The sequence below is a fragment of the Gasterosteus aculeatus genome, chromosome 1, assembly GCF_964276395.1.
Source record: "Gasterosteus aculeatus chromosome 1, fGasAcu3.hap1.1, whole genome shotgun sequence".
NCBI lineage: Eukaryota > Metazoa > Chordata > Actinopteri > Perciformes > Gasterosteidae > Gasterosteus > Gasterosteus aculeatus.
The window spans coordinates 11,314,871-11,386,959 of record NC_135688.1 but is presented as its reverse complement, the minus strand read 5'-3'; the positions used below and the strand labels follow the sequence as shown (position 1 = coordinate 11,386,959).

The 72,089-nt window shown below is 43.1% G+C and overlaps 2 protein-coding genes and 1 long non-coding RNA gene across 7 annotated transcripts; 1 reads left to right on the top strand and 2 right to left on the bottom strand.

The window, feature by feature from the left end:
• Positions 1-2,697: 2,697 nt before the first annotated feature.
• p2ry1 (purinergic receptor P2Y1) lies at positions 2,698-5,656 on the bottom strand. The gene is made up of 2 exons (XM_040181417.2): positions 5,229-5,656; positions 2,698-4,976 (listed from the first exon to the last, which is right to left on the bottom strand). Exon 2 carries the CDS (start codon positions 4,950-4,952, stop codon positions 3,891-3,893), a length of 1,062 nt encoding a protein of 353 aa, XP_040037351.1. The 5' UTR covers positions 4,953-4,976; positions 5,229-5,656; the 3' UTR covers positions 2,698-3,890.
• A 14,588-nt stretch (positions 5,657-20,244) lies between these two features.
• LOC120821635 (muscleblind-like protein 1) lies at positions 20,245-71,874 on the bottom strand. Of its 5 annotated transcripts, XM_040180464.2 has the most exons (12): positions 66,519-66,628; positions 64,049-64,232; positions 55,301-56,325; positions 35,707-35,877; positions 30,670-30,879; positions 27,581-27,820; positions 26,650-26,703; positions 25,719-25,866; positions 25,235-25,270; positions 24,695-24,786; positions 24,331-24,404; positions 20,245-23,791 (listed from the first exon to the last, which is right to left on the bottom strand). In XM_040180464.2, exons 3-11 carry the CDS (start codon positions 55,472-55,474, stop codon positions 24,348-24,350), a joined length of 1,182 nt encoding a protein of 393 aa, XP_040036398.1. In that variant the 5' UTR covers positions 55,475-56,325; positions 64,049-64,232; positions 66,519-66,628; the 3' UTR covers positions 20,245-23,791; positions 24,331-24,347. The 5 variants fall into 5 exon arrangements, with proteins under 5 accessions (XP_040036398.1, XP_040036394.1, XP_077954474.1 ...); XM_040180460.2 differs by lacking the exons at positions 64,049-64,232; positions 66,519-66,628 and adding an exon at positions 71,582-71,874; XM_078098348.1 differs by lacking the exons at positions 64,049-64,232; positions 66,519-66,628 and adding an exon at positions 67,051-67,174.
• On the top strand, positions 33,997-35,068 carry LOC144400534 (uncharacterized). The gene is made up of 2 exons (XR_013462472.1): positions 33,997-34,275; positions 34,885-35,068. It is a non-coding gene; the product is annotated as an uncharacterized LOC144400534 (long non-coding RNA).
• Positions 71,875-72,089: the final 215 nt, after the last annotated feature.

The window sequence follows — 72,089 nt, the reverse complement described above, 5'->3', positions numbered from 1 at the left end:
AACCGACGTTAGGAGGTCATTTTTATGGCAAATCGAAACGTGCCATGGTGTGCCTATTGAATGACTAATGAGGAAGTGACTAAGAGCAGGTGAGCAGGAGGCCGACTGCACGGCTAACTAGAGGACAGGTGAAGCTCATTGGGGCGGGGCGCACAATCGAAACGAGCGGAAAAACACACGTAAACAGGAAGTTATGTTAGCGGAAACCGTAAGAGAGGTGAGTAATAGAACAGGAAATCAACCTGCATGAATAAATAAATGACATGAACCAAACATTCAAACAAAAGAAGAAGAAGAAAAAGAAACAAGAGCAGGTGGATTACGACACTGTTACGAAAAGCTAAAAATAGAACCAGCAAAATAAACTAAATACTGTGCAGTGTATCATCCAAAAGCTGGAGAAAACTTTTTTAAATAGGCAACAATAATAAACATGACTACATACATATACTACTACTGCTACACGGTAGAAGCAAAAAGGATTCAGCGTAATGTCTGGACTGGGGCGACTCAACGCTGAGCCCACTTTCATCTGTGTGTGTTAAGGTGAAAGGTTAAGGGACCACTTTAAAAATTAGCACTCTGATTTTCCTTTGCCAAAATTGACATGACATGGTTGACTTTGTTTGGTCGACCAGCTTAATTTGATAATACTGAGAAACTACAGTGTCTTTGTATGTTGGCAGGGATACAATAATACATGTTTCATGCTCATATGTTTGAAAATCTTATATTCTGCAAATTAAATAATTGCTTTAGCTTACAAATGCATGTAATGGAACAACATGTGTATTATGTAACAGTGAAATGAAGTAAACATTTTAAAAAGCATGGAATCGAAATACTTAAGTTTAACGACATTTGAACTGTTTTCAAGTGGTGTTCGTGTGTAAATGTATTTAGTTGCTTTCCGCGAACGGTTGTAAACTCCTATAATATTAAAAATGTAACACACACACATGGAAGACAGATTTGAGTTTGGATACATACATTTCATCCTACTTTCACACATGGGCAATCAGGTTCAGCACAATGCACAACACATTATGTGTTCATTATGTAATCTGTAAACTATTAATGGGTCTGTGTGTGTTTGAATGGGGGGAGAAGGGGAGCAACTCCGAGTAAACATGTTAACATCAGCGTTGTAAACAACAGCTTATGAACAAAATGTGTTTACTCAATTGCTACAGTCAGAAACCTGCATCATGTTGTATACAAACACTGTATCTCCCTCTTGGATGTCAATGCTCTGCACAGCCTAAATAATATATACCCTCTTCCTGTTGACATACTTTCATTGCAAAACTAAATTCTACACCTGTGTTGTGTTAAATGTTGATCCACAAACTAAAGTTATTGCATGAGTCAATATGATGCAACAACTTGGCAACTCATATAATTGTGACTTTCTATTTCCTTGTGCAAACTTTGCAGCATTGTCCAATACTCTCAGAGGATTCACTAAACCCTGCGGCATGACGCAACGTTCACGCTGTCCTATGATTGTTTGTGTAAGCGGGTTGCTCATAAAAGACCAAACGCTGAAATGTGGATCATGTTTTGTGTGGTTCGTTTTTTGGCTCAAGCAGCCGTCGCCCCTCTGGGGGAAGTGGGTGTGCCAGTTTACGTTATAAATCTCCAGGAACAAAGCTAAGTATTTCAGTTTAGCTGTACTGAGAGCGATTACCCTGTGGGCCCCCCCTGCCTCCAACAGTGTCCTTGGGAAAAACACGCACAATCTTTGTTCTCCACAACTGCCATTACTCAACCTCAACTCTTCCCTCTCTTTCTTCCCAGCATCTATTCAAACAGTGTTGCACCAAAGGTAGTGAAATACGGTGAAGAAAAGGCTTTTTTTTTTTCTAGATTTGAAATAAAGAAAAGGAGGATGTGGGAGAAAAAAGGTTAAATGTAGCACAGAAGGGAGGGAGGAGACACTGGCAGGAGTCCCAACTCTTTCCAAGTCAAGGTTTGAAAATCAAAAACACTGGCGTTACTGGCTGAATCTCAACTTGCTTTCATTTCATGACGTGTACACAGAGAAGGGAGGATATGTTCTACAAATAAACACACAAACATATAAATTGACACTCCCATCTGCCTGTTACAGGGCCTTTTGATAATGAAACATCTAACAATTACAAACAGCAATGGCAATAACAGCCACCTACTCAAATAAGTCATTTGTTGCCTTCGGGCTCCACAGCACAGAGATACAAACACTCACAGACAAACACACACACACACAACCTCACAGCCAGCAAAGCAGAAGCTGTTTGTATTCATGGTCCCCGTTTGGAGGAAGAGGGTTGGTGGGCTTCCGGTGCCCACAACAACACGCGGCCCCGGGGTCCTGGCGACGGCCACGCACCGCTGTCTGCATCAATAGCTCCGCACCATTGTGACGGACACAAAAGCTGTCTTAGGATAAGCCAGGAGAAAAGGGTGCCACTCTTTATTCCTCACTCGTCCCTTCGCTTCCTCCTGGCCGTGTTGAAAAATAAATTCAAGAGCGTGGAGAGGGAGGAGGAGGAGGAGGAGGAGGAGGAGGAGGAGGAAGAAGGGGGCACTGTTTGTTCACACAGTGCACATATTTAGCCAAGGACGGGTGCACCTGGCACAAAGAACGAGACACAAATGCTAAAAATCATATACTTATAATGATGTTGAAAGAAGTAGGAGGGGCTTAGCAGATTGTTTTAAATATAAAAATTTATTGACAAAGATCGCTTGAGTCGCTTCCTTTCTTGACAATAGCTGACCACGTTACAGATTAACAAAGGTATTAGTACTGACATCAAACACCTGTGTAGTCCAGGGTAAAATATATACACTCCACAACCATTTCTCCACAGTGATTACAACAGATACAAAAGAGAAATGATTATCTGTCAAAACACGGACATGTGCAGTATTTACTCTGATGCGTCTCATACAAAACAAGTCTTCAATACGTTGGAGTCACAAAGCAGGTGATTGAATGCGTGTTGCTCATCTAAGACATTATTTATTTCTAATGCTCCAATAAACAGTCGTCAAGAGTTTGAACCGGCTGCGGTTAGTGTGTCACTGATTGCATTTGATTGGGCTCATGCAATAAAGGTCTACATTAGTGACATCGATTGGACACAAACAACACAAATAGACGTCACAACATCCTGTACAGCACCCCCCCCCCCAAAAAAAACCCAACAACATTCATCATATACACAAAAATACTGTACGTATTATCTTCTCTTTTTTTCTGGGAGGAACATGTGAACAAAAAGGGGGAAAAGTCTGTAAAGGCTAACAGCGCCGTTACAGACCAAAACCTCAGAGCTGTCAAAATAAGAAACCCAACGACCACATTGTTGGCAAAGTCAATACTAGATGGTGGATGAAATTAGCAGTGACAGGTAGCCCTCTGAGCAGAGAGTCATAGTGCATTGCAAAGTCTGCACGGTACATCCATGCAGGAATCTCAGCTTCAGTGCTTTCACTTTCTCCTCTAGAAGCCATCGCGGCTACACCTCCCCAACCCCACCTCTCCCGCTTAATAACTATTGATCAAGCATCCGCTCAGAAGCTGGATGAGCTGCATTCCGTCCCCCCCCCACTTTTTTTTTTTTTACTCGATGAGAGTGAAAAGCGACGGCTGTAACATTTAGAGTACAACACGTGTACATGACGACACGGTACGATAGCTTATTACCAACGACAGGCTGCAAAGGTCATCACAAGGGTTAGATGAAGTATTTATCCTACAGTTCTATAAACCATGAAGTTTCACACACAGCCTTCAGCACACACACAGTGCGTCTATTTAATCAATATGGAGTCCATCGTGCCTTCTTAAGCCAACAGAAACCGGCGCCCGTGACCAGTAGGCACACAGAGGTGCCCCGTCACAGCCTCCGGTCGCCATTCTCCACATACTCTGCCAGGCTGTTGAGAGCCGTCTCCTCGCTCTTGGACTGAAGGGCATTGTCCCCCTTCCTGGAGGGCTTTTTAGTGGCCCGGGACAGCTTCCTCCTGAACGTGTCTCCAGCCAGGAAGTAAAGAATAGGGTCCACGCAGCTATTGAGGCTGGCCAGCCCCCGTGTCACCTGGTAGGTGGCGTAGACGCGGTTGTTAAAATCACACATGTCGGGCCCCTGAAAGTACAGCCTGGCCCTCATGTTCAGGTTCTTCATCACGTGGAACGGCAGGTAGGAGACGGCAAAGACTGCCAGCACGATGATAACCAGGTGGATAGATTTACGCCGCAGGGGCGCGTTGTTCATATCATTGCAGATCAGCGCTTTGACAATCATGCCGTAGCAGCAAAATATGATGATGAAGGGAACGCAGAACCCGAACACAGTCAAAGTCATGCTGTAGATGAAATAACCAGGTAACTCATCCTCAGTGGTGGTGTCATAACAAGTGGTCGCGCTACGCTTCAAGCCAGTCCTGGAATAATACAGGATGGGGGACATAGCTATAATAACCACCGCCCACACCAACATGCTGGTAATAACCGCATTCTTCTTCTTCAACCTGCCCAGGGACTTGAGCGGGTGCACGACGCCGGTGTACCTGTGAACACTGATGCAGGTCAGAAACAGAATACTCCCGTAGAGGTTCACGTGGAATATGAAGCGCTGCAGCCGGCACAGAACGTCCCCGAATATCCAGTCGGTTTTGTTGAAATAGTAGAAGATGAGGAAGGGCAGGGAGAGCACGTAGCAGAAGTCCGCCAGCGCCAGGTTGAACATGTAGACGGAGATGCTGCTCCAGGGTCTCATGTGGCACACGAACATCCAGATGGCCAGGCTGTTGCCCAGCAGCCCCGTGATGAAGACCATGATGTAAACAGTGGGCAGGTAGTAGAACTGGAATCCTGTCCTGGTGAGGGAACATCCTCTGGTGTCATTGTGAAGCTCAGTTACATTCAGCCAGGAGGTCAAGTTCAGGTCCGCGGTCATGTTGACAGGAGGCAGGTCCTCTTACTGAGTGAGGGGGGATGGACAGGTGAGGAAATGCGTCAAGCTTATAACAAGCTTATAATTGGTGTAAAAGTTCCACATAATGCTCTCAATGGATAGGTGAGCTGTTGTTATACATGTTTTGCTTCCAGTGAAGTGTGCAAACCGAAACAGTCGACGCTTTCTGCAGCAAACTGCAAAAAGGGTTGCGCAGTCCGACAAAACGCCGCTAAGGAGGAAGAGAAGAGGCGTTTGAAAACGCGCAACAACACTCACCGCTCGGATAGACTCGTGTTCCACATTCCTTTAGCCGTCACAGCTGCAAAGAGTAATTCAGCCGACGCGCAGCTGGGGCGTTACGAGCAGTCAGGTGTCTCCATTCAGAACCCGCACCCAGCCACCGCTTCCAACTGTGTTGCGACTTGTTTTAAAGTTGCGATGTCCTTCAGGTTGGCGCCGGCGCTTCGCGGTCTGCCGTCGGTGCGTCACTCGGGCGACGATTTCCCTTCCACAACAACAACAACAACAACAACAACAAAACAGCAGCAGCGGCGGCGGAAGGACGCAACAGAGACAGCTCGGGATCCGTAACAAAAAAGAAAAAGGAAGGAAAAGAGGAAGCTCTCCTCTGCGCTCTGGAGAGGGGAGGTGCGCGCTACACGCGGAGCAGCCAGCAGCTTCCCGTCTCCAAGCGCGCTCTTTCTGTTCCTCCCTCCTTTCATTGGGCCACTTTCGGATCGGATCCGCCAGCATGAGCGGGGTTTTGCGCATAGAAACAGTAAAGGTGAAGGTAAAGGTGATTAAAACAGCGCGCGGGGCTTGTTTTCCCTTTCGCAAGTTAGGCTTTTGAGATTTATGACACGAGGTCTTCAATGTGAACAGGTTAAAGTAGTGGGGATTACAAACATTTCCCCAAATAGAGAATAATAGTGACTCAGCTAATAGTTAATAGAATAGTGACTCAGCTGTATGCTGTGTAAAAAAACACACAAACGGTCATTTCCATGGGAATTAGGCAGAGCTGTGACACCAGCGTGTCGTCATCGCAACTCATAAGTCAGCATGAACTATCTTCCGCCAATAATGGCGACTCGGAGGGAGACATTAATTAAAACAAAAAGGAGCCGGAGGTTAGACAGAGCAGACGCATAAAAAAGACAAATGACTCTGGTCGACATCGAAGTGGTCGTTTGTGTACCCGAAGAGGCTGAGACAGACAACTGGATGTGTCTGTGACACAGCCAAGGGCAAAGCGGACTCTGGAAGCAGTCTCAGAGAGGATGGTGATGATGAAGGATGAGGGGATTGGGCCGTGGAGAAACACAGCCAAAGGTTAACTTAATTATGCCAAACGTTTAAACATTTTAGGAAGAGCAGTTAGCCAAGGCTTTGTAATGATGGCCGTTATTAATGGGAATAAATGTCCAACTCAAACCTGGTGGGTTATAGTGCATTAGGTGAGATGTACATAGCCAGTCAAAAGTTTGGATACAGATTCAAATTGAATTGAATGAATGTGTCCTTTCTTAAAAATGTGGGAAAGTAGTTGGCAAATGCGTGCAGCATTCTAAGTTGACTTTCAAACACTCATTTCATATTGATTGCTAGAGTCAGCAGATGTTTCAGGGGAAATTGGAAATGATTCTTGTGAATTCAAAAAATAAGTGGGTATTTACTATCCGGGCAGCATCATTATTTTCCCAAGCAACAATGCATTCCAGGAACTGTCTTGTGTTATCCTTAAGGGCGTGGGTGTTTTTTTTTTAATCTAATGTGCTATTTAGGGACACGGTGGCGTGGTGGTTAGCACTGTCGCCTCACAGCAAGAAGGTCCTGGGTTCGATTCCGCCCAGTGGCCTTTCTGTGTGGAGTCTGCATGTTCTCCCCGTGTCTGTGTGGGTTCTCTCCGGGTTCTCCGGCTTCCTCCCACAGTCCAAAGACATGCTCTGGGGATCAGGTTAATTGGGGACTTTAAATTGCCCGTAGATGTGTGAATGTGAGTGTGAATGGTTGTGTGTCTCTGTGTTGCCCTGCGATTGGCTGGCGACCAATCCAGGATGTACCCTGTCTATCGCCCGAAGTTGGCTGGGATGGACTCCAGCCCCCCCGCGACCCTGTGTGCAGGATAAGCGGTCTGACAATGGATGGATGGATGGATGGCTATTTAGGGAGTCAACAAACAAACACAAAGTTCCTAATACGTGAACAATTTGAATTCTGATGATTTTCTGGAGTTTCAAATTGCTGGGGTCAAATTGACCCCAATGGAAAAATGTGTTAGTAAGTAAATTAAATCTAACAGTATAAAACACAATATAAGACCAGTCCCACCACGTTAACACATAGTAGGACTTGTAAATTTACACCCAACCAAACTGGATCCTCTGTGATCATCGTCATCCTCCGCTATATTTGCATGCATTTAAATATTTGTAAAGGCTTGTTTGAGAGTTCCTGTATTGGAAACTTGCAGAGCAACGACTCACTGTTGTCCGTAATCAGATAACGGTGTATATCTGGCCACACAAAACACAGAGTGATGAAATATGCTCCAAGCGGTTGATCACTTCTGTGAAGTGAGAACAAAGTTAATGGACATCTTGAAAAAATATATTTTAATCCAAAACAGATTTCTGGAGGCATTTTGTTTGAGCAAGCGCTTTCCTAAACCTCAGCTGAAGCTCTACTTTGATATGTGACATTTAAAATGCGTACTATGTCTTCTTTGATTTACCCCCTTCAATACAAAACAGAAGAGAATTTAAATGCAAAGTTGTAGAATTCAAAGTCTCCAGGCAGGGTGAGCTATACGTTAAATCACTCTTTCTCACAAGAAAAACACTAGAAAAACTTCTAGTGAGCCATGTTTACTGGCTATGTTAGCTTTTTGCACAGCCCCATACTTGGCTATGTTGGCCCTCCGCACCCCCCTCCACCCCTTGCACACACCCCCACCCCTCCCTCTCTCCACCCCCAGCTTGAACTCTTAATGTGTGTTTTAACTTACATTTTTCTTTGATATATAATCCTTTTAATGGTTTAACTGTATGTGTATATTATGTTTGCATATTGTCAGGCGCTACCTAGATCGTGAATTTCCCCTAGGGGATCAATAAAGTACTTATTCTATTCTATTCGAAATACGAACTGCATCGTTACCTTTTCTGCCAAAGAACGATTGGCTATGTGGCTTTGACCTCCATTTTCTACCCCAGAGGCCGGCGGGGACGGAGACGTTTTCGGCACGGCTGGACACATGCTCTGTTGAGTTGGAATTTGTGAAGCACACATATTGCCAACGTCAATGTACCTCAACCTGTCGGAGGAGCTTCTGTCTAGATTTGTCTAGAATCTAACAGCATGTTTTTCAAACTAAGGAGACATTTTGTTGTTGTTGTTGTTAAAACTAGTTAATATGGAATACATATCAAACTGAAGGTGTATATATACAGTATATATATATTTACTTAAATACAAAAATAAAGGTATATCCATCTCTCAAATAAGGTGATGACACAAATTAAATACTGGTTAGGTAAACCAAATATAAGTTGACACAATTTGTGGAAACATAATGATGTAGAAATGTTTTAATGCAGTGTAGTTCTAGGTTGTAAATTATGAGCAGGAGCTACGAAAACTCTAAACTGAGAAACATAAAAACTCCGATAACATTAGTCTATTAACTTTTGTTCACCCAGCTGCGGCACAATGTCAGTTATACATTACGGCCAACAAATACACACACATGAAGCCGAATGACTAACAAGGCCACTTAACTCAGTGGGATATCGCCTGCCAAAGCCTGCCCTGTGGTGACCACCAGTACAACTTGTTGTAATAACGTAATGCAAAATGTTATCAAGCATTCAGAGCCTTGGCAACAGGATGCCTCAAGGGGCCGTAGGAAAGGGTTAAACCAAAACTTTTAAACCAAGATGATAAGTGTCATAAGTGTTGCATATATCAGCCCTCAGTGAGTAAATAAAAGTCTTGCATCAGGCTATTAAAGGAGAGGCAGAGTCCAAGGGGCAATCCGAGGGCAGCAAGAAGCCAATAAACAAATTCTTTGGCTAACAAAACAGACCTCTGGCTTGGCACCGGGCTAAAAGTCAAAAGGGGTAAACAAGCGGGGAAGCACAGTGAGACACCCTGACAGCGAATGAGTGGAAGTGAGCAGTAACGTGCTGCAGGGGTTATGTGGGGGAACCGGTGTGTGAGTCAGGGGATGCTGGTGACGGCGGGATGGACGGTGTTACCGCGGGGATCACATGGGGATCACATGGGGATCACATGAGGGCTCTGGGGATAAGATTGATTGGTTATTCTAAATGTTCCTATAGGTGTGTGGATGTGAGTGTGAATGGTTGTTCGTCTCTGTGTCAATCTTGACTCTTTCCTAGTACCTTTATCATGTCATTTCCACCACCCTGGCAAAAAAAATGTATTGTCTAAAGACAATGACGTCATGTCAAACTGTGTTTGTGCATGAAGAAGGCCTGATCTTCTCACACTGGCCTGCGCACATTTTGGTGAGTCAGGTCTTCCCAGTCAGAACGAGTCCATGTCAGAGGGACACAACACGCTTCCAGGTGTGAAGTCAGATAAGGACGGAGTAGAAATTGCCTTTTGCAGCTCTCATCCCCTCGCTCCCTGGGACTTACGGATCACCGTCTTCAGGTCCAAAACACACTGACCACTTGTTTCTTAGCTGCACCGCGACAATTTAGTCCAATTTCCAGACGTCTCTAACATGATTTGGATTCAATGTTAACACATCTCTTCGTGTCCCGGATGTAATGTAATAAGGACAAAGCACGGGAGTGAAATTCTATTTGTCTCAGGCTCTGACCCGTATTTCTTTGCGTCCTGCTTCGCCGGCTCTCCTGACAACCCGATCACCGTCTGAGGCTAATAGTGTGTCCTGCTTGCGTCATTCTCATTTATTGTGGCGTTACCAGGTCTCTGCAGCATCACTGAGCAATGAGGTCCGAAGCTGCATCAGTATAATTTAGTCCAGCACGCATCTGTCACGATCACTGTTTACAAATTAGTAGATTTGTGAGAATGTCATTTTCTTTGCTTTTAAAACCCTGTGGCCCATTTTATTTATGCTCTTTTACTCCATTCATCTGTCCTTTTCTGTCCCGTCACTCATTTTTCTTTTTACTTTCTCTCCCTTTGTGGCCGGTCTATCTATGATGTTCTCTTCTAATTGGTGGGTTTCCTTAATCTGTTTCCTCCAATTCCCGGCTCATTGAGTGCCCAGAAGAAGACCATCGCACATGACGCACGTGTGATTGTGATGAGCATCTCGGCTGGCTTTCATCTATCTTATCAGCTGTCAGACAGACTAGTCTGGAAAAAATAGTGAATTACTCTTTTGCTTCTCTTTGTCTGTCACTCCAAAACGCCACCATTCCCTTTCCTTTTGTAGTCTCTCTTTTATGTTCCTCTTCATCTCCCTTCTACTCTTCCATAGTTTCAGATGAGCATCCATCCACCCTGCTCTCTTCCCTGAACGAACACCTGAAAAGGTGAGGTGACTTGAATTTAGTATTCATAACTTTACCCACATGCAAACTCTCTGCAGCCAGTATTTCCCTGCGCTCGTTCTCCGTGTTTTGTTACTGGCCTAAACATCACTTACCACCGAGGGCCTGGGAAAAGCGAAAGCGAAATATTTAGCCACATTTCCAGTAATAGCACGTCTGATATCTTGGCTGACTCTTTCCCTGCGGTATTCGTGCTGTAATTACGCCGCACGGCTCACTTGGTAACAAACTTGGCACCAAAACACAGTGTGATCACAGTGCATTTGTGTTTGTAGTACGGAGCAGTGTGCAGCAGGACCCAGATGTTGACAGTCTTTCAGCTTGCGCACTCTAAATCAAAGTATAACTTTGATAATATCACATTATCTGAAGTCAGGGTTTTTGGAGTTCATGTCAGCCCTAGAGGAAATACAACAATTGGAAATACACCATGTACCCTTGAATAAACATTCTATACAGTCCACAGTGGTGACTTGTTTATACAGGGATGTATAAGTACATCAGGTCAAAGAACACACTATAAATGGGTAAAATGGTGCTGTTTATTAGCCGGTTGAGCTTTGTGTTTATTATGAAAGAGATCTCTCAGATAGTCAGTGGAGATAAAACTAGTCTAAAAGCAGAATGTAGATTGGACTTCTGCGAGGTGGCCAGACATTTAACTCCAAATGAATGCTAATGTTGCTTCACGTCTAATGCGCAAGTAGGCCTACTGCCCCAAAGGGCCAAAACAATCTATCAACTACAGGGAATATTCCTTTGCAGACATTATCATCACAGTAACCTTGACAAGTTTGTGATGACATTTATAACTCATCTAAAGTACCATGCTCTCCTGCTTTCCAGATATGATTGCCAGAGAACTAAAATCCCCATTAAGTGACCTTTAAAGAAAGGTCATTTAAGTAAGGTGGACTCTTCAGTTTTCAGTAAACAGGTTGGGTGTGTTTCCACACACACACACACACACACACACACACACACACACACACACACAAAGGTCAGCTGCTCCCTGGGGTTCCTCTGACTGCAACTGTGATCAATAGGCTAAACGTCATGACCAACCCCACATAAAGCCATGGGCTCCATCTTTTCCTCTTTCTTTAACCTTCCTCCTCCTTTCCTTCCTGTTACTCTTTCTCGATTTCATAAATACAATATCAGTCGATCTTAACCAAACGGTAAGGTACCGTTGACTTCCACTGGTCCACATTGAGCCAACTGACTTTTCTATACTCGGATCAATGCGGCTGAATGTCACAGGGAGTTTTCTATCAAGCAGAGAGAAGGTCAATGGGTAAATACCACAGTAATGTAACTCCTGGACGGTCATTCGGCCTGACCGTTTACCGGGCAGTGAGACGAAGCAGGCATTCGGACGACGCGTTCAGCAGTTATTGTACATTTTGACCCGTAGCTGTAATAATCCCACTTCAGCGATTTTCCATCACATTCCCATTTCAGATTCTTCTCGTGTTCCCAAGGGATCCCAAAAAATGTTCTCAGAAGAAGAGAGACTTTGTTTATCAGATGGGGTGCAGTGAATGTGTTGCCAAGGTTAATGACATCATTTGCAAGCCTTGACAGTTTAATGGGATTTTACCCATTGCAATCTGGTGCAGTGTTTTTCTTTTTTTAAATCACACCATCCACCAAAAAATAAGACTCTTCTAGAACACAAAACCCCCCAAATCATCACACTTTGTTTACAGTGAGTCCAATTGTAGATTGTAGATCGTATTGGTTTTCTACACCCACCGTATCTTCTACTGTAAATTTACACTTATGCTACTTATTTCCATTTCAAGCCACTTTTCACACTTGTCCCAATTATTTTTCTACCCTGCTTTAGTCTTGTGTTTGACTGCTTTAGTTTTGATAACGTGGTGTTCATAGCTTGTTTTATAAAGTGACATCATTTTTGTCTATTTTGCCTCTTTCAGTGGTTACGTCATGCGAGGTCATACTGTACTTATACAAACAATATTATAGGTCTTCATCCACCTCTTTATTTACATTTTAATAACATTTATTTCAACCCCACTTGCAACTGGATTCAAACCCTTTTTTAAAAGCAGGCTCTGACTGAATACACACATTTTATGTCATTCCAAATGAAAAAAAAATATTTGAAGTACAAGGCCACCCAGTCGTTGGGACAGGGAAGCAATTAAACCTGAATAAAACTACTCACTACACTAACTGGTTAATGGGAATTTGAATGTGAAGGGTGAAGCGAGCCTTGTGGAGGACGGGATGCAGAGGATTCAGGAGCCAGAGGGCGTTTCATGGAAGGCGGGTTCTCGTTAGCTAATCATTAGTTTCCCCCGGGTGGAAATAAGGATGCTGAAATGTTGAGATGCTCAGAACCAAGTGCAGGGAAAGATGAAGGCTAATGGCAACATTAGCGTGAAGCTCTTTCGCTATATAGTGTGGCTAAATTTGACCGAGGTTGAGGCTCACAGGAGGTCGGTGAGATGCGCAGGATGTTTCAAGCTTCCTGTAGAGCCACACATCGATCTACACTGGTAATGTCAGTAAAGAACTACATACACTTTAACCCTCATATTTGCCCACCTCAAGTCTGAAGTGTATATTCTTTTAAGCACTCAAATGCTTTGGAGAAATATCCAATTACATGTGGAAGAAGATAAAAGGGTGAACGAACGGGGCCGTCGATGTGCATAATACCACAATACCATAATACCGTACCGCATTTAAATGATTGTTCTGTCCGTGAACAGAATCAGAAGTGCTGCAGTTGGAATGAAGCCCGGCGATGAAGGAAAGTGCTGACAAATGGAAGTAGAAAAGGTCAAGGAGAAAAGGACTTTGTCAAACTTTTGGCCATTGTGCGATCTAGCCACCGTAAAATTGAGGAAAAGAATAAATGCTGATGAATGACTGGTAGAAGTGGAAATGTCTATGATCAAACAAGTCTCTCTCCTTGTCTCTCACACCCAGTTTCTCAAGAATTGCAGAGCAGAAGAACTACATTCCAAAAGCATTCCTCCACTCACATGGGACTTTGTGGTTTGCACTAATGTTCAAAATGCTGTGTTGGAAGTCTTAAATGCTATTTGGTGTTTTTCTTTAAGCAGTCATAGCTAAGGGTCCCTCTTTTTCACACTGCTGAATATCGTGAACCGTTACAGGGACAGTGACGGAGAGGGTGACCAAAGGGTGAACGATTAAAAGAGAAGCAGCGAAGAAAGCTGAATGAGAAGCTAAAAAACAGACAGAGGGAGAACACAGTGTTACATCTGGAAGAGAAGGCAGCGCCAAGACCGAAACAATCCATCCTTTCTTGTTGTAGGAGGCAAAAGAAAGGGACAAGAAGGCTGCAGTACGCCATGGGAGTTCTGAGGCATTTAATTGGAAGATGAAGAGAAGAAAGCTAAGAGCCAGGCTCAAACTGAGAAGCACAGAAGAAAATAATTTGATGTTGAGGACGAACTGGCAAACGTATCTCACTTCTAACTTGCAACTCGAGGCAGGAAATGATGAGTTCCTTCCCAGGAAAGAAAGAAAAAAACCCTCTCAATTGAGTAAAAATTGAGTTACAAAAGGATTGTAATGTTGGCTATGCTAGTGGCAGATCCATTGACTGTATATTGGAAATGGACGCATTATGATGTCGGCCAACGGTTTTGAGTTCTTTTGTTTTGCATTTCAGATCAAAATCTGACACGAGAAGGAGGAGTTGAAAACCACCGAACTTCTTTTTAGGCAATGGAAAAGAGACGTTGAAAACCTGAAAAAACACTGTTAAAGAGCCACAACATGTACCATGCTTTATTATCTGCTTCACTCTAAATGGGAGCTGTTTTGAAAGACTTGAAAAGCCGTCTGAAAAGAGGTATGAAATCAAGTGAGAAGTCATTCCTCATAGACCTCTTTACAATTTGACTCAGGGCTTCAAAGCTATCATCAATTGGTCCAAACTTGTATCTGCCCAATAATTAGATTCAACCTGAGGTAAGTTAATTATAGCAAGCGTCACACCTGCTACACATCAGTATCATGGCATTGCCATGGTGAGCATGTTAGCATGATGACATTGGTATTTAGCTTGTAGCACCGTTGCCGAGCCGATAGAGCTGACTACTATGTGATGTAACTGTTTAAGGCTTTAGCTGGCATTTAATGAGCACCATTTACCATACAAAGTGAAATCCATATTTCTTTACATCATTTACTAATCATTTACTATGTCCATAATTGAGAAATTATTTCACAAGTCATTGTCAAAAAATCCAATAATTACTCTCCTCTTCTTAAGGAGCCCCTATTATGCGTTCCTCTTGTTATACAAAGTTTAAAAAACAATCTGCATGCCGTCACTGAATGTTGCACTGGCCTGTGGAACTTTTCCCCCAATCCTCCTCCTTCCTCAGACGTATTAAACCAAAGAACAGACAGGCAACTTTTTTCATCTTCCCATTAGATAGCGGCATGGTCTGGTGGGCGCCATGTTCCAAGCCTAATAAGGTGAATGAAAAGATTACAGGAGGAGAAGTCAGTGCAACTGTTTTTCCCCCTGCTGGCCTGTTATTGTGGGCTAATAAATTTAAAATGGCCAAATATAGATTTGTCATAATGTGGTTTGGCTTAAAATAGCACCTGCTGCCGCCCTGATCCAACCACACCTTAGACAAATTAGTGAACCTTGAGCAGCTGTTTGTTCTTGTGTGAAAAAGTTCCTTTCCGAGTCACGGTGCCGTTAAGAATTATTGACACTTGGTGCCTGTGTAAAGACACTCAGGCTGAAGGTCGTGTAAAGGGACACGGTGGTGGGTTGGACACTGCGCTTGGAAATAACTTACAGCTTAGAGTGATTGTCCCTGAACAAAACACAAAGTAACAATTTCTCATTACCACAACAGACAGATTCATTGTATGTAATTCAGGAGTGTAATGATAGCTTCCACCTGATTAGACCCAATTTTAAGGATCATATTTCTCTTATTATATTAAGGAGCTGTCTCCTGCGGTGAAAACAACAAAAACAATTTATCCGTCAGTGGAAAAAATTGTGTTCAGTTGACTAAACATGTATTTTGTCAAGGGATCCTATTAAAAGGCTGTGTCCAAAGCTAAATACGCCAACTGGAACCAAATTTTCAGTTATTAACAATATTTGTTTGATCGGTATAGAGAAAAAGGTGTTTACCCTCCAAGGCTACTTGGTAGGTAACCAGCTCCTGTCTCCAAATTGAAAAGGCAGAAACTGTGACTTAATTACACCGATGGAGATTTAGGTGCCAAACGCTTTAGCATATTGATAGTCTCAGTGAACAAGTGAACAGACTGCTTCATGAGCTAAACACAGGCAGAGATGGGACAGGTATGACAGAAGGGGGGAGAAGAGCAAAGGAGCTGTTGAGGAATCCCATTAATGAGAGCGATGGCTTAAGGATGTCTCGCCTACAAACACTTACACGAGCGGCATACTGATTTCTATGCTTTCTACCCCCCGAGGTGCTGATTTATATTAAAGCATCGAATAATCGTGGCACACATCTCCTCTCACCGCTGTCTCCTCCCACTGCACCTTTGAAAGCTGTAATCCCTTTTGGCTTCTCACTCGTGTGACGGCTCACTTCATCCCCGCGAGCCGTCCACAGAGTCCTGCCACGAAGATGAGCCCCAGCCTGCACCACAGCTGTTACAACGCACTTTTTTTTTCCTTCTTCTTTCTTCCTGTGAGCTCTGGGGTCACAAAGCAATCTTTCTTTGGGCTTTGTCTCTCTGGCTCTCATTTTCTGTCAAATTTCCTCAGTGCTCCCTCGGCCGTCCCTCAAATAGCACCACAGTCCAGGAAAAGACAGATCACTGGCTAATTATCTCGCAATAAAGGATATCACGCAGCGTTCCAATTGGACCAAAAGCCTTCCCTTGACCTCCTCCCTCATCCTTTACTGCCGTCTTTGTGCGAATACACGTAACGCCGAGGGACATCCTGTCACCATGTGAATAGTAGCCGTTCATATCAGGGTACAGCTGTGCCCTCGGTACCCTCTCTGCATGACCCATATTCTCTTAGCAGTATGCCATCATATCGGTTTTGTACGCTTCGGCTTCCGCTATCTAAGACCAAAAATATCCAGAACAACTGCATCTTCTGCCGCTGGTAGTGACTCAAGGTCGTACCCTGTACCTGCATACGTGGGGTTCTGATTGTAGTTTGAGGGTAAATTTCAGCTGTTGCATCGTTGAATTTACACTTTAATTACGAAACACCACAGACATTCAAACTCTTCCTGTCTGACCCGCTGCAGTAAAACCGGAATTTTTCTGAAGTCTTTCTTGTCCAGAAAGGCACAACAAAAACCCGCAATTCACCGCAGTAGCGTGACAAAGTACTTTTTGGTGTGTAATATTACGTCAATGTGGCATTCAACACACAGGCTTGCACTAGACAACTGTCTTCCATAATGCTCTTTTCGTCCCCGGCTTGCAACAACATGTTCCCACGCGAGAGGCTCCCTCCTCTGAAGTTCTTCTAGGGCTGATATTTACATTACATTTATTACATTTACAACATTTCTTGTTTCTAGACTCACAGAGAGCAAAACTACGTCGACATTCAGGCAATCCTCTTACGATGCTAAAGTTAACCACAAGGGAGTTGCCCTGAAATCTTCCTCAAAATATTCGGCCCATTGAACTCTGGCACAGTTCAGGAGACGGAGCAGCCGATTCGCTTGCGATGTGTTGATGTATGATTAGAGGAAGCTAAATAAATGGAAGCGGAACGCCTAAATGGGACTGGGCATTCAGTTACAGGCCTCCAATCAAAACACAACAGACTCACAGCCCTGTTATTGGCAGCGCAGCGTCGGCCGGCGTCGAATTATGCAAAGGAGCGCAGCCGGCCGAATCAATAGCCTCGTCCAGGAACACACGCTACTGGACTGGCCTGCTTCTGCCACTCTCTTTTTCCATCAGCTCAAGGAAATGCACTCACAATTAGTTTAAACACATACCCACACAAACACACACACTGTAAGCAAATACACCTGGATGCATGCACACACACACACACACACACACACACTCACACTTATACCCTGGAGATAATTGGATGTTTGCGTTCTGCTCCTAGCAGCACTCAGGGTGACTCAGCACACAAATTCATGTGAGGGAGAGACACTGTTGCTGTTTAAGTCAAGGTGGGGAGGATGGTGCATTCAATTGTTGACACAATTATTTTGAAATAAAGGTGCATGTCAAACAGTTGTTTCTAGTAATCATGCCTCAGCTCTGAAATGACCTGTCTGTCTCTTTTTGTTAATGAGCTGTTCTTTATCTCTGACTTTAAAGGGAAACGCATCATCATTATTTCTTCACACAGTTATATTTCACTCTGCCTTCTGCTACGTTCAATAATCAGAAAACTATAGAGATTCCCTTCTGCCATCCGCTCCTCTTTGGGGTTCGTTCCTCTCCCTTTCTGGTTTCTCATTATTTCCTCTGCAGTCAGAGCATTAGTTCATTATGGGGTCATTTTAGAAAAAGAGTGGACAGACATCCAGAAAACCAACTCACTTTTTTGTCTTCATCTGTAATTCACAAATGGAAGCTTTTACATTTTTACTGGTATTGGTCAGTATTTTCCTCACCTGAGAGGTAATTTAAATTAAATTACATTTATTGTGTATTAATGGAAGGATGCAGCGGAGGGTTGAAACTGTAACTCCCTTTTATTTTTTGACAAGTTTCCTGGGGTTGAAATCTTTTTATCCTCACACACGCAGAACCAAACACAAAATCTCAACGTATTCAGCCTTCTTTTATATTAAAAAAAAGCCCAATTAAAAAACTGAGCAGGTTGAGGGGGACGTTTGCGATGCGTTGCCGACATGAGCTTGTACATCATACATCAGGCGGGCGACAGAAGCTGCCATTATTGGATCAGCATTGCTTCATTTAGTCTCCACACGACATAGTCTGCCGCAAACGCCTGTGGACAGAGAGACGGTGGGGAGGGAGAGAAGAGGAGGAGAGCTAGAACAAAAGCTGGGAGGGAAAGAGATGCACGGGAAGGAATGAAAGGAAAGAGACAAGGAGGGAGGAACCGGAGTGGACAAGAGAGACACCAGATAGCTGCTCAAGAAGAAAATAAGAAAAGAGAAGATTGGATTGAATGTGGTAAAAAAAAAAAAAAGAAAACAGTAGAAGACAATTTGATTTGGCTCCTGATGGTTTGATGAATTTCTTTAGGCAGATAATCTGAGGTATAGAAATGAGCAAGTAAGAGAACAATGCACAGGGGATGATGGCCTGCAGCTTCCTGCTAATGTTGGTTTGGTCAACGTTTCCTCAACAACTCAAGCAGTGAGTTGGCAAACGCAGCAGCAGCAGCTCACTACAGCCGAGCCTCAGCGGGTCATTTCCATCCAACTGTCTGGCTGCCTCATTTTTCCCGACAGCTGTCGCCATTATGTGTATGGATTGGATTGTGAAAGGATCAGAGGAAGACAAAGCACCGGGAACAGTAATCTCAGCCTTTTCAAATACTTCTTAAAATTAAATGACATACATCAAAACATTTGATTTGTGCGTCACTAAAATGATGGTCTACATTTGGTCCTACGTTTTGCTTTAAGTCACCGTTGCCCTGTGAGCCCCGACCAACAAAGAGATGGTGTCATCTGGTGGTTGTTCCGTGCATCACATCTTTGAACAGGCTGGTTATCGTTCGGCTTATAGGAAACAACACGTCTCTGACTAGTGTGAGAAAAAGAAGTCAAACTACGAAGCCTCTGCAATCTGCAAGCAGCCGTTATTAATTGTTTTGGCTAATTAGACAACTTTTCAGGACTGGGTGGACGTGCACAGAAGGCTCTAATCTTAACACTTGAGCTGACCCACGCTGTGAAAGCAATGTGAGTATAATAAAATATATCAAGGTTTACCTCAACGCCGCTGACTGAATTTGCTTCTTTAAGAGAATCTAAAATTAAATCACAGTCAGATTTTATCTGTTTTTCAGAGAGATTAGGCCGATATATCTATCTGAATTAAAATCTTTGCTTCTAATTACAAGCTTCAGTGTGAAGGACAAAATGATTCATTGGATCTATAATAGGATTTAAATAAAGAGCAATATTGATTTGGAGTCACTAGGCACAATAAAACATTTAGAAATATGTCTCTAACATGATGGACCAATGTTGACTCTGGATTCTAGTGTAATTTAAAGTTACTGCAAATATACAATAACTACATGAAAAAAAAAAACAGATAATAATATCTTGGACAATAGATGGTATCTTCCGGGTGTTTTACAGGACTTGCAATATGATTTGATTAGTTTATTAGACATTTCATCAAGTTAATTTATCAACTATGTATTGAGCTCGCAGTCTCTTTGGCTCTGTGATGTATTGTAATCGGCCTGTTTAGCAGTGATGTAACATGTTGGCTTATTTAGACAATTAACAATTCTACATGAAATCCTATTTGTGATTGATTGCTCATTAGAATGTGGCTTCAAATATGCATATTAGTTTTTTTGCTCGAATGAGAAACTGTGGTCATGTCGGTCTGTAACCGTGTTTTCAGCTTTTCTGCTCAGCTAAGCTAACTAGCATCTGGCCGGATCTTTATACGAACTATCTGAGGGCATTTTTTCATCAAATCTGGACAAGAACGAAATGTGGAACTTTTACTTTAAATGGACAGAACAAGATTTACACATCCCATATACAAGAAAAAATGTCTTAACCCAATTGCTCGTTCATTGGTACATTTTTATTCCTTTTTTTAATTCATAACAGCAATAATTAAATATAGCAATCCAGGCCCGGTGAAAACATGTTTTCTCAATGAACCACAGACATCCATCAAAGTTAGTACAGCACACCATAGGTTGTATTACCTACAGTCACGACTTTGGTTATTACATGATGTTGTAGTTCATAGAACCCCAACGAACATTCCCTCAGCTTCATAGGGTTTCATTATCATTTTTCTCTCACACACATTTTGCTCTGATGACTTTATATTTTATGGCTTTTTCTGACGGTCAGAGGTTGTCTCCACAGGTGCTTTACAGAGGAGGTGCACACATCTTTTCAAGGGGCCTTTGAGCAAAGAAATAAGCAAAACAAATTGCTGCAGAGGACAGAATACATTATTTTAGCACTACAAGCAGAAAAAAACGAACATGAAATTAAAAAAAAAAGTTTAGTTTACATTATATCATAAATGTAGGCATGCGTGCTTGTAGGAGATGAGAGATGATCAGGACACAGTTTGAAACGGATGACTTGATGACCAAACCTCAAAACTCCACCTGATGTTGATCCACACCTGTTTGCTGTTTGGTCCGTTTCATCTACTAGAAGCACACCTTACATAAACATAAGGAACAAACGTTTAGCTATGGTGTTTGTGTTGCATGTACTCTCCAAGTGGTGCACTTTGAGGAGTATGTTCTCAAGAATATTTTTTTAAATATTTGTAAAATAAACCACTATCCTATTTGTGTTTTCTTTATATATATTTATATATTTTTTATTCAATTACAGTGACATAATATTGAATACTGTAAATACATATTTCTGTGTAACATATTTTTATTCAATATTACTGCAGTGATTCTTTTTAAACGGTAAATGTATTTCCTTTAACATGCATTCCTCTGTGAGGAGGAGACGGGACGCGTTGTGATTGGTTGGGCCTAGTAGGGCGTGGCCATGACACACATACCTGTCAGTGCAGACGGGTTAGGGGACCATACAAACCCACTCAGGCCCTTTCACTGGAGGCTAGTGGAGGCCTCCTCCGGAAGGTTACCTGGCAAACTACAAGCTGCTGACAAAAAAGAAGAGCAACACTTTGCCTTTTCTGAAACGGTTCGGAGCGTGAGGACCCCTTTTGATGCAAGCAATTTTGTTCAGCCTTTTGTAAGATTTTTTTTTGTTATCCTAGCAAAATTCACTGTCATTATAGACATACTTTTTTTTATTCAAAATAAGATCTCAATATACATGAATCTCTCTTTTTTGACTATTTACAGAAGTGCAAAAAATCATCCTTTATTACCTTTATCGCCTCAAGATTGCCCATCCCCTCCCTTGATGTTTGCAGGTTGGCTAAGCAAGAGATTGGTGCGCAGACTCCCTACTCACCCCTTTTACCTGATCCCGACTGCGACGCCCCCAAAAAGTGATCAAATATGCAGCTTGTTTTCCAACATGGCCCAATTTCCAGGGAGTAGAAATATTAAAACAAAGTTCACTATTTGAAATGGATACAGTAGAAAATAACATCTTTACTCTAAACATCTAAGAACTATATTTCTACAATAGTATTTTTTTTTCCTTAAATGACTAGTTACAAACCTTACAATCGTTAAAATATCACTTAGTTATTGGCGATGGTTGCCACAGTGACAACTTAGCCTCTCCGTTCTATTATTTCATCACTGTTAGATACTCATATAAAACATTTTTGTTCAAAAAACACAAATAGACTGAAGAAATCAACAATATACATACGGTTCAACAATATGCATAACATAGAAAATATTCAGTTCACAATGATAATCATAGTAAAATTAACATTGAATGGAATTTCAGAAAACTGTGCATAAGGGACCCACAAACACACACTTATTTTTATAACTTCATCTTCATTATATAAACGATAAATATAATGAGAACGACTAGAAGTATGAACTAAACATCAAAATATCCTCACACAATAACAATAAAGTAAAACACTCTTCATTGAACGGACAAACAAAAACAAGAAAGTGACAATAACATAGTGCTCTGTGTGTGTGTGTGTGTGTGTGTGTGTATGTGTGTAAGTTAATATGTCGTGGATTAGGCAACTGGATGGTTCAAAATGGCATGTTGCATTGTGCTGACCCGATGGTACATTCTAAGGCTTTGGATGAGTAATACAATCGTTTATATAATCGTGCCACTTTCCCTGTTCGATCCACCGGTGAAATATGCCTGAAGAACACCCAGAGCACATCAAAACACAACTTCTAGAGATCTACTATACACACCTGATCCTACTTCGGACTCACTTGTGAGGCCAAAACATTTTTTTAATTGAGTCCCACTGGTCTACGTACGATAGCGACACAAAAAGACTATGGCCGACTATGTGAAAACAGCTCTCAGGTAGATGCACTTCACAAATGTCTTTAAACATGTCAGACTGTATCTACACTAAACTAAATCTACTTTGGCAATCTGCCTTAAAAATATGCAAAACCATACAAATGAAAAAGCAAATCAGGACAATCCATCACCAGTTGCATCTTGGATTTTGACTTCGGTCTCACAGCAGTTTGGTGACCAACTGATAGACGAGTTGTCATTGCAACGTCTTCATTAATATGAGCTTTTGGTCTGCCGCACAAGCCAAGACCCCACAGAGAGACAGTCAAGAAAATAATCCTTCAGTAGAAGATTTGAGTAAAGTGGACAATCTGGGTCAGGTCATCTCGTCAACAGCGGTGCTGCTGGGAATCACAGGTAATGATCACAATAATCTACACTGCATGCTGTGCAAGAGACAAAACAGACGTGTTAAAGGGAATTGTTGGGTTTTTACACTTCTTAAAACTGCTTCAATACCATTCATGTGTTTTTGAGATGTATGGCACTTTACAGGGATGCTTGCAAGGTCAAAGACATGTGCTAAAGATATAGAAAGGTAGGCTACAAGGGTTTGATAGACGCCTTACAGACATTCAGTTGCTATTTTGCCTCTGAGTGCACTCATGTGATTTCCCTCATCCCTGGATTGACTAAATGAAATCTTAAACAAAGTAGTTGTTCATGCATGTGTGATTCATTCGGATCATTCATTTCTTTTACCTCAAGTTAAATACATGGTGCACCTTTGTGTAAACAAATGAACACATTTAGCTCAAAGACCACCGACCCATGAACAGACAAAAAACCATAAGTCATGATACTTGGTCAATGGACGTACCAATCCAGTCTGTGTTTTTAACAACTTTTCCACTCTTTTGCTCCATGTTTAACATTCAAAGTGTGTCCGGTGAATAAAGGTTAGTTGCCTCTACAGAGCGAAAGGCAGTCTTTGATGAAAATGAAAGTTCTTTTCTGTTCTTGTGTAATACGGTGCATGAAGTACACAGGAAAACAATCCTCACAAACTGGGCCTCCTATATCAACATGCAGATTTATCCCAGAACAATTTAAAATTGCTCATCAGTTTTGTTCTTAATGTTGGAGACAGATGACGGCTAATCTCGGACTAAACATCAGTGCGCTCCAGTTGCATCTGGAAAGAAGTTGACAAAATAAAGAAAAAAAGAGATGACAAGCTGACACCAATTTCAAAACAAAGGCAAATTATGCATGTTTTATGTGTATAGCTAATATGAATGGATTCAAACTGTAAAATATAGTATGTTAATGTGACTTTCAGAGGTGTTGGTAGGTGGGTTATTTTAAGTTTGGACGGAGCCAGACTGGCTGCTCAGCTTTGCTTTAAGTTAAGCAAAGCTAAGCTGGCTTAGCTCATGTAGTACTTGAGAGTGAAATTATTCTCTTCCTCTAAATAGTCCTCTAAATTTTACGTTTCTTGATTTTGAAAAAGTGAATAAATAGAAATAAATCCACAATAAGGCTAATATTAATAACAACAACAACAATTATAATAATAACAAGGATAACTGTCAAAAAAACATATTTTTCTCTCAAAAAAGAAAGAAAATACTGTTGTGGCAAATCCTTCACATGAGAGCTGTTTGGATAAAAAGTAGCAGACAGTGAATGTTCCAAATGCAAGTGTGTGAGAAGTTAGAAGGAGGTGCATACCGGTCTGATCGAGACTCCTACATCTGGGTCACATATTTGTGACTATTCAGATGGTCAGCAGATATCATTGGAATCTGATTGAAAGGAGGAAAGATGAAAATAACAGGGGGAAGGGGAAAGGCAGAAAGAAATGAACAAGGAGAAAAAGATGGAAGGAGACAGAATCATCAGTTGAAATGAGGAAAAAACAACCAAAATTAATAATGGATATAAGCCATGTGCACCGTTCATGCATTAAACACAAAGAGGTAAATGGGAATCATAAACATTCAAAAGGAAAAGTGAGAGATACCAAAATACTTTATCTGACACTGCGTGTACCCAGACGTGTAGAAAGAGAGGCAGAAATATAAGTGGAACACACCTGATTGGCTGTTGCCGTTGCAAAGGGAACACTTGTGGCAGATGTTGTGGCCGCAGACACAGTGACTGGATTAGCACCGTGCATCATGGGTACTTGGAGGGAAAAATCACACAGGAAGTTGATTAAAAGCTCTTTTTTGTTATTACTTAATTTGTACTTCTGTCCATCTGTTGGTATTTTGAGTCCATGGTATTTTCTTGTGATTGTTAGTAGTTAAAAACATTGTGTATTGTGTGTGTGTGTGTGTGTGTGTGTGTGGGTTTAACTGCAACAAGATTTTGATGTGAGACAGATTTGGTTCATTCAACGCCACAGAAATGTGCATCATAAAACACATAACTTCCACATTAAACGACACGACTAAATTCAAAACGTACAATTTACATTTTGGTCAACCACATCGTTGGCTGAGTTGAAAGGAGATTGTCCCTGACATTTTAGACTCATGTCAGTCTAAATTCACAAAAAGGAGCATGTGTGGAGAAACGTGAGTGACAGCAATGAGCTCAAATATAATCAGTAAGGAAAGCCGGCACCTACCAACACTTGTAGCAGGTGTCATGCACAATATGGAGCCTTCCCATCATGCATTTCAACAGGGAGTGGAGTGGACAGGGAGGAGAAGAAATCAAGAAAAAATATTACATGTGTTCTAAAGTCAGACATATTGTATTTAACTGTGCTCTTTAATAATAAAAGCATTCCACATTTATAATCATCCCTTGCATTTGAGTTGCTGCAACCAGCTATTTAGCATTTACTGCTATAAAGCTCTGGCTCTCAAATAAGCGTAATGTAGACTATAGATAAAAAATACCATGTTCAACATGATGTACATTGGTTAAGTTGATGTTTTAAACACATATACACTCTTATTTTTGCTTCCCAACCTACACCTATGCTGTATTCACAGTACATGCACGATTATGTACATTTTTCCATCTTGTCATCAACAATAAAAACAGCCAGTGACCTGACAGCCAATAGCGATGAGATCACTGCAACAAACAAGAGTTGACCTTACCTGATGGTATGAAGGCAGCCTGCTGCTGGAACTGCATGTTGGCCAGAGCCTGTTGGTACTGGAACACACCAGGGTTGAACATGGTGGTGGCACCGTTGGCTTTTTCAAGTGCAGGTCTCTTTGGTAAAGGAGGCAAGGGAGGGAGCCCCTGAAGGGGGGAAAACACCAAAATAAAGGGATGGGAGTGAGGGGAACCCAAACAACGGGAGCAGTGATATTCAAGACAGAGAGAAGAAAGACTTTCATTGAAAAATAAAGTTGCCCATCCAAAAAAGCTGTGAGAAACTGTGGCAAGCAAGCAGTGAACTGCGCACCTTCTGTGAGAGAAAGACAGCGTTGCTAGCTGACAAACTGAACTGTATCTTGGTAATGACAACAACAAGAATGTCCTCACTGACTGTCACTGACCTGATGATGTGATGGCAAATAAAAAAGTACTTCCAATAGATATTTTGCAAGCTGAGGAATTAGAACTCTCTGTAATGAGAACTGCAACGGCAGCTATGATACTAGTTATTGATTTGTGGACCATCAACATCAGGAGGGATGTAGTTAGGGAAAGCGGCAAAGCCGGCTCCATGAAAACACTGCAAGCAATGCTAAGACACGTCTTCAACAATTACACATGCAAAGTGGGAAGGGACAGAATCATGCAGAGACCATGCATTATAAGAGACTAAAATATTACAGTTTCATGCCACCAATTATTTTCTTTTGAGATGCAATTAAGGTGATGAACTGACCACTGTTTCCTATTTGATGTGTTTTTAAATAAAAACATTTTTTTTAAAAGTATGCTACAAAACATATGGCTTCAATCAGTTAATCGCCCCTTAATATTGCATCATTACATACTTTGTTTGATAACTGTAAAGGTAAATCTACTACATCCAGGTTACATGCTAAGCTAAAAGGTGAAAGGTCATAGTACCAGGTCAAAAGCTGCGTCCAGGGGTCGCTTCATTGATTCGAAGGCCGACCGAGTCTTAATTAGCAGGCAGCGAGCACATGACGGCAATGGGCCAATGGGGTTCAAGCGCGTTAATATAAACCAGTAAGCAGAGATGCATCATGGAGGCAGCAGTGCATTGTGGGTTTGTGAGAAAAAAAACACAAAACAAAAAAAACAAATAAACAAACAAACAAAACAAATCATTGAAATATACAACAATAACACAATTAAGACATGCGCATAAACGGCTTCAGGGTTTGTTGTCGGAAGTAAATTCGGTTTCATCAACTAAAGAGTTGAATGTAATGGTGTTTTAGTTCAGCCAATCAACCACAGTTATTAAATTCAAACATGACGCAATCCTGGTTGAAAGAACGAATAATTCAAATAATATAGTCCAAGTGGGATCCACATTGTAAAATTTTCACCAAATGTCATACAAGGTGAACTAAATGACTTAATCTGCTCCCGAGATGTAACATTTAAAAGTGAAGAGGCTAAAAAGGGCAGCTATTAGTGACTCAATTGTGTTAATGTGGAGTTATGTGGGATCATAATACGCCTAATTCAGCCTTAACTCAAAAGGTCAATTGAAATCACCCTCCTCTCTGGAATACCTGCTGCATAATGTTCTCTACACAATTTGACTGAGAAAAACCTCATTGTGTCTCTATAGAAAGTTATTATTGCATTTCAGAGACAAGTTCAAAATAAACAGCAGCCAACAAAAGCAAAAATGTAACGATAAGAGCGCAACCAACACCAAACAAATACATCTAACTAAGCCGTGCTCATGTGGAGGTCATGTTGATTGAACTGATCTCATAGATCAGGTGATCATGCTCTGCTGCAGTACATGCTCTGTATTATAGATCCCTATTGGTATCGTAGACTCTGGACAGATACCTACCATGGCTGCAGCAGCTGCCGCCTGGTTGACTTGGTGCTGGGCGGCCTTGATCTTGGCCTGCAGGTGAGCCGGCGGGTGAAAGTACTTGCACTTCTCCCTCGTGCAGCGGCCCTTAATGTAGTCCATACACACAGTGACCGTGTTGTCGTTGGTGTCGATCATAGTGCTATCTGAAGGGTGGGAAAAGCGACAGTCGCTTTCCCCGCGTGTGCAGTTACCCCGCTGGTACTCCCGACAAACCTGGGGCACAAAAAACGTGTTTTACTTTCATTTTGTTCATATGACAATGAGACCTCAATCACGCACACACACACACACACACACACACACACACACACACACACACACACACACACACACACACACACACACACACTCAACTGTAACAAACAGCAGACCCGCACACACATTATGGACTTACTGTTCACTTTACTTCACATTTGATGAGTTAATCAATCTGTTGAGTCATTTCAGAACGTGACAATCACTTCACCAGACAGAGCTAACCAATCCTGGTGACAGGCACGGCCATTACTGTTGATTGATAAGAAGAGCAGATCGTAACCAGCGTTTACAGACTCATCAATCACGCACCATTTATCCATTATTCAAATGAGCTGTGTTATTGTTCTTCCTCATGGAGACAGAAGGGGGCAGCATCTGCAAGACGGGTCGGCAGCCTGAATGGAGGCGCTCGTACGTGGCTCATGGGAAATATGAGGCGGGTTACCCTCAAGGGAGCCTGCAGCTGACGTAATTACCTCGCGGCGCATAATAAGTAACGCACACGTCACACAAGGTGAGAGCACATATAAATTATGAGGGAGCATTTTCCCCAGAAGGAAAATGGTACGTGTAAATAACTGTGTAATAACTAAGGATCTCTGTTTGAGCACTGGCAGCCACCGCCGAGTCTAAATTGCTCTCAAATACTATCCTTCTCAAAATGAGATGTAATTTCATGGTACGTGGTATCGACCAATCAGTTATTGTCACAGAACAAGCCATTTGCCAAATGTCTGTTTGCCCGTCTCACTGTCTGCATGCATAAAGGATTTGATTAGCTGTGGAGCGGCTGTCAGACAAAAGGCCACCAACAGTGTAATCTACAAACTAACCCTGCTCCGTCTCCCGCCATGACAGCTCATCATCGGCAATCACCAACATGCGTGAGCGATGGGGCGGGATTCTCTCTCTCTCTCTCTGTCCGTCTGTCCGTCTCTTCTTTCCACACAGTCACCCACACACATTAATTCCCCAACGCTGCCACAATCGACCAGTGCTGCCGTACGGATCGTATTGTTTTAAAAGGAGGAGAGAGAGAGAGAGACTTTCCTGTTGTCAGGCAGATGTTGGAGAGGCAGGTGAGGGAGGGGCTCAGGGGGGGAACAAAGGGGGGAAGTGGAAAATGGATGGAATAGTGGCAAAGAGGACAGACAGATGGAGATCAAGAGACAGACTGAGAGTCTTTGGGATGAGTGAATATAAATATATAAGCAATTCGATGCTCTCTGCATCAGGCGTGGAGCCTGTTTCTCTTTACAGTGATTAATCATGCATTACAGAAAGCTGCTTAGGTGCATATACAAATAAGGGCCTGATAAATGTATTTATGTCCCTATGGTAACTGTCCTTCTATCTGGACCTTTTACATCACTCTGGTTTCAGGTAAGCAACATTATGACTGCGTGCATGCAGAATGGCCGCAATATAGCTCCATAGAAAATAGAGACAGAGAAAAGTATTATATTCTCAAAAAGGAATTTCTCTGAACCTTTAAGGAAATATCCTGTAACAATTCTTCTTACTGGTGTGTGTGTCTACAGAATCCCAGGTATGTTCATTTTGAAAAACACACACAGAAGCTAGAATATGTCTGGCCCTCTTTGCTAAGATATTTTTAGCGAACCTAGTTTAAAATTGGGCTACGGTACGACTTCTCAGAATCAAAGCACTTCACCAGCACACAGGCTGAGCTTTAAAGGGACTGATGACCACTGGCCAGATGTCTTCAGCGGATTTTACCTCCAGCGGGCTGTTAAATTTCATATATATTTTTATTAGACTTTGGCGTAGAATTCTATCACTCTTTTGCCAGGCAGTTCTTTCAACCCTCAATCAATGCGGCGTGTTCTTCTAACTACAACATTTCCTTGTCTCCTCTTAACCTCTATGACCAGTCATGACTCCTCCCGCCCCATTCGCTCCATGCATCCTTGCATTGACCACATACCGTCGCTGTGCATGTCATTCACTCATTCATCGGGCCCAGACACTTCCTCCGCCTCACCCCCCCCCCCCCCCCCCCCCCCCCACCCGCCCCCCCACCCGTTAATTACCCAGCTACCCAACTTTACATTTCAAATGTGACCTTCCTAACGCTCCAGCCTGGCCCCCGTCTGCCTGTAATGATTTCTCCATTGTTCCGGGGTGAAAGTGTTTCCCGGGCGGTGCTGCGTAATGGATGAGATCGACTTACATTCCAATTAATGATTATCTGAACACAGCTAGAGGAATGGTCGGGTTTCAAATGACTGATGGACTTCAGAGAAAACAAAAAAAAATCTGAAAATTGATACAGTTTAACTTGGTGCCAAACAATGCTGTCTCCCCGCCGTTGATGGGATGCAGCGCCGACAACCGTATTGTTTGTTTTCTCTCATTAACATATCTCTCTCTTTGCATAAGTGTGTCTAATGACAATTCTATGATAATATGATGTAGTTATTGTAACAGAAACGGTGTACCAGATACATAATTAAAGTCTACAAACATAAACTGTGGCTGCAAGACTTTCCAACCCTTGTATTTAATATTCAAACATGCAAAGCCCACGTTTCAAAGACCAATCTGTTTGCATAGCTGGGAAAAATGAGCCTTGTCGGGCGCAGTGTTTACTAGAGCTTTGTTAATCTATCTTTTAATCTCCGATTGATATGAAAGCAAGAAAAAAAGAAATATTAATAATTATGCAAATTCTCTCCTCTCTCTGTTGTAAATGAGTGTGCTCGTGCAGCCACATCGATCCTACTCAATGCCTGCGTCTGTGTGTGTATGTGTGTGTGTGTGTGAATGCATGATCCGCTCACCTCCAATCTGTCCGTCCTCATGAGTTTCTGTGCGGCAGCAGCAGCAGCGGTAGGTACGGAGATGCCGGCGTTGCTGGTGACCATGACGGGGCCACTGGGCAAGATGTCAGCGTGCATCAGGCCGGGCGACATAGGACCAAGGTAAGGGTTAAACGCAGCAGCAGCAGCGTTGACGTTGGTTGCGAGGCCGGGTGTGACTGAAAACATGGGCTGTGGGGGAAGAGAGTGGGGGTCAAAGAGAGAGTTGGCCCAAATTGAACAAAACTATCTTGACACACTTAAATAGAAAACTGCTGAATATTTACATCCATCAGAAAGAATATTGCCTTCCTTCCTTAATCCTACTCAGGATGATGTATGATACAAGATATGAAAACTAGTAAATCTTTATCAACAGCCAAGCAGAAGACAGGAACTGGTTGGGAATGTGGACGTAAAGATTTAAACATGTCAAATATAGAGAATTAATGATGGAAAACCAATATGACCACTTTAATGGCTGCTTATCATTCATTCCATATGATGTCACCTACTCCTAAACGCATCAGATGGAGTCGCAGGCACACAGGAGTAATGGAGCTCTAACAAAAGCTCAGCCTAAGATACTTTGTCCGTAGTTTATTCCTCATACGTGCAGCCATTCACACACCTCATGCATGCTCAATTGAAATCTCAATGCTGTCAAGGTTTTGGACTGTCAATCAGGCCATTAGCTGTTCTCATAGCGCAGACATCTTCTTTCATAGTTAGCCACCTTGCGGTCGCCTCTCTTTAGCCCTTCGGTACCACCGGTTACTCGGTTTGCCGTCACACAGTCTACTGTTAAATCTAGCAAGTTGTCCATGCACGTCTCAGGACCGCTTGTCTTCTCTGGCGCTCTCCTCCTGGTTTCAGCCACTGCATGAGCCCTGGATTAAGTCACTTCCAACTCATGCAGCTCAAGAATAGAGTTGAAAACATGAGTCCTGTTCTCAACAGCGTTTCGAGGCGATAAATAACTTCATCTGTGATTTGAGCATGGAGATGTTGGATGTCTCTGGGTGTGTCGAGGGAGATCCAGAGGGACTAAATTGGATTTCAGTTGATGTTCCTAAAGCCTGGATCAAGCTGAGTCATTTGGGTTGTATCTATTCCCCTCATTAATAAGGGTGTCGGAAAATCAAGCGCTTGCTTTTTGAAGTTCCAATACCAAGTCATCATCTGTCTGAGCAGACTGTAGAGAACCTGGGCGGCTGTTGATCAAGTATGTTACTACAAGTGCAGTCGTTTGAGACAAATACAGTAATTCTTTTTTATTGTCATTTCTCAGGTTATATTGTTAATCTGCAAGTTGGCCTAATGACGAAACAGGGTCTCTAAATGTAGTGTACAGTCTGGACCTGCTCTACAGGAAAACTCTCCGATGATTTGACACTTAAGTTACTTGTTTTTTCTCCTTACCGCACCTTAAAATGGCTGCGTAGTGCTGTGACACACCTGAATTATTAGCCTATTACTTTTCCGCAGTCTCTTTTCAAAAGTTGCTGTTCTTCTCAAAAGGATTTTTTCATCAGCGTCTGGTCTCAGCAGAATGATCAGCCACCATCGGTGGAGTCCAGTGTCTGGAGCGGGGGGGGGAATTTTTCCTGCAGCTGCTCGGGACAGACGTCCCGCCAGTAAGAATCTCCCTGCATAACGCCAAAGAACAATGATCTTTTTACTTGTCCCTCCTGCTTGGAAATAAATCTGAGTGAGAACGTATTGCGAAAAACGTGTTGTGCCCGTGTGTCCTTTACTGGAGTTTGAAGGACTGAGAGGGAGGCTAAGGAGTAGCTGGCATTGCGCAGTGCAAGTTTTCCCTGCACGTTCCTGACCTCCGGCCCAGTGTGAGGATTCCTCTCTTGAGGGTCTGCCAACAGAACACAGTAAGTAAGTAGAGCTCCGGACTCCTATTCCTCCCAAAACCTCCTCACGGCTCTGGAATGACTCGGAAAATCAAGTATGACTTTCTAATTCTTTCAGTGCCAATGAACTGTGTCATATAAAGTACTCTGAAAAAGTAGATATCTCTCAAGAAAAATCAAGATTTGTATGTCGTCAGTGAAACAACCCTCATGAGGCTGTAACAATGCGCTGATGTCATCTCGCAAGAAGCTGTCTTTTCACCTGTATATTGTTCTTGCAAAAAATCACAATCACATTGGATTATGAGCAGTTATGTTAAACTGAGCAGGTTTAGTGGGAACGGATAAACTTCGCAATGCAGCAGTTTGTGTTGCTGCAGTGTTGTAATTGTTGACCTCTTCTTCAGATAATCTTGACGTTCCAAAGAGACATCTTTTTATTTACCTTCGATCAGAATGAGAAAAGCATTTCATACAGAAGGATCGATTTAATCAATTAAAACAAAACTTTTCTACGTCAGCATTTTATGAGACAATAGAAGGTTATGAGGGAATCGCCGATGCTCTCAAAGAGTTAAACAGAAAAAATAAAAGCATGGGATCAGCCAGACCTGTTATTAATTTTGTCATATTCTAAACATGATGCGCTTTGGCCTTTTACTGTCTAATGTTAAAATAATAAGCAGTCCATATTTGCAACATTTAGCTGAATAAATTAATTGAACATAGTCCACAAATGGCACAACCGTTACATTAGAATTGTTAAAAATAGAATAATCCAACCTGCTACAATTTTATGGTTTTTATTAATTAATTTCCAACAACCATCTACACACAAGTACAGCGAAAGTGCGCCCGAGCGAGTGAAACGGCACTGTAATTGCCGTCGGTTGACGTGGGCTCTCTAATAAAAAGCATCAGGAGCGCTATCCCTCACAGACAGCTGTAAGGCCTTGATTACTTCTCCCTCTGCACAGTACCATGATCAAATGAAAGCACTGTCCTACGCACACAGAGGGAGGGTTTCCAGCTGTAGACAACAGAACGGGGAGGGCAGCAGATATAATTGGTCTTATACCAGCGATTAGGGCGGGGAAATAAGCCCAAAACACAAGGGAAGTATGAAGTCTTGATTCATTGAAAAAGCTGCAACCCGCTCTGACCCTTTCATTCCCTTTGCACACGACACGGCTCTGTTTCCTTTTTTCCTTGTAGTGCAGGTCCAAAGCCATCTCTCCTCCCCGCTGTCATCTCCTTCACTCTACCGACCCGTCTCTACTCTGTTCATTTATCTCGGCCCGCCTCCCGCAGTCCGTCCCTTTCTTCTCCCTCTGTGTCCTTCTCTGTCAGCCTGTCTTCCTCATCCTCCTCCCTTCTCCTTTCTTCCTCTCTGCCCATGATATAAACAGATAAGAAAAGGCCTTGCAGTCTGGGGGGGGGGGGGGGGGGGGGGGAGATCTATTGCTTCTTTAAATCCTTTCATGGTTTCCTCTGTCCTCCTTTCAATGGGCCTCTCGCCTCAGCCCACCCCACCCTCCCCACCCCCCGGATAAGGGTGATAAGCCCTCGGCTGAGTGTCCATGTGCGCGTGTGTCCAAGCATGTGCACCATCTGAAGCTCTTTTGAACAGTTTCAGACTCCACTGCTCTCACTTCAGCGTGCCGGCACAGACGAGAAGACAGAGGAATCACTTCCAGCCCGACTGACAGACCTCATTGCCTCTGTAAGTTGTCATGGAGCAGGTAGGAAAGGATTCATCTGAGCTGGCTGACTGCAGCTCTGAGCATCACCCTGACGTTCTGCGGAGCACGCAGCACATGTCAGTCATGCAGACAAGTGTAATGCGTTTCGCTTCAGTGTCCGATGCCGGGGCCACGTCGTTCGTACGTCGCTTGATCACTGTGGGCTGACGTGACAGTAGTGAAAATATTTAGTCGATCAATCAGCCAGTTGGCAGGAAATGAATCGGCAAACAATTTTGCAAATGACTGATTAACTGTTTAAAGGGAAGTTGAGCCCAAAAGTCTGGTGGTGGAGAAAGTGTTAAGGACAGGGTGTGTGAAGTATCTCCAGGATTCCTGGAAAGAGACACGGTTGGGTTTACGCTTCGGGTGTCCCAAGACATACAGCAGACTAAAGGTTTAGGCTTCTCTTGATCAGGCCTTTTTATCTTATGCAGCTGACCTCGCTCTTCAAATACAGTTGGTGTCAGGATCCCACCAGCTTCACTCACTCCTCCCACTCGTTCACAATCCCCTGAATTCTAATCCCCATCAGTTCACCTCCCTTTATATTTGACTCCTCTTCACACACTCTGGTCTGGTCTCTACAGGACACCACAGACTCCAACGCTGCGTGCCTGAATCCCTACCGGCTGCTCAAAGGGACCCCTCCTGTCTGTAACCTGGAACTCGGACTACCCTCCTGTTAATGTTCAATCCTGATCATCTGCCTGCCTATTCATCATATCCCGTCTGGTTCTGCTATTGTGTCAATAAACTATTGTACTTACCTCACGGCTGTCTCCTGTCCCCCATTCATGACAGTTGGAGGATAGATAAAGTTATTTTGGCTAGTACCAATGAAGGCAGCATCGAGTCAAATCCATTTTCAGCATTTTTTAAAGGACCACATCACATGTAGATCAATAACACTTGTGTTGTCCCGGCATTAATAACTTATTTAACATTACCATATTAAATCAAATGAAACCTAAACGCACGTAAAGGCGGATACAAGCACCATGCATTGAACTGCATAACATGTTTCCAGCCATCTGTCTGTTTGGGAGCTCACTAACCAATTTGTCTAATTAAAAGTTTTAATGTCTCTAAATTTCTCTTATCTTTTTCTGTGCAATAATTTTATTTATTTCTTAAGCCGAATTTATTACAATAATTTAACTATTGTTGAAAACCAATGTTCCGCAAACAGTGCCGGGTTATTAGGCACGATAGGACTATTCAAAAAGTCTCTGAGCTCCAAAAGCCTTTCCCAGATCCGCAATCATTACAAAAGATACTGGTCTAAACTGTGAAAATATGTTTTACCGTTTATCACAATAACTTGAGCATAACTTTAACCGTATATCCAATAACATGGGGAAAAAAGGCATTTTCCTTTGTGTTCGTGCGAGCTGTGTTTGCATACGTACGACTGGCTGAAGCTGTGTGCCGGGCATCATGGCGTTGGCGAGCTGCATCTGCTGGGCCAGCATGGCCATGTTCTTCTGCTGGATGAGGTTGTTCCTTCCATTGATCTCCAGCTGAGTTTTTAGGTGGGGGGGAGGATGCAGGTACTTGCAGTTCTCCCTGGAACAGCGACCCTGATTGGATAAGAGAGGAGTAGTTGGTAGGTGGAGACAAGGAGGGCGAAGGACGGGGAGGATGGAGACGTGGAAAGGCGACTTGAGGGATATTGTTTCCTTTAACGGTTCCCTAATGGAAAGAAGCAATGAGCTCTCGGCTCAAGTTGCTGCCCTTCGGTTTGGCCGGCGCTCAACAAACATCGCTGGACATCCGGGCCTGCCGATGGCTTTGTGACCTTGTTACCCTTTTCTCTCTAAGTCCCGTTCAGAGACGAGTTTGCTCCAGGAGCAGAAACAAAGCTTTCCATCTGCTGCTGCTAAAATATTGTAATACACAAAGCAAAATAATAAAACATTAGATTAGATTAGATTCAACTTTATTGTCATTGCAAAGAGTACTGAGGCAACAAAATGCAGTTTAGCATCCAACCAGAAGTGCAAAATAGCAAAAAGTGCAGAGTATGTGCATATGTAAAGTAATGTAAGTGAATAAATAGATATGTATTACCGGAAATGAAAGAACAAAAAACTATTGTGTTTAGAACATGTCAGAACATTTAACAGAATAACAACAGAACAGAATAAATTGATTATTTTGTAGTGTCAGAATTCTTGTCTATGAAATCTCAATTTAACATCTTTACCGCTCCAAAGATGTTTATTTCACTTGAGATTATTCATAAAATTCTTAGCAAAGTAGTTTGTTCAAATTGTCAAATAATGTTTCGTCTGTGTTCTGTTTCAAAAAGGATTTTTCTTCAAATGAACGGAGGCAAAGAAAACACTTTTTATAGATGTGGTCGGGTAAAAATAAAGGAAGAAAATTAAAAGGAAGTGAAAGCGCTTCACTGAACTTCTGCTGCACTCTTCTGGGAGTTGTACAAAGCAAAGACTCACAGGCTCATCTGTGCTACTCCTTTGGAAGCTGTCTCACTTGACGCTGGGTGTTTTACACGGACCAGGGATTTACTATAGATCTCCTCTCAATTGAGACAAATGACTTATAATTCACTTTACTCTTTAAACACTAAAAAACAGAACAGGCCGTAGAAGAGACGCCGCATCGACGTCTGTAACAATAACCTAAACACAGAATGGGACTAATCTGATTCCCAGTGTCTGTAGGCAGTGCAGCGTGTGTCCGGGTGCCTGGAGCCGTGGGCGAGTTTGTTCATCCCACAGCCAACAGCCCGAAAGGGGAGAAGGAAGGAATGTAATTTACAATCTCATAATGCCTGCTCGACTGAACACTCCCCCTGATAGGTGTAATATTTTAGATATCCCCATCACTTCTTTTTTTTACTTCCCCTTCCTCCTTAGTTCCCTCCCTACTAAATCCCCAGTAAATCCCAAGCCCCCATGCCGATATTAGTCCTCCTCATCATTAATACACAACGATTGCAGTGCCGAGGTGCTGCCGGGACCATCTGAGCAGATTCACGTCCGTGTGCAGAATGTGCAAAAGGTAGAATTACGGCTTTTACTCTTCTCTGGCTTCGCTATCCATATCTTCCCATTAATCCTGATAATATTTCTATGGGAGACGGGGAGAGCCACCCTGCGACGACCGCAGTACCACCTCCCGTGCCCATTGCCGCCCACAATGACACCTGCTTTTGCAACCCAGCACGTGCATCGTCACATTCGTCTTCTTCCCCCCCCCCTCTCTCCTCGCCTCGTGTGTCGCTCCGTCGCTCATCTCACTTTTCTGTTTCCGTTCTACCGAGCTACAGCGGGAAAGACACTTTGCATCAGAGAGCAGCAGAATGTCACGACCTCTCCAGCGTTTTCATTGGCCGAGAGCCGAGAGTGAGAGCATTCCCAGCGTGCCGATTGGCCCCAAGGCACACATTAACCACGCTCCATGTCCGGCTCATTCCCTGTGTGGCTGTCACTATTGATCAGTTCTAATTGGCTAATGTCTTTTGATTTTCAAGGCACATTCCCCCTGGGTAACCTGACTCGAGCGTGTCGACTCCAGCTGAGAGAGTGTGTGTGTGTGTGGTTGTTTGCTTGCACGTGTGTCTGTGTGTCTGTGTGTGACAATGGAGATCTTATGGAACATACCCAGATCACTTTTTGAAGGCCATCTGTTCACTGGTTTACAACGGACAACTAAGGCGGCTTAGCAATGTTTTCTTTGTATAATTAATAGATACAATGTGTTTGTGTAATTTGAAAGTTGTCTCTTTGGAAAAGCAACTCTTGATCCCCGTCTATTTCATGTCAACGTGTCCTTGGGAAAAAAAATGCCGCAGTGTCTTTCTTTCCTAAATGTGAAGGTCGGTGCGGTTCTCTTCTCAATCAGCTGTAGCAATAACACCGAGGGGCGTAATCACTTATAATATACATCTGATGCAGAGAACCTCTCATGTGCATCATCATTAATACGTTTTTGTAGATTTTTTCACTCCTTGAGAAGTCATTATCTCATGATGAAGTCAAAATCCTGATTGTTATGCTTGCAGTGATGAGGATATACCTCTCTGCATTGAGAAAGATCATCACCCCGACACCATCCTCCCCCCTCTGTTTTACGGGAATAGGCCCTTTACCTATTGGTGCTGTTTGTTTGTTGAACAATCCGATCCCCAGTGAAGCCCCCACCGATCACCGTCTGCGATGCTAAGGTCGTTCCTGCCCCCTTTCTCTCTGCCGCCCCCCCACCCTGTCCACACAGTGTCAGTGCAGGTTAACTGTGATTCAGTCTGATCCAAAGCAGTGCTCCCTCTGTCTCAGAGTGTACGGCCACCAGTCTGTGGTTCCTCCTTCACCTGTCTGCCCGTCCTGCGCTTGGACGCCGATATGCAGACACGACTACACCTGGATCTCAGGCATTCTCTCGATTGCTCCGCCTTCCTCCATGTCTTGTGTCTCCAACCTTTCGGGGAGTTGTCTGGACTGGACTAAGCTGCGCTCGAAGCCTTTTCAGGGAACAAATGTTAACAATAATTCGTTCCTCATTCAAAGCTACAAAACATGATTTGACCTGTCAGGGTCAATGCTTCTGCATATGCTGGACCCCATCAAATATAGATTCCGAAACTTAAATCCGTTAGTTTCACTTGCTTTTATTTGGCATCCGTTAAATGAAGTGAAGCAGCTGTCACAGAGGCGCTGTGTGCTGTATGTGTTTGCATGTACACGCTGGGGAAAGGGGAATGGGGCATTCTGCGCTTATAAATCAACCTTGGCCTCATTACACCAGATTTTCAGACATTAATCAGCTCCCGGACACTGGTGAACACATTCACACTCATTTCTTTTTTTAGACGATACAACACACAGTTTGGAGTGGAAGAATGTTGTTGATGCTTTGGAATAAATTGGTACGATGGGAACAACACAGCTGACTTAATTACCAGGTGCCTACATATACATTACATGCACACAAACATGTGTCCAGATCTTGAGTTACTTCCATTACCACTGCTGCGTTTTCCCGGCAGTTCCAGGTATCATAGCTGTGGCGGGTTTAGATTTTGATAACAACACGGCTTTAATCAGGATCACGTAATCCTCTGCGATGAGGTTACATCAACGAGGTCGTCCATGAAAACAACAGTACGGCAGGACAGTGGGAACTGGACTTTATTCGTCCTCAAGCATTGGGACACGCTACAATCTTAAACTGCTCAAATCAGTGTTTTATTTTAGCAAGTGATTAAATCACTGTGTAATGTGTAATGTTTAAGGAGCAGGTCAAAGTGATATACACAGAGAGAAGCATCAGCTCAACAAACACATTTCATCGTCAGCAGCTTTTAACAGCCAGCGGCGCTGACGTGTCAATCTCAGTAAGCCCGCCCCAAAGCGTGCCCCGCTTTATAATTGATTTCACTCTAAGTGGAACCACAATTTACTTAATAAAAGCTTTTTGTATTGAACAAGACTTGAAACGATTTAGATCCTAAACTCATGTTTACAATGTGTAATTAAGTAATGAATACACTGAGACGAAGGGTCATTTTCTCATGGAAATGTTTACATCCAGAGGAGACGCACATTAGAGATTGGACATTAGAGAGAACGGAAGTTTTAGACACTTCCGCTTTGGCTTCACTCTTACGAACCAAAGGTTGCCACCTGCCGAAGAGAAATTCTACTCGATGTATAACTAAGGAGGCGTTTGCCTACAGGTTCTTGAGCAAAAACGATAAAGCCATCGTAGGTCAATGTTGTGTTTCTTTATGCATTGTACGCTCTATTTTCAATACAGGACACTGCATTGAAAATTACCACAGTAATTTAAGTGACAGAAATCAAACACATCAATACATTTATGCTGTTATTCATTACATGTCACGCTTGTGAATAACGTCTGTGAAATAATCTGAACAAAGTTAGTGTGCAAGCAGAGCAGAGTGTGGTAAAAAAGGATGAAAAGAATTAAGGGTCTCCATTCGTACATAATGTCTTACGAGACACAAACCCCTGTTTTGGCCGAGATACGATTCCATTGTCCTGGGATTGATGAGCAGACACTGTTGGCAAGCATACGTGAGACAAATTATGATGGAGCAGAGAGAAGGACCTGTCTGAGGACAGAGAGTGCTGCCATGCTGGCCAACACACACACACACACACACACACACACACACACACACACACACACACACACACACACACACACACGCGGACACAACACATTTATTAAGATACACACCAGCTGGACCACTGGCCCTTCATGCCAAATGTTGGGAAATCAACCTGATGACTAACGTGTTTTTCCCCTGAAGTCAAAGGAGAAAAACATCCTATGTGTTTTGTCTTCTGTGAACCCGGACCGCTGCTAATACCAGATGTCTATTTAAGTCTCATTATCTCTTTCCAATCGTTTGACAAATCTGGAACCCATGTGCCTAAGTGCAATGGCATTGATCAGGTAATTCACTTGAAACCTAATTTAACCGAGAAGGGGGACAAGCCATTGAGACAACGACAAAGATGGCTATGTGGACAGACACAGACAAAGGTAGAGGCTTTACAACGCAGCTCGATAAAACTGTAACTGAAATGAAAAAGAATTCAGTTCACAGAAAAGCATTGCTCAGAAAGTGAAGCTCCTGCACATCATAAATGATGTCCATTATGTGGAAAGCTTTTAGCAGCAGTGCCCAATTAGCTAGAAACACCAATTATAGCATGAAAAAGCACTTCTTGGCCTGGCAGGGTTTTAGCATGTTTTGGATGGGTGAGGGTACAAAACCGTTAGCACAGGAAGCTAATGACGGGGAAAAACCATTAGCCATCATGGCAGCACTCTGACTCCACCAACGATACCTGGCTGGTTCAAAGAGCCGATGCTAAACTATGAATTAATAGTTTGATTCGTGATTTCTAGTTGTCATCGGTCTTTCAAGATCAGAAATGAGATGAACAATGACCGAGACCTTTCGTCGCGACCAATTGGGAGAATGCGAGCGGCTTTCTCGTTTGTGTTTTTGCCCCATCGGCCCTGTGAGACACGACCACAGCAGAGGGCGATGTTGTCAAACTCAACTTTGTGTACTTAATACAAGTATCTGTTTAGTGGGGCACAGCAACTGTCTCTGCTGTAGCTCTGGACCGAGACCGATATTTATCTGAGGTAGTGATGATGATTTGTGTGTGTTATTTAACTCCAGTGACAGTATGATCCAGTATGATTTAGCACATCCACTGGATCAAGTAATCATATTTCAAGTAGGTAAAAATACCCCAAAAAAGAATGCTGCTTAACAAAAACTGCCCTGTTCTCCTTTCCATGATTTCTTTTTGGAGGGAAAACTGTCTGCACGGCGAGGGGATTCAAAGAAGGCCGCTTAAACACTAGTGGATCCCATTTGGAAAAAAACATCATGGTTACTGGAAACAAAGATTCGGCCGTGAGCACAGACATGGCATTGAACAGTACAACCATCAGACTAAAACTAAAAGGGAATGTTTCAGATTTTTTTCTGCAGAGTGAAAGTGGACACAATGATGCATAATTGAGAAAATGTACGAGGGAGACTCCAGGCAAAGGAACCATTATGAAGCTCAAGCTAAGGGAATTTCAATCAATACAAACTCTGGGATTGTACTTTTTGTTGGCAGTCATGATGCATTGGTCCCAAAAATTGTCTTAATTACTATGAAACAGGTTAGAATTATTAGGTTTTATCAAACAGTTGCTACAATAACCAGAATACTAATAGAAGTAATCTGTTGATTGGCGTTACAATAGTAAATTCCCCTGCAACAGATTCCTGGGCCCCCAAAAAGTTGAAGAGCCACGGCCAGAAGCGGTAGGAAGAACTGGAATGTCTGCTGTTCGCTAATCAAAACAGTGCTGTTTTACCAAGTCAACATATTTGGAGTCGCCTCGCTATGAAAAGACAAACGAGTGGACGAGGTGATTCTTTTAAGCAACTCTCTCCATGGTCTTTTTTGTGAATTTTTTTGTTTTACGCTGCCACTGCCATATCTGTTTGAATGTCCCAAAACTAAGAATCATGGGTTATTCCCTTTACAAAATTTCAGATGTTCAATGTGCGCTGAAACAAGCCAAAATTCAGTTCCATTTTCAAAGTGATGCGGTCCTGAAACCTCGAGCACTGTTGCTGACTCTGAATGTGACTGTTGGTCAGAGAAGTCAACGGGAATGTTACGGCCGTTCTCTAAGGGAAAACAACGGAACATAAAACCAGATGTGATTCGTTGCATTTTATTGGTAACGTAGATTTAGAAATAACAGAAACAAATGAGTGGAAGTACATAAAAGGCCTAAAAGATGCATCATAAATCTAGTGAATAATAGCAACAAAAGGTAGACTCAACTCAGCGCTTAACTAAATTAAACTCAAGTTAAAAAAGATAAATATTGTGGGGAAATATCAGCTAGTCAGCAGCCTTTCACCACGACTTGTAAAATCAGTGCTCTCTCTCTCTCTGGAGTATACGTGGCAAATGTTGTCCTTGCTCCTGTGGGAACAGCATGGAATTGGGCGAGGCAAGTCTCTAATTAGCTTTGTTCTTATTAGGTCTACAACATCTGTCCTCAAACACACTCACACACGCACAGACACACAGATAGTGATGTCGAGAGAGCCAGAGCTCCTGGGACCTGGCCCATCTTCTCTATTTCTCTTTCAATTAACCCTCTTCCTCCGTCGTGTATCCGTTCATCTCTTTCTTTCTGCCTTCATCTTTCCTTCACTCTCAGACTAAGCGTTCGTTATACGCAATCACTGAATTTGAGTTGAATTCAGTTTTATCTCCCATTCAATGTGCCAAGGAGGCAGGCAGAGAGCAGACCCATTAAACCCGTCTTAATGGAAGACTGGTGATCAGGTACAGGATCGAACAGCTTTTAGGCCTAATTATTTAATGCGCATCTTTGTAAGGGTCACTCTGGAGATATATTGTCCTCGCTGACTGATCGAAATAGACCTTTCTTTCTTTTTTTTTGCCATTGTCATAAAGTGTTTATCAAGAGATGGGCGGAATTTCAAAAGAAATCACAGGAAAGGGGAAGAGAAAAAAAAAGGCTGGCATCTGCTTTTGGTTTGATTTTTTCCAGCTATTCTAAATAATTTAAACATTAAAAGAGAATAGAAAAGATTTTGGCCACGGGCATAGCACCGCCCTCTGTGTCTGCAAGAGTTGACACAAACAACAAACAGTCAAAAGAGTGCAGACATTTTTAATGTGGCAGCTTTTTGTGTGTCATGATCGTAGGAGGGATTAAGCATCAAATTACATTGTTTTTCTTTTTTTTCCTCCAGATGAAAAGAGTCAGGATGCGATAGAGTCAGAGGCCTGGAATGTTCCTTTCTACTTCTGATGAGTTACATAGGACATGGCAGATCATCTCTAGACCTCATCATCAAGCGCTCAACTTACAGAGCGGGAGAAGGTTGTCAGACTCAAATAGAAACATATATTTCTTGCGCATACAGATGGTTTGTGTCTGCACTCAGACACACACACACACACACACACACACACACTCCTATTCAAATCCAACGAAGGGTGTCAGCGTCCTGGCATCAGCTACTAGTGTCATTGCCTCGAGGTTAAAGCAGATAAGAGAGGATTAGCATTCATTACTCCATAAAGTGATGATACCTCCAGCAAGCGTGCACGCCCACACACACACACACACACACACACACACACACACACACACGCACACATACAAACATATACACACAGAGCGATGCATGGAAATGCTTAAGGCACACACTTGTCTTTTTAAAAAACACACCTACAAAGCTTAACGCACAAAAGGAAATGACAATAACACAGAGCTTCAGCATGTAACCGTTTGTACCACCAACAACTGCAGTGCCGGTACATCTGAACAACAACTGAATCCTGACCCAAAAACCGGAACAAAAGCAAAACAAGACCAGCAACAGAACAAGAAATGGGTGACAAATATTTTCTGAATGTAACGTACGATCCATTAATTCATTTATGGTCTCATGCTAAAGAAACACATTTCCCCGCTAAAGTGAGGCTCAAGCAGACATAAAAGTAATTTAAAGATTAACAACATGTTCTGTTGGCGCCGTACATCCTGCAGAAACGTCTATATTCCCTCCTGCACAAACGCACACACACAGCGCGACAGAGCAGAGGGCCGTCACCAACATCCGGCTGCACCCTCGTCCTCATCGATCCGCATTCATCAAAGTCGGCTTGTACCACTTGAGCGGAGAGCGGGGTGATCACCTTCCTTCAGCCTCTCTGCAAATGGATTTACACGCTGTCAAAAACGACGCCGACCACCGACTGTTTTACCAAACTGCTGTTGTATAAAATCGAAGTAAAAACAACTAAAGGTCAGATAAAAAAAAAAAAATAGGCCTGGTATTGAATTGAAGCTTACATGTGTTTTAAATCAACACTCCGGCTTTGATGGTAATCCCTGTATTATTTACATCACATGTTTTGCGAGCAGTCTAGACTTTAAATATCAGCAGTGGGAGCCGGCACGGTGACAGACAGAGTGCTGTGTGCAGACACAACACAACGCAGCTGCTGATGCCCTCTCCGATGGCAGCGCCTGATACCGCTGTAATCCGGTTATGGCCTTTTTGAGGAATCACAACGTCCGAAAGCAAGCCCTGCAACATGCACTACAACAATAAAGGGATATTACAGACATTCTTCAACTGACGCCACTCCCGTTCTCTTCCACGCTCTCCTCCGCCGTTATTACTTTCTCCCCAAACATATTTCTGCTTTTCTTTCCTCTCCATCCGTCAATCACTGTCCACGTTACTCCACTCAATGTCTTTGCGACCATCCGTCTCTCAGTCCATTTTGTTACTGCAGAGTCTCTTTTCCTTTTATGGCTTTCATCTACATGTTGACGCCTCCCTCCCTGTCTGCCTCTCCCTGCAGACACATTCTATGCCTCATATTTAATCTCATGATGATGCAATTACTGAGGCAGGTATTTCCGCAAACCAAATACTGGGCTCAATAAGGGCTACTTGGCTCATTTTTATCTGAGCTTTTTTATTTTATTTTTGCAGAGAATGCAGAGTAGCATGACTTGCATGTTTTGGTAGGGGGGGGGGTGTAAAGGTGGCTGCAGGGTGGTAAATTGATAAATTCACTCTTGTAAAGAAAGAGGTTAAGAGCACGCTGAAAGCAGCAAAAAACCTCCACTCCCATGAAAGATCGATATTGCAGACAAAGTGCTGCTAAACAATGTGGTTCCTGTTAATTAGTACTTATTTAATGATGTCCCTCTCTCTTTCCACCCCTTCCTTCCCCCACTACCTCACCTTTTATACTTCAATTTGAACCGTGCACTTTATCCCTCTCCTCCATTAAAATCCTTTTCTTTTCGTTGACTTCATCACTTGTCCATTGCTTTGATTCTGTTGATTCGGGCCTCCAAACCAATGGTTAGTCGCTGCCGTGGAAACAAAGCGAGAGGAGGCGTCTGAGTTCTATTCATAAGCCTGATAAATATCCCTCTCCTGTGTTTGAGGCTGATGGCTCTCGAGGATGAGATTTAATGAACCTCTCATCCAACTCTGATTATTTTCTAATTAAAGGAGTGAGTGATGGGGGCAATGAGTAAATTCATGAATGCGTGTTAATAACTGTTGGAACAGGAGGGGAAATAAAACCACAAACATTGTAATGATGTTTTCAGTTGAGGCTTGTTTATGCACTCCCTTGGGAATGTAGGTCATTTGGCAGAAAGAAACATTTGCAAAGCTTAAACAAATTATAAATGTGAAAAAGAATATTGCTTATAATATAAAATGTGAATGTCTCTGTATAAGCTGCATCAATCAAAGTCGACTTCCTGATAACAAATTGTATATCTACAATCTATACAAACTCCTATCATATTGTTTTCCTTATTCCATTCTTTCATTACTTCAGAGATATCATGCAATGGCATGAAAAAAATCTATTGAAAAAGCCCATTATCACAGCAGTGAGTAAGCCTTCAAATTTCAGCACGTTGCAGAGTGCGTTACCATGAACCAGCCAAAAAGCACTCTAAGGGATTACACCTACATGTGGTGAATGCTTAAGATTTCACAGGACTCTTACTGCTTTAGTGAGACCAGTTGTGTGCGTCGCTGCTGTGGAGAGTAACAGTTTGTGTGCTTTGTTCTGGGAAAGAAAGTAGAGAGGATTACACATGAGCGGTGCAACGAGAGCCTGAAGATCAGAAGAAGATCAGAGGCTCGGGGACTGGAGGAGGGGACGAGGGGATTGAGAAGGTGATCGGTTTACTCTGGGAGTTACACTGTGGCGGTGCTGGGAAAGAGGGCTGAGACTGACTGGATGGATAGTTGATTACACATTCTGATCACATCAGCGGCAGCAGCAGGCGCAGGCAATAGCAATGCGACATCACGACTCGCACACGCACAACTGCTAATATTACCTTCAGACTGCCCAAATGTTCAGGGTTCGAAAGCGCAACGTAAAACTGTCACAGGAGGAGAAATACAATAGAGACCCTTGCATGTAGGGAAAGGCTATTCCTGCCCTTGTGTGTCATTTTGGCTCTGATGTTTTTGTTTCATGTCTCCATGCTGATGCAGCATGTTTAAAGATGGATGTGTGTGTGTGTGTGTGTGTGTGTGTGTGTGTGTCTACGCTGAGGCAGCGTAAACACAGATGGATCAAGAAGCGGTGGCCTCTCTGAGGACAGGGAAACATTTAGAGGAGACTTTTCAGGGGAGCACTTGCTCATGAATAGAACCAGACAAAGTTAATAGCTGCTGGCTCTGTGTTCACTGCTCACTTTATGGCGATGTGAAAATCCTTCTCTCGTAAAGAAACGCGTTGAAAGAGCTGTGCTGTGCAGAAGGTGTGGTGTATCCTATTTAGTGAGGCATAAAATACGTATTCTACACACAGATTGGAAAAGTGCTAGATGACAAAAGTTGGAAGGAATACAGGACTTTATGGACGCTCCGTTTTCTATTAGGCAATACTTATTGCCCTTTCTATTCTCCGGTTATCTGTTCTATTTGCTGTGTCACTCACCCTCTAAATACATTTGGTGTTCAAGGACTCTGAATCTCACTGTACGTGCAGGTCACCATAGCTGGAGTTTGAGTGGCTCTCTGTGCCGTATGAAAGTCTTTGTCCTGGGGGAATGCGAGTTGAATCAAGCTTATAATTATTGATTACTATGACAGGAGAAAAATAATGCTGCTCCTAACCCATCAACCGTGACCAGGAGTTACGTATGTATGAACATACGTCATTGACTGAAGCGCTGGGTTTATGACATATACTGTATATTAAAATACTTTAGTGTTGTTCCTTCAGAGAGAAGAAAATATGTCTATATATATTCCTTTTAATATAAAAAATATATTGTGTATTGCTTTTTGTTTTGTTATTGGAGCTGATGAGTCTTCACATAAAAGAGAAGCAATGGAAACAAAAAGCACACTGATAACTCATTTTTGCAGGTTTAGATCACGTTTCAACCCAAACCTTTTTTTTTTAGCATCTTGAGGTATTATTTTACTCCTTAGCTATGCCAACTATTTTTTTCAAAAACCCTGGCACTGGCTTCACTTTATGACAGCCATTATTCCTGTGAACGGGCTGTTTTACGGTATTATGGTTACATAAACAAGGCGTGATGACAAAAGGAATGCCCTCTGGCACCGCAATGATAAGATCAACAATGTGGCATCACTAGTAGGACCGTCCCCTTCAGGATGCTGTCATGTATAGTGACGCTCAAAACAGTTTACTATGCTTAATGCACAAAGCACCAAGTTATCACCAAGATCAGGCACTAACAGTGGCTGCCCGCATCCAGTTCAATACATTGGTACTCACGTACCATGCTGTGAACGGATCGGGTCCAGCTTACATTGAGGACATCTTGGTCAAACCCAACATCCCGACCCACACTCTCCGCTCTGCATCTGCAAAACTGCTTGTTCCTCCCTCACTGAGAGCAAAACACTCGACTAGATCACGACTCTTTGCTGTCCTTGCTCCGCAATGATGGAACGAGCTCTGCGAAGACACCAGGACCGCAGAGAGCCTTCACATCTTCCGCCGCAAACTAAAGACACACCTCTTATTTGAGGAAATTGCACTTTCTTGTTTCTTGCTCTTCTGAGTTTGTATCCCTGTGGTTGAATTCACTTATTGTAAGTCGCTTTGGATAAAAGCGTCAGCTGAATGACATGTAATGTAATGTAACAGCTAGAGGTGTAACGATTCATCCACTGAATCGATATATCGATTTATATTCCTGCGATCCAACTGATCTATCTGTGCTCCGCAAATCGGCATTCCGGACGACATATAGCGATTACAAATCGATTGAAATGGTACATAATCGATTTGTATCGATACTTGGAAACGGCACACTGGATTTAAGCAGAAAAACTGTATGGATGTGTATTTGTTTGTTTGTTTTTTAGCACTTTAGCAGGCCTACCAACTCTCACGGTTTCGCCGTGTGACACACGCTTTTGCATGTTTTCACACGCACTCACGCCACACAACCAATTTCTCACGGCAAAAAAAAAAATCTGATTTTGGGCCGAAGCGCGTTCGTTCCTTTTCAAACTCCCCGACAATAGATGGCGCTAAGGAGCGCATCTGTAAACCCATTCGCTGCATAGACATCCTATTTACCCCAAAGAGTCCCGAAGTTAGCAACAGAAGAAGATTTTCAAACAGACACAACCGCGGGAGAAACTCAGGAGGAGCAAAGACTAAGGTATGTTAATGACATGTGGTTCAATTAAGTACTCACTCTCTTAAACTTTAAATCTTGAAAGAAATTATTTGTTGTGTTTGTGCGTGTGATTTTGAGTGGTGAATGTAAACTCATCTGTCATAACAAGCAGCACTGCTGCTAATCTAATCTTAAACACAGGTCTATTAATTAGGCTATATTGTGGTACATAGACAGTCATTGAGGCACAGCAATAGTTTTCTGGTTGAATGTTCAGCTCAAGTCTAGAAGGCCCAACAAGTCATGAGCAGATGAACATAAATCAGAATAAGTTCAGGCATACCACCCAAAAATCCACGAGAATGCATGAAATAACATCTACTTAAACCAAAATGTCCTGGGGGTGGACCATCAGCTATGTCTTTGCTTCACAGAATGTAACCAATGTTGTCCATCTCCAGTAGGCCGCCCCTATCAACGACTTTGGGCCCCACAAACCACCAGAATGCAGGGTACAACATGGGTACTACGCCAAATGAATTCCAATTTCCTGATATTTGAGCCACCAACGTGTGTGGCTGCGTGCGCGGCAAAATTTTGGTCACCCCCGACAAAATCTCACTCCAAGGTTTTTTGAAAAGTTGGCAGCTCTGCTTTAGACACGTTAAACGTTACTCGATTCAGTCTGTGACGTCATCAGTACGCAGCCGCGCGAAACTCTGAACAACAACAAAACACAGCGTGGAGGAGACGACTGAGAGCGAGACATTTACAAACCAACTTATCGATCCAGCGTGTGGAAATATTTTGGCTTTTGCAAACACCGAGGTGTTCTAAATAAGTCGGTCGCTGTTTGTAGAATATGTAGAAGACAAATAAAAAACCACGGAAACACGACGAATCTTTCCGGCCATCTACTAAGGCGTCGCGGGATTAAACAACGCCGACAGTCAGGCACCTCTAGCAGCGTTACCGCTGCAGCAGCAGCAGCAGATAACTCCAGCTCTGCAGACACCTCAGTAACAATTGCCAAGATTATCTGTAAAGACGTGCGACCCTACAATGTGGTTGAAAATCCGGGGTTCTGTGAATTGATCCAAACGTTGTGTAATTATTGTGTAATGTTTACATTGAAAATGGCACTTGATTCAAATAAAAGGTTAATACATTTGCCATTAATTGTTGTTTGCTTGCTTATAATATCCATAATTAATTTAAACCTGATTTCCTTACAAGAAACAACAGGGATCTCAGAAACTTGCACTGTCCAGTAAAGTTACTGAATCCATTTTAAGTCACTGAATCGAATCGAATCGTTCTAAATTAACCCAGATCGTCCATGAATGTCTGGTCAACTGTTCTTTTCCCAATTCACTGATCCAATCTTCACACGACACCTTTAAGACACTCAGTGTGAAATGAACACTGCCGGGTAACCAAATATAAAGCAAGTTTGTCCTCTGTTAAAAAGTCGGGGACCACACTGGCCAGAAAACTTTGTTATTCTCACTTTTGTCTGAACTTTTACTTTGTCGTTGAGGAACCTTTTTGTTATGAAAACCAATCGTTTTCTCTGACAGTTAGCCAACCAGATTACATCTAACCGATGGCTCAAAGCTGTATTTCATAGAATGTTTTAGCTTTTTATCTCGTCCTCAAGTCTTTCATAACATGTGTCTTTATTTGTAAAGTGAGACATAAAATCATCACAGTACGGCTGCTGGCGACCAGAATAACAAACTCATGAAATCAATGGAAAATACAGAGTGGGAGTACAATAGTGATACTATTAAATTCCTGTGTCGTGAATAAGGCCACAGATGCAGTTGCAGTATTGACTTACAGGGCACGTTATCTCAACATCAATTTGAGAAAAGAATAGTAAAATAAACAAGTGGTTAAGTTAAAGTTAAGTTAAAGCTTTGTACATTGGTTAATTTATAAATTAGAAAATGCATAAATGTCAAATTGGTCATGGCAGTGTTTAATATTTATACTCTTGATGCTCGGAGTAGGAGGGAATTTAAACCAGAATTTTTTTTGGCAGAATCTGGTCTTGATTACGGGCTGGAGGTTGAACACTGGAAAAATGTACCAATTGCCACTCATCGATGTCCATCCATCTATCTTCTAAGCCACTGATCCTCCACACAGGGGTGGTGGAGGGGCTGCAGTCAATCCCAGCTAACATCGGGCGCCAGACGGGAGCCAATCACAGGGCAACACAGAGACAAACAGCCATCCACACATCTACAGGCAATTTAGAGTCACCGATCAACCTGATGCCCAGAGCATGTCTCTGGACTGTGGGAGGAAGCTGGAGAACCCGGAGAGAAGCCACGCAGACACGGGGGGAGAACATGCAAACTCCACACAGAAAGGCCGCTGGGCGGAGTTAGATCCAGGACCTTCTTGCTGTGCGGCGACAGTGCTAACCACCACGCCACCATGTTCATGTGAAGAAATCAAATATTTAGTCAAAACCAAGTCCAAGAAAATGCAGCCACAGGTTTTAATTATCATATTCCCTAAAGACCCTAAAGTAATAACTACAAACTCATATCCATGACCACTTTGAAGTTTGTCATGTAATGTTATTTTCTTTGAAGCATATAAAAAAGAAAATGGTTAATTCCTTAGTGGACTTGTTAGGCTTCATGTTAACACAAGTAAAAATCTATTTAGAGCTTAAATTTTACCAGAAACGTGTCCACAGCATAACTTTTCCAGCAGGAATAAAGTTGTATATGTACTGTTTATTTATCAATTTAAAATTTTGTTCCAGGGATTTTCACAAAGCCAACGCTTCACTTATCATCTCCTCTTTTATGTTTCTTCTCATGGAAAAACGTACCGACTGTTACAGGGATTTCTTGTTACGACAAGATTGTTCACTAGAAAAAAAAACAGAAGTTTTCTGTAAAAATACACTTTGCCTGTGACAAGAATATTTTGACACCGTAGACCCTCGCATGTCCTAAACTGTTGCTAGAGGGTTACGTTGAGCATCATAAGCTCAGGAGCCCCAAACAACTGCAGTATTTGACACATTGGAGTGAGAATGTATTGCAATAAAAAGGTTAAAAATGTTAATGACAAGAAATTAAGTGCAAATCCAACCCAGTGAGACCATTTCAACGTGGCATCAGTAGTCCATCATGCTGTAGGAGAGCTCATGCAGCTCTTTGGCACACCCTGACCTGTTTCCCATCGCTGTCTAATGGGGAATTTATCTTATTCTGCCAGACCTAAATAACCCCAGATTTATTCACGTACAATAAAAACAGCTTTGTCTGTTGGAGCTAATAGCAAAACACGGCTGAATTCCTGTCGCAGGAGCCAAAAGGAAAAGATAATATTCATTTTTAAAATGTTTCTACAACCACAGACAGTTGTACTAAAAGTCCACATTGGTCACTTGTCCGTGCTTTAAAAAAAACATTTTGTGTGAGTGTTTGCTGATCAGCCACCAGTGTTGAAAATCTTCTTTAGGTTTTGTATAAACACATATGTAGACTTCTTCCATTAAACAAACTAAATACATCAGTTTTGAGGACAGCTTTTAGTTATGAGGCGTGTGCCCATTTGATGATGACAATACATCAACTTTTTTAAGCCATGAGACTGAATTATTTGTTTTAATTTACGCATGTCATGATTCGAACTGAACCCATTCACCTTCATTTGTCGATTGAAACCCCATTGCTTTTCATACCTTTCTTCCAATATTAAATGTGTAAATATGCATTTCTTTGAAATAATGTTAAAGCTGTGCATTGTATTCGTAGACTTTCTTCACATCATTGTCATGTTAGTTTCTTTATTACCATAGTGATCACAGACTCAAATTCTCTCTGATATCAGCAAATCTCTCTCTTATTTCCTGTTCACCTCCGTCACTCTGTCCTCGGTTAACCTCACCGATAACGTGGAACATGCCACGATACACACAGCTGACTCCGCTTTGTTTGTTCACTCTGCAGGAGTGAATGAAGTGTATCTACTAAAGACATCTACGATACATGAAGAAAAAACTGTATTTTAATAATACAGATATACAAAACAAGGATAGTTTATTGCATCTAAGAGAGAAAAACGACGGCATTAAATAAGTAAGTGTTCACTTGCCCGCCTGAATTTCAATAGCGATGAAGGACGGCTGGCGTGCCAAATTTGTCCAGGAGTGCGAAGCCACGTGTACCATAACCCACCCCTTTACTCCCTTTATTCCCTCCCCATCCTCCTGCATGCCCTTGCCTATCCCTTTGCCGTCTCCCCATGTCCAGCTATGTATTATGAATGAATCTGCAGATAGAGCAGATCTATCATTCTGTCATGGAGGCGGGGAGGGGAGGTGGACTGTGGAATGCCCTGGCACTCAGCGCAGGGAAAGGGTACCGAGCACAGTGCATTGCCTCCTCACACATTCCCTGCTAGGCCAGCTCTCGCCCTCTCCGGCTCAGCCTGTATGTCTGTTTTCGCCCTTTTTCCACTCCTGTGTCACCTGGACCCACAGAAACCCGCCCGAGCCATCAGAGCTCCAACTGAACAGCCCAGAACTATAATAACACAGTGCCTGACTTAACAAGAAATCCCCCGGACTGGCTTGACTGACTTCCAGCTCTGGTCTCCAGTTTCCCCTGAATAACACCCTGCTTACCAGTCAAATAGAATATAAATGACAGGCCTTGGGCGCTTCGCAGTAGACAGAACTGTGGGGTGCAGAACCACTGTACTAACAAAATACCCAGATTGACCTGACGGATATGGTTGTATCTGACACATTTATTAGCATCTGGATTAATGAGGCTGCACTCTGAAATACCACTCGGTGCAAGTGTGTGTGTGCACACGTTGTGTTTGTGACATGTATTCTTACACATGTGCTCATCTGCATGAATAATATACTATCTTACAAAAGGCCAGTGTTTATATTTGGCTCTCAGCCATGACACACGCAGCCACAGCTGTTTCTTTTAAAACCGGGACCAGGCGTATATTCATTTATATGCGTTTGTTTATGGGTTTTGAGATCATTTTTTAGACGTACTTCTTATTTTTCGTTGCCTCTGAGACTGTTGGTTTATAGAGTAAGTAAGGCAGTAACTGAGGATTCAGTTATCAAATGTTTGATACCTAACAGATCTACAAAACATTTACTCGCAACATATTTTCATTTGTTTTACTAATCACCTTATCTATAAAATTTGATTAATTACTTGTGGTTTTGTTTTGGGGAAAGGGGTCTCAGAGTATACAAAGAAAACAAAGCTGACCTACACATGTCTACCCAGGTTGGTGGAGTAGTCGGTCATTTTCCCATTTTTGTCTGGAAGGAAGTATCTCAATTATTACATTTTTATAATCCACCGCCATCAAACATGTTTCATTCATTTTGGGTTTTGAATAAAATAATTTAAAAACTGTGACAGTGTAATTGGTAAATTGGTAAACAGTACCTGACATGAATAATAGCTTCATGAACCTGCGGCTGAAGAAACTTTGATCAAAAGTCACCTCTCCCTGACTTCACAGTCTATCGACACTATAAGCCTTCTAATGAACTGATTTACTGTTAAATATCAGTAAATCTTTTCTTGGCACAATGAATATGCACCGCCCCGTTCCACTTTCCATCTTCTCCCCTGTTGGATTGCCCCCGACTGAGGGGGAGGGAGGGAAGGAGGGGGAGGCTGCATAGTGGGAGTTTATTGCCAGGGCAAAATTAGAACGTATGTTAGGGAGCCTTCTGAGCCCCACTGTGCTGCATGACCTCAAAATAACACAGACACATATGCTCATATACAAAATGAAATGCAGTGTGCTGCCCCACTTCTATATTTGCTCTCCAGCCCGTTGATGTGACGATCCCACACTGACTTTAGCAACGTGCCAGCAGTCCTGCTAATCTCATGTGCAAAGGAAGGAAACTCCATGTCGGATTCACAGATGCTACTGCCGTTACTGCCTCATCTCGGCTTACCAAGTCACACACGCGCAGTCTAAAATAGCATTCATACACGTATGTATTCACCCCCCTGCCGCGGCTTAACCTCGTTAGCAAGGAAAGGCTTTTCTTTACAACTTACCACAAACCTCCCCTGCATCAAGCCCTGAACCACCAACCAAACCTTCTCTTTAGGTTCCACACTGGTATTCCCAAAGAATCCAAAGTTTGAAACATCCCGATGATGGTGGTCAATGAAAAGAAATTTAAAAAAGAAGGCAAGTCAGATTTGAAAGAATATCACGGGTGGGTTTTTTTCTACTCACCTTGAGTGAGTCGAAACAAGCGATGACTCTGCCGTTTTCCACCTGACAGCTCTTGGCAGGGTGGGCGAACTTGCACTCGCTGTCCGGCCGCGAACACGTTCCTCTCTGGAACTCCCGACAGACCTCCAACGTGAGCCACTTTGTGTCCCGGATCTGTGACATGTTCACCGCCATCTTGAACCAGTCAGGAGGGGGCGATTCAGAGGAATAGATATCCGACGAATGCAGTTATTTGTGCCTGTACTGTATGTCTCTGATGGCGCTGGGGCAAGTGATGAGAAAAAACAGGTAAAGGACATGGGAACAAAAGCTAGCTCTAAGAGGTTTGAGTCCCCAGGATGTGATTCTGAGGGCGAAGCCTGTGAGGGTGGGATTCGCCTACCACCTGCGGCCCATCCTAAGAGTCTGTTTGTGGCTGTAACAGGAATCCTTCAGCGCCTGTCACCAAGGGCCTGACTGGTGACAGCCACAGCGGCTTGCTTTGTAATCTCCCTCTCGTTCCCTCGGCCCCACACACACACACAGCTCTGGCTATCACCTCGCTCCTCGGCTGAACTGTCAGATGAGATGAATGGCAAAACACGTTATTGATTGAGCAGGTCCATGATAATAAAAAATAAATAAAAATAAAAAGATGCAGGGGTGCAGAAGAGGAGGAAGGAGCAGAACGATGAACACAAGGAGAAGGGGGACGGGGGAGAATGCTGCTGTGGGTGGGTTACGGCACAGAGAATCCCTCCGCTCACAGGAGCCGATAAAAGCAGCTTTCAATATCGGGCTCTTTCTGCAGATAAGTGGGGAGGTGTTGGCTTCCGCCGAGGAGGGCTGATTGGCATGGATGGAGGGAGGTCTGGCTGGCAGACGGATCAGGAGACGGAGGGAAGGAGGAAGGTGTCAGTGGTGTGGAGACTGGCCAAGCCGTTGGGTTTGACTGTCCGGGGCTTCTGGTGCGGTTGACCACTCTGGTAGACATGGACAGGCACAGAGTCAGAGGCGCGGGGGTCACCGAAAGAAGGCACTTTACTCTGTGGAGAAGAAGGGAGGAGTGTCAGTGGAACACACACACACACACACCCGCCAACGTTATTCCTCTTGCAGATTCTCTCTCTAGGTAGAACGCACTGCCACGTCCTCAGCTTGAAAATCAAATCAAACCCCATTTAGCAAGAGTGAACCTCACGCGTTTAGGGAAAGGAGAATGATTTCAACAGGATGACGGTGAAGAAGACAGAGACAAAAAAATAGAAGATGAGAGAAGATTCATACGGTGTGCGGTGAGAAATCTTTATGCACACAGTAATCTATGCAAAGACATTGAGGATTAATGCGAATTCTCACTGCAATTTTTACAGTTTAACAAAACAATGGTAATACATATTCCTCGATGAAGGTCATTTGGATAGGTCAGCCTTTAGATACAGGTGAAAAAAATAAATAACTATTACAGACTTATACACATTCATGAGGATTTGTTTATTTCTATAATGCGTTAAAATCAGCCATCATTTCAAAACAATCGCAATTCAACCTTTCCGGATCACATTGTACCATTTTCATAGGCATCATTAAAAAAAATTGCAATGTGTGACTATAAAAGTAATAATTTTCGAGTTATCAGTCCGCCAATCTCTGGTGAGTTTGGAAATGGCTAAGCAGATGTCTGGATGGTTTCTAGCATCACTGCTGGCAGGTGGCGAGGAGAGACAAGAGAGAGACAAAGAATAGATGAAGTCGCTTTGAGAGACAAAAAGAATAATGTGACATATGGGAGTTTTATTTTGATTTATTTTTTTGCTTGCCGCACACATTTCTGCATGCTGCCTCAATCCAAACACTTCCTGTTCACATCCGTATGTTGAAAGGCCAGACTGCCCCACGAAGGACTCCCACAGCTGCTCTGATAACAGTAAGTGTCCGTAACCCCACATCCCTAATGGGGTCACATCACGCCAAAAGTAGCCCACACACAGATGAAACGCTTTTATGAGTTCCGAACAAAATGTAGGGTAAACCCCCCCCCCTGCCCCCCCCCCGTCAATCACAGTGTCATGCAGCGGCCCCATCCTGAACCAACTTGATCTCCAAAACCTGTTCGTAAAAATGTAAACGAAATATTTGACAAATTCGTAACAATACATACTAACTGGCAGTGGTTAAACATGCCCCTCGAGTGAACGTCTCTCCGCCATGTTGGATTTTTTGAGGGGGTTAGGGTTAGTATTGTATTCTTACAATTTAACATTGATTTCTTGTTAAAAATGCAATCATAACACGTTTATTTTACATCGTTAGACTTCACGAAGTGTGTTTACGGGATGCAGGTCCCCATTCACTTTGAATAGGGTGACGTCATCAGTTGCAGTCTGTATTTATTTAGTATGTATCACTACGAATTTGTATCTTCAAGATGAAGGTTTTGGAGATCAGGCTCCCTGAACATGCAGGCAGAATATGTGACTCCAAATCTCCTAATTATGGTCAGATTTTCCATTATCAGAAAACCTCTTGTTGGAGTTAAAACGGAAGGTCCTGCTGTGTTCTCTACCAGGCTGACTATTAAATGTTTGTCCATGTGCTTTATTCAGCACATGGACAAACTGCTTAACACTTTCATTAAACCTAACGAATACCAACCCTGATGAATGAGGTTGAATAAATTGGTGGCGTTCCGTGGTTCCTGTCCGGTTGCCTTGGAGGCCAGAGGTTCATAATTTGTCTAATGGTCAAAAACCTGTAACGTACATGTTTTTGATATAGTGAAACTCAAACATTAAATATTTTTGGCAGTGAGATAAATCCCGACATGAAACAGAGGAGATTCTTGTTTTTTTTAGTGAACTGTACGAAAAAAGATTTACTTAGATATGTATCAATCTTTGATCTGGGGTTTCAATTGGCAGCTGCAAAAAAAGTGGTGATGTGGAAGAAAGAGGAGAATGAAAATACAGAGAAGTACAACAAACACAGGTAAAAAACTCTGTTAGTTAAACATTGATTGCTTGTGTGTCACGCTCTCTTATCCTATTGGGACCGGTCAGATCCGCGGTGAGCTACTTTTTTAGCCCAAATCTTGTATCTTGGCCAGTGTGCGTGGGCAAGAAAGAGGCAAAGGCAGCCCACTGTATCTGGAAGGAAAACTGTGGTAAGGACCGAGAGTGCAAAGAGGAAAGCTACAATTACCAGTGCATAAAATACGGAGAGGAAAAATAGGTCTACGCTGCCTATTCTTACTCACCCCCTGACCTCTCCTATGACTTTGTATTGTACTGCTCAATGCCAGATGTTGGGTGGTATTTTTTGCAGCTGTGTGCTTCAGTCGTCTGTCTCATTTGAGTTTCTTGAAAAGACAGGAAAAGACCCACCGATCAAATGTGCCCCATCGGCGATGTTAAAACTAGATCTATTGTCAATTAAATCCAGTTTTTCAGTCAAAGTCATGATAAAACCCGCCCTGTTTACTGTCGGGTAGATGAGTTTAATTCACAGTATCCTGGTGAAACCACCAATGAACAGCTTGATAGAGCCTTCATCTTAAGTGTGTGTGTGTGTGTGTGTGTGTGTGTGTGTGTGTGTGTGTGTGTGTGTGTGTGTGTGTGTGTGTGTGTGTGTGTGTGTGTAAGTTCTCAGAAAAGAAACATACACACACTTACACGCCTTTTGGACCAGTAACACGGCACACCGCAGCTCGGCTGCTCTGGGGAAGCTACGCCTCAAACAGGAAATGTGGATTTAGCGAGAAATCTCACAAAACATCAAGCAGCGCTGCACTCCATGCACAGACATAAAAGAGAATATGAGCCGCTTGCAATGACTGCGTTAACGAAGTGAAAGCAAATAGCTGGAGAATGTACACAGATTAGACAAGTCAAACTAGAGTAACAAGGAAAGGTCATGCTAGTTTCCTCAAAGGAGTTGTGCTTCTGTGGATTTTCACGCGGCACTTGAGTGGTTCCGCGGTGGAAACAGTGATGACAAAAATCAGCCGCGTGAGCTTTGACATCGAACAAAGCAGATTTAATGAATGGCGCTCCACCTACATGAAATATTAGACTCACTTACACATGGCTACATCTTATGCCAAATGCTTGAACTAAATTCCCATCAAACAAGCAGCCAAATGCAAACCCAGAGTAGGTGAGACGAAGTCCCCGTCACAACAGAGGATTAAAACTAAGGGGTAAAAAAATGGGAGAAATGGCCGTGGCATTGACGGAATATATAAATGAAGCAGTCATCAATAAGCATCTTAGCATGTGTGAATAATGCATGTGGCCATTTCCCGTAGCCAGAGGCAGAAGGTATTATTACACCGTAAGATCAACTGGCCAGGGTAATAAATTAGAGAACGGGGGGGGTGGGGAGGGGGGAGGCTGGGGATATTACAGTACGCAATCCCCACACGTACACACTTCATTGAGAGTATTGATATTAAACATCTAAGCTAAACTTTTCGTCACACTCTGGACGCTGTTGCCAAGAAAGCGTCACCGGACCGCCCCCCCCCCCGGTTACGCTCATCATATGTGCTAATCCGTCTACTAAAACAGCGCCACCCGTTTGGGCCAAACTCCTGGTGACGCCGGCGCCGCTGAATAACTGACTGTGCTTGGTGAGACGCATGGAAGTGCACTGTCTCTAATGGCAGGGCCCCTCGCACGGGTAACACCATCCATTGAGTGCAATACAGAGGGAGGGAGAACAATTGTATGAGGAAAAGTAGAGGGAACAGGGGGCCCGGAGATTTATTCACCTTTAATGACTTCAAGAAAAAAAACATGATGAAGAAAAGAAAACAGGTTCCTCTTTGTTCAAATTATTATGGCTGAACTTTTAACACGACAGACAGCGAAAACACAAGAGAGCGATAGACAGAACTTGTGGGAGAGGAAACAATTTGGTTAAAAACAAATTCCCCAAGTCAGTCACAGTATAAAATCTGATCTGTAAAAGGATTTGCTGTTCAGCCACCAAAAGGTCTCCGTTTGTTTGGATGTAAAGTCGACGGTTCCGACACTCCTCAAGTGTTGCGAATCCATAAAGAATCTGTTTGCATGCCTTCTGCCATCGGCCGTGTCTGATCAGTGGTGCAACTTTCTGAAAGGAGGGTAAAGGACGAGGAAAGTTGCGGGGAGGGTGGGAGGCGGGATTCAGTAACGCGAGAGGTACAAGGGGCGCTGACTGCAGCATTAACCAGCAGATGCTGGACGCTTCGTGTTACACCGCATCACAGACTGACCAGGATACCCTCTATATATCTGACCCCAGCTGCCCTTTCTCCTGATAGGAGCACCGGGAAGAGGAGAGGGGGGAGACTCTGGGACAGACAAACGCAGTAAGGGAGGCCAGCGGTGGTGGAACGGGAGAGATAGACGCTAGATGAAGCGCGGTGGGAGGCAAACGCGAGCAATTAGTACAAGCGCGTGAGTGACAGAGGTTGGTGTCTGGTGCTGAGAGGGGGGGGGGTTGATTACTGGCAGGTGTACTTGTATTTGAATACGAAGGGAAAAGTAGAGTTGGGATGTAGAAATGGAGAAGGATTTCTCTCCCTTTCAAAGCACCGTCTGGCTCTCAGCTCTGATGCCGGCTTGACATTTCTCATCCGTCTTCATTCATCCTTCTCTGATCCCCCACCTGTTCTCCTTTTCCATTTCTCCCTCATGCATATGCCTCAGAGTTTCCCCACGTTTTCACTCCCCAGTTCTTTGTACGACTCAGAAATCTGCTCGCCTTCTGCAGAGTATCATGTGACATAAACAACTTTGTGAACGTGGCTCATCTTTTAATAGCAGCTGTCCTTATTAGTCTTCTTAGTCCGCCCCCACCCTCCTCCCCACCCTCCTCTCCGTCACCTCATGCCGCAGTACCACAGAAATGGGCTTCAAGGTCCTCTTTGCGACAGCAACTAGGGAAAGGTTTTATAAGCCACGGACAAAGGTCTTAGTTGCGTATGATAGACTTTTCAAATGAGCCCTTTGAATTCTGAACATTTTTACCAACCAAACACCTTCCTGTCCGTTAATGGGGATACAGCATCTAGATGAATAGCAACAGACAATATGATTAACCAAAGTCATTTTTACTCCTTTAGCTATTGATGATTGATTGACTGGTTTAGGGACAGAAAGAAGGTGAATCATGGAATAAATTAATATACTCTCCCTCGAATAAGACAACGAACAGACTTAAATGAAAATACCAAAGTCATGCACGTTGTGTATGTTACAGTAAACAACAACATATGTGTGAAATAACAACTCTCAGTTCCCCAGCAGCTCAATCTGACCCTGAATAGTCTAAACAGCTGTTATTATCATCAAACGTGATTCCTTGAGCCGGACATTTTTTTAATTTCATGCTGCTGAATGTTTTCCATGCAGCATGAGAGTACAAACCGATCTGCTGTAGCTTGGAATACTGATAGACACCGTGTTGTAGAAACTGGGAGAACGTTGGCTAATTACAAGCTAACGGGATCACTAGCAGTTTAGTTCTGCTATTTAACGTGTTGTCCGTTACAGCCAAGCTACTACCGTGTTCCTTTAAGGACTTTTTCAAGTTCTCGCTGTTTGGTAGGAATAAATTGATTTAAATATAGAGCGATATATGAGATCTACAGCTGTCAGTCAGTTGTTCCACAAAACACTTTCCATCCTTTGGCGTCCACAACTTTCTCCCGAGGATGCTAAAAATTGGCATGGACTTCAGCTGTGTGGGAGGTGAGAGAAGGTAAGTTGTCTATATATGAGGATGGAATTTGTTTGCAGGACAAAGTGTGTGTGTGTGTTTGCGTGTGAATTAATACATGAATGAATGCGTGCATTCATGGTTTCATGGTCCTAACTTGTCTCTTTAAATAGCAAAAGTAATATTCTAGATTCATAATAACCCCATTAATGATAATGAAAGGGCTCATTACAAAATACATGACAGTCTTGACAGGGAATAATGGATGCTAAATACATTTACACGTTTGCCAATGATATCGCGGTTTGTCACATTAAATCTACTGCAGTTACAATAAAAAAACATTTTTGTTCCTTTTATTTTGCTTCCTGCTTCAACTGCCTGTTGAACACTGCGCGACGGACCTCTCAGTGAAATTAATGAGCTGAAACACCTTGTCGAGGGGCGACAAGTGTATTAACAATGGTCACATGTGAGCCCCGGCCGACAAAAGCTCAATCCAGTCTGTGAAACCGGCTCCCAACTCAATCTCACAGTGCGGCTCGTTGCGAAACTATACCCCATTACCACGCTGTTTCTACGGATTGAAGCATCAGGGTCTTAGGCTGGATTCCATTTGCCAGCTTGTCGCACCCACACACACAAACACACACATTAGTATTGACCACAAACCATGAGACAGCAGATTTGCATCATTAGCAACGGATGCACAGAGATGGACGGAAGGTCAGTCATTGATATTCAGTACACAACTATATGAGTAATACGTATGCATACACACAACTATCTCCCTTTTGCGGGCTCTTTATCTCTCTCACGCACACATGCAAAACATGCATGATCTACTTCAGCTGTAAGACAAACAGAGGGGAGGGGACACAACGGGGGCAGTCAAGTGGCACGTGTGCAAGCTGTCGCCTGCACTGTGATATCGGTGGAAGTGTTTAAACAGCCTGACGTACACATAGAGACGGGTTGGGAGGCAGTTTGAGTACACGCGCACACAAATAGAGATGTGAGATAGCATGTTTGTGTTTGTGTGCTGTGCGAGGAGGGCAAATTCATGCATACGTTTTGTTCAACGTATACTTTTGTCCTCCCCGTAGTGTCGCTACCTGGCTGTCGTAGCTCTGGTGCGATGTAACGCAGAGGCAGCGTGTCACCGAGTCCATGGACATAAACCAGCCAGAGTGCCAGACCAGTCGACTCCTCTCGGGAATAATAATGGCGGTGTGTTTGTGTGTGTGTGTGTGTGTGTGTGTGTGTGTAGGGGGGGTCAGGGCGGATCAAGAAAGATTAAAAAAAGGAAAAGTCACAGACTAAGGAAGACAAGATGGACGGACAGGGGGAAGGACGGACAGTGAGTGGTAGAAAGAAGACGTTCACGGGATATAGATGTAAAAAGGTGAAAGGGAGGCAGACAGATGACACCGAAAGAAGTAGACAGGTGACTTTGTCAAATCTCCCAAGTGTAAAAGTATCACCCGAGCAGGTGGAATTTCTAGTGAGGGCGCCTAAGGCAAACACACACACACACACACACACATCCACACTCATTTTAATCCCATTTTGTCTCTCTTCCTCTCACACTCAAGCCAAAGACAACAGAAATGTAGACGTGCAAGGCAGCCATAAACCAGGAAGACAGCCAAACAAATGTGCCGACAGGGGCCAGGTGGTCTGAGAACGACAGGGTGGAGGTATTTAGCATGTAACACGAAAGAGAGAAAGAGAAGATTCGGACGTGGAGAGATACAATAAGCGCAGCAAGATGAGGATCGTTTGTGACAATGGAAGACTCTTGACAGGAGACGGTTCATTAACAGCACGTCTCTGATTAGAAGCTCGAAGAGCTGCAAAGCGTTATAACAGCCGAATCGTCGCAGAGACTGTGACGCTTCAATTGATGCAGAGGATTGATGCTAATGGTTTGGCCCTCGTGTGAAACTTTCACATTCCGCAGTCTGGACGTTTTGATCAAATCAGGAAATGCCAAAAAGAGAGGATGCTCCCCGAAAAAATTCTATCTACAGCCAGTTTTCCACAGCGCAGCCAGAGACGCACCAAGTGCAAGACTCCTGACTTGTCATCAGAGAGCGGCGGATAATCTGTACTCTTCAGCCGCGTACGACCGGTGATTCAGTTTGACACCTCGGTCTGCTGAAATCACAGAGGGCTCCTCCGTGGAGCCAACTGTATTTACTCCGGATTACATCTTCCACTGGTGGGCATTAGTCAGGTGACAGGCCTGCAGGGGACAGAGGAAGCAGCAATCATACATCACTGACTGGATCACTGTGATTTCGCCACAAAACGGACCCCCTCCTCCCCCTCAACAATTGAGTGACGGACTGTTTATCCGGCAGTCACGCGCTCCCCGTGCAGAGTCGCTGAGGCTTGGAGAGTCACAGTCATCTCCACTCAGGTTCTACCGCCGTCACCTTGATCGGGATGATCGGAGCATCCGCCCCCCATTTTCTTTTTTTTTATAATAATTGAATAATGTAAGTCAGGGTATTTCGGGTGCTCTTATGCTCATTATGCAGAGACACACTGGTTTTCTCTGACACATACAAAAGGCACGACTCATCTGTATTCCACACATTGAGGCTGAGGCCCCAACAGGGAGATGACGTCACCTCTAATGGACAGATTAGGTGGGCGATGAAACGAGAAGGTGGGGGGGAAGGGGGAGTGGAGAAACGAGGACAAATGATTAGAAAAAGGAATTTTTCAATAATCGACACAGTGAATTGCAGGTAACCGTGCCTCGTCTCTCCTCGCTGCTTTATCTCCCTCATAATCTCTTTCTTCTCTCACACGCAGTCAGACTCATACGCTGTGAAATGTATCGGAGGGCCTCCGCGCTCTCGCTGCGCTTATATGCTCTAATGACCTTGTAGATCTGCCGGCTCTGATCTGCAGAGAAGCTTTTTTTTCAAACCCACTGAGAGTCAGACACGAAGAGAGAGAATGTGAGTGAGGTATAAAATAAAAGCAGAGTTAAGGTGAACGAGGCCGAGAGGGTTGAGGAAGTGAAACTGTGAAAGAGAGACAAGGGTGTTGAGATCAGACGGGGGAGTGTAATCAAACCCCACCACTAAATATGAAGGTAGACAGGTATCAAAACAGAAAGTTAAAACTAAGGTTATCAATTTCATTATCCACCATTAATATTAATGATATGGCTCCCAACAATCACTTGATTTTCACTGCTTGGTCTGATCTTCCTTAAGGGTATATATAAGAGAAAAGGTCTTCAAACCGCTGCAGGGCTTTATGTATGAGCATTAATTTAATATAAAGAAAAAATTAACTATTTTAGCTTTTTAGGTGAAAATCACAGTCATTCCTCTTTCATAACAAATTGGCTGAACATCAAATATGTAATCAGTGATAAGTGACAGGTTTCACCAACTGCCTGCATAGGAAATAAATGTAATATTGGCATTATGATACAAAGATTCAGATTCAATCACAGTGCAGGTGGTGAGAATGTAAAGAAAAATAATTTGTTACACTTATCAACTTTGTTTGAAGAACAAACAAACCCAGCTAACACTCCATTTTTAAGACACAGAGAGACCTCTTTAGTTGTTATTTTCTCCATAAAAGCAGCATTCACATAACCATCTCTCTCCAAACCATTATGTATTCGCTCCACATTCTGTCAATATTCACTCTCATTCAGAGCTTTTTTTGTGGGGAAACACTGACAGAAATAGAACTGAATTATTAAACAGTACTTGTTTACTTTCCCAATGGAGACTTTATTAAAGAAAAGAAATAGGATATTTGAAGCAAATCACTTTTACTACTTTACTAAACCTTTCTATAATATACAACTATCAATGATAATTTAGTGTGTGTACATGCAGCACATCTGTTAATGTTTTTGCCTGTCCGACTGGTTCAGACAGTAAAGCGGGAGCTTAATCTTTTCCTGTACAGTAGTGCAGTCATCACACAGGACTGTTCATGCAGTCGTGTGTCTGGGAGACGTCGCTGTGCGTTTTGATTCATCCATCCATAAACGTGGCTGCACATCTTTAGCGTTAACTGTAGTCACACACCATTGATTTCAGTGTGGTCTGAGAGAGAGAGAGAGAGAGAGAGAGAGCGACACACAGAGTATTCTGCATGAAACAGTCATGTGTCAGTGTGTGTGTGTGTGTGTGTGTGTGTGCACACGTGTGTGCTAACCAGCCACTCTGCAGAACATTAAACTCCCAACGTTACCTATTCTTTTGTCTGCTCAGCTCTTTTCCACATTAAAACTGTCCCGCCTCAAGCTCCATGGCGTTAGCGGTGAGGCACGGTCGCCTTCTGCATATGTGCACACACACGCTCAAGCAGACATACAACTCACTCACTCACCCAAACACATCACAGTCAACATCCAGATGGTGGGTAAAGAAATCCAACGAGCAAAATGGAAAAGCGGAACATCAAATTTAAGAGGGGGCCGATCAGTCCTGCGTCTGAACCGGCACAAAAGTAACAGACGTGCACAGAGTAAACAGCAAAGACTTACTGTGTCTCTGCAAGGACTCATCGGACTGCTGCTGAGGGGAGAGTGAAAAGTGGAAACCACATGCTTGCTTTGCAGCTCTCCTACCTTTCACGCCCTCTGTCACTCCTCCCTCCTCTCCCCCTTTTTCCCCCCCTTCCTCAGCTCTCTACCTCCCTTGGCTCGTATCCTTCCTCCCCTCCCTCCCTTTACTTCCTTACTACTTCCCTCCCTGTTTCTCTCTCTCTCTCTCTCCTTCCCTCTTTTCAGAGGCCTGCCGTATTCTGATACACTGGTCTCCATTTAAGGCAGCACAGGCAAATGTGTCACACATCATTTGTCCACAGCGGGCTGCGAGTTCACCTTTCGCAGTTCACGCACGGATCGTATGCAAAAGAAGGAGGAGAGAAACGCGGACGAACTTAACTCAGACAAACTTCCACTGTCAACAGCCGCATTCCACACATTATTCCACACTGCACGAGAGTGCGTGCATGTTAACAAATGCTGACAATCAGACCGTGAAAACGCTACCCAAGATCCAAAAGCAATTCACCTGCACCGTTCCAACAACTCCCTCTCGTTTTCCTCCTTGCAGCGGCTCCACCATCTGTATCTGCAGGCAGTAAATCTCATACAGATGCTGTTTGTGAGGCCTGTCCACCTGCAGCCCCCCAGCCCCCCGCTCTGCTTATCAGTACCACTGCCTTCATAAAACACAGCTGACAGGAACAGGAAGGAGGAGAACTAACTGTGAGGCAAAAAAAAGTGAAATACAACACTACGGGGGGGGGAAGCAGGCGTTAAATTGTTTTTGTTATGTGATTGAAACAGAGCGAGTGCAAGGAATATCAGACGAAACAAATTAATATCACAGGCTTATGTTGCTTGTTCAGTGTCCGGTTGTTTGTGAGATCAATGTCCCCTTGCTCTAAGTCTGGTTTTACCTCTGTGTCTTTTCCCACCTCTGTGGCTTTCTGCCCCGCCCTGATTTATTCCACCCGTGTGTTATCGGCCTGCTCTCCTTGTGCATTTAGTCCGTGTGCTTCCCCTGTCTTTGTCACTACGTGACTGTTTCTGTGTTTGTCTGTGTTTTTTCAAATATGAAAATACATGCCTGCACAACACACACACACTCACCTTTCCTTTGCCCCCTCAGTTTCCCCTTGGCTGAGTTATTATTATGTATTTGAACTTGAATAAACAGATAAGCAGCTTGTAGATACCAGTTGAGGTGAAGGAAAGGAAAAATGAAAAGCAGAGGACGGCAAGGGAGAGATTGGGAGTAATAATAGCTGCCCTCGTGCAGCCGAGCTAGCTGCTAGCCTTTTCCTCCCTCCTCCACAGCTTCAGTCCACTCGCAGGACAGCAAGAGTCACAGCTCTGTTGCCATGGCGTCTAACTCAATCAACAGCTACGTCAGGTGTATGCGTATCTGTACGTGAGCAGGTGTGAGTGCTTGGAGTTGTGTCCGTGTGTGTGTTTGCGGTGGCGGCGTGTGTGTGTGTGTGTACGTGTCATGTGGGTGTTACCATGTGACTCAGAAGCACATCACTGACTCGTGGCTGCTACATATCAGGGTGCTTGGAAGCTTCCACTGTATCTGTGTGGTTGTGCAAAGGGGAAGGTGTTGATTGAACGGCAGCCTGCAGCCTGCCCTCAAATGCACCTATGATCGATCTCTGTGCTGCTCTAAGTGTTAATGTTTAGCTCCAGCTTCTATAAATATTTATCAGTTCGTTCATAGAGTGAAAGCAACGCACTACAGACTCCTGTGATATGGAATTTCAAATTTAGAGCTTACAAGTCAACAGCATGTGACCAAAAAAGGATCTGCAGTTGTCTTCCAGGATTCTGGTGAATGGGGAATGAGACGTTCTGTCTCCATGTGTTTGCATGTTGTATCGCAGCAGTATCCAACAGCACTTTTCTGTGGCAAAACTTTAGTTTTGTCAGAGTTTTTTCTCTGAAGGAAATACTACAGATTTGGTGGCTTGAAGAAATCTTGGATTTGTCAGACTGACTCTATGTGACTTCTTCTTCCAAATAGTAACATCCTTTATCTCTATGACTGTAGACCAAATATACAGTTTTAATTTAGTCAAAAGCAAACACTAAGCAAAATAAAGTTCAACCTGCGTTTACAGATACCTTGGATACATCTGGAGATCAGAAACAAGCTGTTAATGCAATTTAGATAATAGTAATTTATTTGGCAGACCTGTTAACAGTTTAAAAAAATCCCAAAAGTTGCTGAACGCTTTGTAGAGCTGGGGGGAAATGTAGGGTCGGGTGATCATTCACCGTGGGTTTGTACTCATGATGTACAAATGTTTCACAATACACACAGACATTGAAATAGATATTTTAGTTCCGCTTTATGTAAAAAAAAAGTGCTGAAAATGAAATACACTTCAGAGTTCCTCACTATGTTTTATGCATATAGAATTTCATTTAATTGGAATATTATTTTTTTTAATATATATATATATATATATATCTATATTCTTTCTAAGCAGCATCCCGATATCTAGGTGTAGCCAAAACCAATTTAAACTACTTCTGCAGTCCAATTTTGTTTGCATTATGCTGTAAATTAATTCTGTATGCTTTTTAAAAATGAAAATGCAGAGTACTTGTTCCCCTTGAGACTTGAGGTTTGAAGCGCAGAGTAGTATTAAATGGAAATATTTAAGTAAATAACGGGTAGGCCTACTTTAGAATTCTACCTAGGTAATTGAGTAAATTTTACTTTCCACCGGCAGGCACAGTGAGAGGTTTTGGACCTGCGGATAATTGCTGCAATTGCAGATAATTTAATGCACACTAAGGCTCCCGCTTGCTGCTCTGCTGATGCCTGTGTACACAGAAAGGAGAGAGCAAAAAGGACTTTCCACCCGATCCAGTGTCTCTCACTCATTCTTGACGTGTCAAAGCGAGACCCCGGATTCTCTAACATGTGGCCCTTGTGTTCCAGATAATAAATGGCAGGGATTAGAAAAACGTTCGAGGGAAAAGTACAAAGACAATTGGGATTAGAGTTTAATAAGGAGATGTGGATCGACGTATCACCTTCGATACAGTTGCCAGGCAAAGCCAGAGCTGGAGCGAAAGTAAAGAGGGAAAAGAACCTGGAGAAGGATTCTTGCCGAATGGAAAATCCAGCAGAGCAACGCAGTGTGAGTCTGAGGGGTTTTCAACATTCGGATCAGACCGCTGCTTTACTGTTGAGAACTCAAGGTACAATGATGAAACAGATGATCTTCAAACAACGGATGCGTTTGTAGTACCGGTACTTTAGTCAAGCTAAAACTGGCAATTTGCATAGTTTCTGAATCTGTTCTTCTTGGTCTGAGCAGCTCTGTGTTCCCGAGATGTGACCTCAGTGGAAAGTGTGGAAATCTGTCAACACAGAGCTCTATAACAGACCAGTAGTGCTAAATGTGAATGGCCATCGCTCAAAAAGCTCCTAAACGCACTAGTGAATGAGCTATGCCAACTTTTACTTTTTAGATTAACAGAAATCCTTCTACACTCTTATAGGATTATTATAGTACTATTTCTTTTCCAACTGCATCCTGAACCAAAATACTCCCTTTAAAGAAAACCGTATACACCCAGATGACCAAAGAGACATAGCTTTGAGTCTCTTGAACTCCAACACTGAATTATTACTGAGCCGAGGCAGAGATATAGATGCTTCTGTCGGTGAGGCGTCTGCTGGATAATTGTTTTATGCTACAACATGAAGGGTAGCTGGTAACGAAAGGCGCCATAATGAAAAAGAGGAGCCTCTCCATTCTGACGTTTGGATTTGTGCAGATGGAAGCTGTGCTCTCTCAGAGCTATGGAGACAAACTGAATATAAAAAAATAGTCTGATCTGCATTAAGGCTTTTAGGCATTTCATTTCCCGAAGAGCAAAAGCACTTTGCACAGTTTGTTAGTGTTAGTAAGTAAGTAAGAATAAAGACACACAAGTAAAACTGTCTTGAAGCTTTTGTGAGACTTAACGGTCATATAAATAAGATTTTGAAAATGACATTGCGACGTGTGTTAAAACGTTTCCTTCAGGGATTTCTACAGATATGTAAATGATGACCTTTTGAAAGGAAGGTTTAATTAAGAAATCATTGAGTTTTATTTCCAACCAATTTCTCACTCTTGGCCCTCATTACAATCTACCACTGTGTCTCCACATGACAGTTGAAACATGATGTCATGATAGCGTCCCATGGGTGGTGGATGGAAACTTCCTATCGCAGTTCTGGGGTAATGAAGTTTAAGAGTCCCGGCTTCAAGATCTCGCAATCGCATTTTCCAGCCCGTCTGTGTCTCTGGCGCAGCAGATATGGTCACTATTCTCAACGGCCGTTAAACCGCAAACTGACCCGTAGAGGAGTGGACACGCTTTGAACCACCAATCAGCTGGCGCTTGTGTCACTGGGCACAACATGTAGCATACAATTCCTTTAGTAATACAACTTTTACATGAAAAATGTCCGACCAAGTAACGCAACATTACCCTTTTCATTTAGAGATTAAACATGTAAGTGAAACATTCTATATCACTGTTGAGTTTCTAATGCTCTCATTTGAATATTTTAGGAAGAACGTAAGGGCATTTTTAACTAACTCTATAACCCAAGAGGCTGTACTGTCCCCAATGTTCATGGAAAGGTACAAACAGTCATCGCAATGAGAGTGTGATCCCGATATCCATGCAAAAACCTTTTTCAGCATATTCAAATCAGCTACAGTTAAACACTGTCTGCAAGCTGCAGGGGATAGAACCTCTGCAACAAAAACAAAACGCCACACATTTATATAAGATATTTCAAATCTATCCTATACTTTTCAACAATCCCAAACTTCTGAGTAAGAAAAACCAGCAGCAACAGGCAGAGAAGTTGTCGGAATCACAACATGTCAGATGTGTTAATGACACCCTGTCATCTCTTGGGGGCAACTCTCCCCTCTCCTATCCCCCTCCTATCAAGCACCGGCAGCACCGGACAGATACACAGAATATCAGATCATCTTGTAAAGTCAGTCGCTGTCGCCACGGTCAGAGAAAAGCTGCCTTACCTGCCCGGTTGTCTGTGTGTTTCAGCCACGCTCGATCTGGGTGTACGAGTGTGTGTGTGTGTGTGTGTGTGTACGCTCACACACTATCCTTCCCTAACCCGAACAGGAACTGATGAATCTGCACGACTTCAGCCCTGCAGCGTGCAGTGCATTATGGGGCTTCTCTCTCTTCTCTCTCTCTCTCTCTCTCTGTTGGCACAGTGCTGGAGAGGGATGTCCTCGCCTCCTGTCTGGAGAGAGGAGGGTGAGCTCACAAGAGCCGTGTCCACACACACACACACACAGAATACAGAAGAAGCCTCATGATGACGAGCACCGCGGCTCTGGTTGCCCTAGCAACAGACTCTCTCTCTCTCTCTCTCTCCCCGAAACCCTCTCGCTCCTGTAGCTCCATAGCCTCTAGCCCAATGTATTCTGTCGAAATACTGAAAAAGTTAACTATAATATACATATAATGTCTTTTTAGCATTTTGTGACTGAACTAATCAGAAAAATGAGAAGAAATACT

What these genes read in the sequence shown, in the direction of transcription:
- p2ry1 (XM_040181417.2), bottom strand. Translation starts at nt 4,952, where the DNA reads ATGACCGCGGACCTGAACTTGACCTCCTGGCTGAATGTAACTGAGCTT.
- LOC120821635 (XM_040180460.2), bottom strand. Translation starts at nt 55,474, where the DNA reads ATGGCGGTGAACATGTCACAGATCCGGGACACAAAGTGGCTCACGTTG. An exon ending in GCACACAGCTTCAGCCAGTC is followed by an intron (nt 30,880 to 35,706) that starts GTACGTATGCAA and finishes CTTCCCCCACAG; the next exon opens with CCCATGTTTTCAGTCACACC. An exon ending in GGCTGCCTTCATACCATCAG is followed by an intron (nt 25,271 to 25,718) that starts GTAAGGTCAACT and finishes CATGATGGGAAG; the next exon opens with GCTCCATATTGTGCATGACA.